This window comes from Megalobrama amblycephala, linkage group LG17 (assembly GCF_018812025.1).
Source record: "Megalobrama amblycephala isolate DHTTF-2021 linkage group LG17, ASM1881202v1, whole genome shotgun sequence".
Lineage (NCBI taxonomy): Eukaryota > Metazoa > Chordata > Actinopteri > Cypriniformes > Xenocyprididae > Megalobrama > Megalobrama amblycephala.
This window is the reverse complement of record NC_063060.1, coordinates 16,170,461-16,242,549: the sequence shown is the minus strand read 5'-3', so window position 1 is coordinate 16,242,549 and position 72,089 is coordinate 16,170,461. Positions and strand designations below refer to the sequence as shown.

Below are 72,089 nucleotides of genomic sequence, written 5' to 3'. Positions count from 1 at the left end.
AACCGCTACAACCGAATTTTGAATCTAGGTCCGCTGTACGAGAATTTTATCAACTGGCTATGGCCTCTGGAAGACATCTTAAAAACCAAGCACTCTGTATTGACAGGGATGACTTTCTGAATGGATACACACTTTACGCCTTCAACCTCACACCTGATTGCGGTCAGCACATATCGCTCATTAAGTCTGGCAACATCAGACTCGAGGCACGCTTCCTACAACCGCTGCCTCAGACTATTAATTTATTAATCTACGCAGTGTTCGATAGTATCATTGAACTCTCTAACCGCAGACAGGTGCTGGTCGATTACTATTGAAATGAATACAGTACAGCTCACCGGTATCATGGACAAAATATCATGCGGCATTCATTTTCTTGGGGAACTCCCGAGCGATCAACTACCTGAAACACCATTAAGGAACTCACCATCCGCATCAATTATTAACACACACCCCGCGTTGCTACCAGGCGAACATTGGCTGGCTGTTTATTTACATGGCGACGGTACCGGCTATTTTTTCGACAGTTTTGGAAATCCCCCCAACAGCGACTGGTTTCCAGGAGCCATCAAAAACTTTCTGCTAACCAATGCGTCTGAAGTAGTATATTCATCCAGACGTGTGCAGGATTTCGCATCGGATACTTGTGGACAACACTGTGTGTTTTTTCTGTATCATATGATCAACGGATGTAGCTATAACGGCGTGTTGAGGCTGTATAGCGACGATTATATTAAAAATGATAAAATGGTGGCATACTTTGTGAAAAGATTAAAACCGAATGAGTGTAATGAAAAATTATCATGCATTCAGTGTGCACAAAAGTGTAATACTTATATGAATCATGTTTGAGTTTTCAATTTACTTTGATTAAAAAATAAAGACTGTTAAAATTGAAATCTTTTTATTGTGTTTTTATTTCAAATTTAATCAATACATATACACATAATTTCATGAAACAAAAATATTCACAATCATGTTAAAATTTTAACCATTGACTTTGACCGGTAGCCGGTGATATAAGCACATGACCTTCTGAAGCAGCCGACCTATGTACTTTTTTTCTTTTTGGTTTTTTAGAAGACGATTTACGCTGTACTGTAACAATATCAGTACTTTTTACTTTTTTTGAAGGACTTTCATATTCCGGTGTAGCAGTATCAGGTCTTTTTAAAGAATTAATTGCCCGTCTAACATTATGATTCGGCACAGTAGAAAACGGAATGTTTAACTCGGCAAATGATTGTAGAAACTCCAACCATCCTGGCGGTCTTCTGTCATCCCGAATCTTTTGTGGAGCTGTAACATTCTTTAACAAGTCGAGCATGTGTGAACCAGGTATGGCTTTTCCCCTGAACACAAACTCCCCCGATGCATTCCATGCACTCAGTCCTTTAGCTTTAGACATTTTGTCTAATATGTATCTACTGTTATTCACACTTCTTGACGGTACATTCTTCAGAACTTCACTCACAATGTCATCTGCACCGCTGTTGTCTTCAGGTGTACTTGTTGGTCGTTCGCCTTTATGGGGTGGTTCAGAAATGGGTAGTGACAATGTTAAAACGTTACTCTCCCGTTCGCCTTGTTTAACGATCGTCAAAAAACGGGTCAGGATGTTCGCATAGAGTTTGGCTTTTTCGTATTGATTCAAATCAGACTTGAGTAAGATTTTCCTTATGGAAGTATCCAGATCGTTCTCTACAACCTGTTGAATATTTTCACGAACATTCTCATTTTTCAGCTTTTCCAGCTGATGTTGCGGGACTAAATACATTTTCTCAGCATACTCCATCCTCAACCGCGTCTAGATGATATCAAGCTGGAAATAAAGGGTACTGCTACGCTAAGGAGCGGTAAAAGAAATCCTCCAGTCTGATTGAAGACTCGCTTCTTGGCAGATAGGCCGATTTTTTTATTGATGACAAATGTAATTTCCTTTTTTCTCCTTTTAAGTTTTTGGTACTGTCTCCGGTTTATAGGAATCGTACCATAGAGAATGTTAAGAGCCACTTCGCACAATGTTAAAATGAGTTCGTCGGACGCCGATTGTAAAATAAGCCGGCGTTGTTTAGGCGTAGCTTTATGTATCAGTTTTAACAGCGGTAGATGTTTACAAAGTCTGGCAGACATGACGCTCGATCACGTTCTTCTTTTTTTCAGGAGATAAACCACTTGGCGGTCTGAAAGCAAGCCTGTTCTGAGACGGTATTGTTCAGGAGTTTTTGCTTTATAGTCTATCATTAAATATCCAAAAGGCCTGCTGGTAGCGTCTTGATAACACTCCATAAAGTATTTTGCATTTCCAGGATACATTTGACGTCCTAGCACCGCTACTTGATTGGCATCCCGAGGGTTTTTAAACAAAATCATATAATTTGTGTTTAAGCTAATGGTTCTACTGGTTTTGCCTTGAGCGAATAAATTTTGTACGATATAAATAGCGCTGAGATTACGATGATGTACAAATTTAGTAAAAACCTTTTCGACCTGTTTGTTCTCACCCGCTTCGTTCATTAGATCGTCCAGAATCAAAAGATTTGTTTTGGTCACAGGTAATAAATCATCATCATTGAGACTCTCAGGTATTCCTTCCACAAATTTAATGGGGTACAATTTCAGTAATTCATCATACAAGGGTTGCCAACAACTGTAAATATATATAATGTTTTCAATTTTTTTAGAAATCATTTTCATTACATTTTCCAGCAGACTTTTTACAAAATAACTTTTCCCCGAATTTGAAGGACCGCTGATTACAGCGGAAAATGGATGCTGAAGTCTGAAATCAAAATCAGATGCATCCCGATGGCCCCTATGCACCGTCAAATCAGTAGCCATAAGGAAGAGTGGTGAAATCGGACAAAAGTCGACGTTTATTATACACCACCTTAAACCTTTTAACGACTGATTTGTTGTGCAGTGTGAGAGTCTTTTTATTCCTCACAATGTTTTCGGTGTGGGCCAGGATGCATTGCGTGCTGTCACGTGCAGTCACATAGCTGTCAACCAGACCAATAAGACTCTCCAACCGAATAGCTTGGGAATTTTTAGCATTGAGCGTTATCCCCTTTGCCTTCATGCATACTTTACCTTTGGCGGTGCGATACCCATATGATTTTGGCCCGCTAGAGCAAAATTCTGTAATATAATCACCGTCGTCTAACTCATTCGTCAGCTCCCCCAAATGATCCCCCAGAGGTGGGTCCCAGTCTCCCTCCCTTGATACGAAAATAACGCTGTCCGTGTCTGAGTATAACAAACGGTCACCGAGTTTGTCCATGAGTTCGTACAACTCTAAGCGTGCGTGAGTCGTAGTAAACGCCCCGACAAACACATTAATGTCACGAGTCTCGCGAACCTCATCTTTTGCAGAGCGATGCTGGACAAGAGCAACGTCGTCTGAGACGAATGTGAAATATGACAGACTGTCGGTTTTACCAAAAACAATTCTGGTGAAATGTTCGGGGTCTTTCACAAGAGTAGTTTGAGGAAGATTCTCCCTCATAAAGAACCTCCCCCAAAGACTATTCAACAATAACTTGTTGATAGACCTTTGCGCGGGGTTGTGGGCGATCTTTTCGGGGTCGAGGCGAATACCTTCTTTCTCATAATACTCGCGTATGTAACCCCGTTTTTCAGTATCGGTGACGACGTTTGATGGGTAACTGGATGCCTGCTGTTTTAAACGTAAAAAAGTCTTTACGTAATCGCGAAACAATGTATCTGACCTTTGAGGAAAATGCCAAACTTCATCGATCTTGGCTACCACGTAACCCTTCTCTATGGCTTTTAAAAGCTCGAGGCTGACCCAGCAGCCCGTGAGGGCCCTCTCTTCGTCCGTATGACTACAGTTTGTTGTCTGGTTTTGAACGTGAGCGCACGTACGACATAAAGGGAACATAAGTATCCCACCGCATTGGTAAGGGAGAACAGGGTGCAGTAATTTGCGGGGCGGATAAACGGTAGCTTTGATAAGACCGTAATAATTTTCGATCGGTTCAAAATCTTTGAAAATGATTTGGGGGTGACCGATCTGATAGGTTTTCCTGGCCTGACAGAAAGGATATAAGCTTGTAAAATCTACATAACTTATTTTCTCACCATCGACCGTTTTGTGATAGAGTTTATAAGCATTAGTACGACCCCCAAACAAGGCGTCTCTCGGTTTCAGTCTCTCGGGGGCTGAATAAGTACTCATAAATTCCATCACAGAAGGGTCGGTCCGCTTCATCTTTTCCCATTCACACTCCCAAAGAACCTCAATTTGCAAACCGTACGCATTCCGCAGAATATCAACCTTATCGTCAAATTGTCTCCTAAGAACCCCATAGGGCACTCCTGACATGGGATGCGTCCGATGGGGTTCAAAGCGGCAGTCGTGACCATGATGTAAACATCCGTTGTACTCTAGACCATACCTTACCCCCGACTTTTCATAGAAACCATCTAAAAAGAAACGACCGATCGACACTTCACCGTAGTTTGCAGCATGATGAATATCCACATTTCGAGTCTTTTTTACATACTCGAGCCATTCGATCGAAGCGTTCGAGTAGGTCTTACTCTGTCGGACGTATGCATTATTGTGTGTCAGAGCCAGCGTGCTTCTTTCGAGATAATGCGATTTGAAGACCGCCATACAGCACGATGCTAGAGTAGTAAAGCTGAATGGGTCAATTTCAGCGCATTCTATGAACGCCTCTCTGTATTTCACGCATGCTTCGCGTAGCAAGACAACATCGTTCACGCCATATTTACACAGCTCTTTCCTGAAGTTAAACAATTTACCCGAAACGCCGCTGTACCACGCATCAAACTTTACACGGTCTTTATCAGACATGTTTTCGTAATTGTAAAACTTTTTATCGGGGTAATGTCCTATATAATTCTCATTTTCCACCGTATTGAAAAGATGGGGAAAATATCCTTTCTCCGTAGTCTTTAAGTTTAGGGCCGCAGGCATCTTAGATAGAGCCATTGGTATGAAGATTAATTTACAACCTTGCATTATGACATCGAGCACAAGACCTGCCTTGCAAAAATACTCCAGAATTAGAAACGAATCAAATCTGGCCGCGCAATGAGCTATGAAACAGTATCCTTTGTATCGCGGCTGTCTGAAGTGTGTGATTAACTGTGCAATACACCCGGGGCCTTCTGCCACAAATTTTTCTCCTTCAAAAGTGATCGCGCAAATAAAGTTGGCTATATGCTTACCATCTTGATATCGCGTTTCAAAATCATAAAAAATGTAATTCTTGTTAGGTTCTTTGGATACTATGGGTTGTATGAAGCATTGGTGTAGCCCATGATCATGCAGATCTTCGCCGCAATGGGTGCAACGGTTGGGACTACATTTGTGGTGGGCTCTCTTACCTTGACCTATGACGTCGTATCGTTTGTTACACAGTTTGCAATATTTTATAGCATCGCACGGGGCTTTTTCCCATACAGGGTGTGTTTTTTTATGGGCGTTGTAACAGTAACTCGACTTACAAAATCGCAGACAATCGGTTGACAATCGCAATGCATGGTTCTTTCAAGATGTTTGTAACAATCAGCATCAAAACATACGTTGCAGACGTGCTTGCATTGATGATTTCTAGGGCTTGAGTACCCTTTGAAACAAAATTGGCATACATAGTCAACGCCGACGAATGCGGTCAAATTCAGAATTCTATAGTAATGATCGTCGTACAAATAGAGATACACCGTTTTAGGGTGAGGCTCACTGCAAATTTTGTACGTTTCTAACGCACCGGCATTCGTCCTGTAAAAAACAACGATTTTAATGTCTAAAATACTTTCAAACGCATTTAAATCACCCAAACCAATTTTGTCTTGAATTGAAAAGCCTGCGTCATTTTGGATGGACGCAGCCAGTCTTTCTAACTCATTCTCTGGTGATTGCGGATTTAGGAAATGTGCGAGACAGATAGAGAAGCACAATTTATTTGATATATTCGTGGGGCAGCATAACGACATCTTTTTACGTTTGATGACCTGATCAAGTGCTAAATCTGTGAGTTTACGGCGGCGACCACCTCCTCGTCTGTTCATGGCTATGTCAACTTCGACCGCGAGTGCGTCGTCCGTCAATATCTGTTCATTACTTTGTAAAACCCTCTCAATTTGATCGGTAAATAGATTGACGTCATAATTATTCTGATCTGATAAAATGGTTTGAATGAGCGATGACAGAGAAGACCCCGTAAGGGTCATATTGATTATGCAAGCATCACCGCCAATATCTCTAGCAAAGGCCGATATTTCGCTAAAAGCATCGTGTAAAAAAATGTGATACGATGCTAAATCTGTAGAGTTAATATCTCTCAGATTCAGCGGTCTTCGCATTTGTACGCTATTGAAACGGGGTCTCGGTAATATACGGTAACCATTTACTTCCCCGCCCTCACGAATCAAAGTATCAATGTCTGGCTGTGTTAGTCGTGACGTACCTGTAGGGGGATCAGGGGGTGCCGCATTGCTGGTTGGCGTTCGCACCGGACCCGCAGGGTGAGTTGGCTGTGCATTGCTATCATTACCGGTACCACTAAATGATGGGACATTGTTATTATTTAACCCCATACCATCTTGTACAGGACATATGTTGTGGTAATTTATTAATTCTTGTAATTGTATACACAAATCAATATTAGGAATTTGATCAAGAGCCATTTCTAAATCATCCAAATTAGAAGTCTGTCGTGATGATATATCGTTAAAAGATGTTTGCACAAAATCCGGATACAGATTTATCGCTTGTTGTAATAAATCACACATCTGATGCGGGTTTTCAATTTGCATTTCAAGTACAGTCTGTAGCCGCTCTGAGAGAGTTTGGTCTGGATTGCAACTGTGTGCATCGTCTGTGGAAAAAGAATTTGTAGCATCCATTTTTATTTTTAGATCAATGGTATATTAACATTTAAATGTATGAGATATCGCTTACAGTGTGAAAGAATTCACAACATAAATTTTATTATAGACCATAAGCGATATTAACAATTAATTAATGAAATATCTCACAAAAGTATGAAGAAAAATATTTCATCCAGACATGTCAAAATAATAAAAAGATAACACATTCACCATGTATATTGTCATGTAACTACAACAACAGATTTGATATTCACATTGCATCATCTAACATTGTTTCTAGCACAGAGAAGATTTACTATCAATCTTCTTTCTCTTAGCTCTTCATTTAATATGTTATTGATGCGCACAAAATTTTCATTTACACTTGATTGGAAAACGTGAAAGCCAGTCTCTAGCGCATGATGCTGGTTATATACAATACCACCCAATTCCTGAATCCTATTTTCCTGAGCATCCAATCGGTCACAGACATCGTTAAAAAATCTTATCATTCTGTCACGGACATCGTGAACAATTGGATGTGATAGGTTATGGATCTCGTTAACAAATGCATCTATTCGAGTGTGGACATCGTTAACATAGACATCTACTCTGGCACGTAGTTCATCATTCTGAACAATCAATCTGTTAATGAGTGTAAGAATAAATCTCCAGTCTTCGGATGTCACTTCATTATGGATATGCTCTGCTGGATGTTCTTCGACTTCTACCACGGCCTGGTTGTGAAAAGGATACGGCGTCTGCCTCCCGCGCACTGTTGCTTCATCGTATTGACTGCCTGTCCAAGATGCGTCATCCCAAGCATTTATCTGTGACTCACTCCACTCTGACAAATCATTCACACGGCTGTCATGGTCGTCTGTATAGGAAAAAATAGCAAATTACAATTAGAGATATTCCGTAACATAAGTTGCATAATGTTGTAACAGTCCCAATAAATAACATTTTCTTAGAACGTTAATTTTAAAAAGATTAAAAATAAAAGCACATCTTACCATCAAAAAGCAGGGGACTTTGAGGAGACTGCTCGGGGGTACAATTTTCTATTTTTCTCACAGGCCTTGGAGATATTCCCCTATTGCTAGGTCCTGGTACTTCATCTGTGCGAACAATACTGCTATCAACTTAAAATAAGAAATAGTGATAATTAGTAACATGTGAGGTGTGACATTTGTAGCAGTCCCATTAAATAACATTTTTCTTAGAACGTTAATTTTAAAAAGATTAAAAATAAAGTACATCTTACCATCAAAAAGCAGGGGACTTTGAGGAGACTGCTCGGGGGTACAATTTTCTATTTTTCTCACAGGTCTTGGAGATATTGCCCTATTGCTAGGTCCAGGCACTTCGTCTGTGCGAACAATACTGCTATCTGCTTAGAATAAAAATAGAAAAAACATAAAATAGAGATAATCTGTAACATGAGAGAGGCGTGACGTTGTAACAGTCCCAATAAATAACATTTTCTTAGAATGTTAATTTTAAAAGATTAAAAATAAAAGCACATCTTACCGTCAAAACACTGGAGACTTTGATGAGACCGTGCTGGTCTGTATTCTAGTATTTTTCTCCTTTTCCTAGGAGGTAGATTACAATCTAGTGTGAGATCTATCACACCAGCAGCAGGTTCATTACACTCGAAAGTGAGGTCGATCACGTCGCTACTGGTTATGTCCACAGCTCGTGATGTCGTAGAAATGGGCGTTTCAGCTCTTAGCCTATCAACTTCGATGAGGCTGTGAACATGGTCATCCGAATTATTTGTGTTCTGGGTGAGGTCAATAAAATCCGGTTGTGCATCAATATGAAACAATTCTATAAAAGAAGAAAAAAGTTTTATTTATTTTATTTATTCATTATTTATTCAAAATATGAATAGAGTGTTTCTATTTTTACCTTCGTCCGAATTATTTGTGCTCCGGGTTAGGTCGATAAACCCCGGTTGTGTGACAAGATGAATCAATTCTGTAAAAGATGAAAAAAGTTTTATTTATTTTATTTATTCATTATTTATTTAAAAATATGAATAGAGTGTTTCTATTTTACCTTCGTCCGAATTATTCACAGCCTGGGTGAGGTCGATAAACTCCGGTTGCGCGTCAATATGAACCAATTCTATAAAAGAAGAAAAAAAGTTTTATTTATTTTATTTATTCATTATTTATTCAAAAATATGAATAGAGTGTTTTTATTTTACCTTCGTCTGTAACGCTCGTCTTGTCTGGTACTGCAAAATAACATCAATGAGACATAATGTAAATACATGAATATTCAGTTTTTGTTATCAATATGACTGGAAATATATATATATATATATATATATATATATATATATATATATATATATATATATATATATATATATATATATTGTACCTGTAGAGTCTGGTGCAGCAGCCACTGTGAAATGAAAACAGATGAAAAATTTGAATATATATATATATATTTATATATAATAGAATTTATATAAATTGTATAAAAAATTGTATACTTACATGAATCAATGTAGTCAAATGCGATCAGTTCAATGTTATCTATGAGAAATAAAAACCTATTACACAATAAATCGTGTCTGAGTATCGATAATTAGAATATAGTAAATCAGATTTCAACATCAAAAGCGTCGAATCATATAAACATCAATGGATAAAACAATCTTTTTCAAATAGCAATGACATGATTAAAATTAATATCAAATGTTTGGCACGCCGCGGTGGATAAAACATGTAAATACAGTCATCTATAAATATATCGCTGTAATCTTTATCATTATTCGTTTTTGATTAAGAATAGCACAATCTGAAATTTAATGGGTATAAATTAATAATTAAATTATGCCGTGAAAATGTAATATCATCAGTGTTGTGCCAGTTCATACCTAAAGAGAACTAGCTCAAAGTTCAGTTCACACAGATGATAATGAACTAGTTCATGTTCATAGTTCTTTTTTTTTTAAATGAACTAAGTTCACATATCTAAAAATGAACTAGTTCACGTTCATTTGTTAAATTCTTTTTAAGATAGGCCACTATCTTACTCAATAGAACCTCTTTACCATCCATTACCAGCTGCAAATCACTGCAACTCCAAAACTAATCAAAATTATTGTACCAATAAACAAGAGACAATTATTATAGCCAGGAGAAAAATAATATTTACCCCTTAAATAATGTGTAATCATGATATGTAGAAATTGGAAAAAACAAGGTGCAGTCAAGGTATACTGTATGTTCAGTGAAACTTTTATTTAGCCAGCATGAACCAAATTACAGGACTTAAAAATAAGGTATATTCAGGAGTCCTTCACAAAATATATTTGTGTCATCTGCAAAGATGACAAATTTCAACAAATCAGAAGTTTTGACAATAACATTTATGTATAATATAAATAATTTTGGTCCTGACCTTACTCAAAGGCTGCAGATCTCCCACAATGTAATCCAACACAAGCTTGTCCACTTGTTGCTGGGAAACGAAGGAAACAGCAGGTCCTTTACTAAATGCAGTGAGCTTAACTTGGGTGGGTGTGCTTGGCGGCGGTCCTCTCTTCGTTAATGATTTCTTGCGTTCATCATTCAGTCGCAGATATTTGCCAAGATAGCTCGGATGGCGTAACTCGATGTGTCGTTTCAAATTTGAACTCGATGTGGCTGACGTACGTACTTGTTTGTTTAGTCCCGGTGGGCACAGTTTGCACAAAAACGTGAGGTTTTTTCCGTCTGAGTCTTCCTTTGTTTGTACATAAAACTCTGCTAAGTGCTCTTCAAAACTGGCTTCAGCTGTAGCTAAGTTTGAATCACGTGAACTAGTACTAGCACTAGTCATGATGCTGCACCATCAAGGTGTTTGCTGTAAACAGTCGTGTCGTAAAACCTGAGTTTTCAAATGAGCGTGAACGTGAACTGCGCATGCTGCTCATTCCTGCCAGAGTGAGCGCCGCTCTCGTTCACGTTCATTGAATGAAAAGTGACTCGTTCAGTTCAGCGTTCGGCGAAAATATGAACGCGTTCAGTGAACGTCGTTCATTGAACGCGTTCATGCACAACACTGAATATCATAATAAATAATTTATGTACAAACATATATATCTGCGGTGCTTAAAATATCAAAAGCATTGCACGTGTCAATAATTAGCAAAGGTTTAACATATAAAACATCCTGGGAGAAAAATCACCTCTTTTCCAAAGAACATGCGTTATTTAGTAGATAAAAACATGTAATTTCATTCATTCATTTACCACAAAATCAACCGTAAGCAGTGAATCCTTTAACAATCACATTCCATTTATACCAGATTATGAAAAACACAGACCAGCCGTAAAAATACAAAATAGTCATTAAAAATAGTACAGTTTGCAGTGAATCAGCCTTTAACAATCACAATTTAATATCGGATTATAAAAAACACATAGCTACATTTTAACCACCAAGAAAAACAGACCAGCCGTAAAAATACAAATTAGTCATTAAAAATAGTACAGTTTGCAGTGAATCAGCCTTTAACAATCACAATTTAATACCGGATTATAAAAAACACATAGCTACATTTTAACCACCAAGAAAAACAGACCAGCCGTAAAAATACAAATTAGTCATTAAAAATAGTACAGTTTGCAGTGAATCAGCCTTTAACAATTACAATTTAATACCGGATTATAAAAAACACATAGCTACATTTTAACCACCAAGAAAAACAGACCAGCTGTAAAAAATACAAATTAGTCATTAAAAATAGTACAGTTTGCAGTGAATCAGCCTTTAACAATTACAATTTAATACCGGATTATAAAAAACACATAGCTACATTTTAACCACCAAGAAAAACAGACCAGCCGTAAAAATACAAATTAGTCATTAAAAATAGTACAGTTTGCAGTGAATCAGCCTTTAACAATCACAATTTAATATCGGATTATAAAAACACATAGCTGCATTTTAACCACCAAGAAAAACAGACCAGCCGTAAAAAAAAAATACAAATTAGTCATTAAAAATAGTACAGTTTGTAGTGAATCAGCCTTTAACAATCACAATTTAATACCGGATTATAAAAAACACATAGCTACATTTTAACCACCAAGAAAAACAGACCAGCCGTAAAAATACAAATTAGTCATTAAAAATAGTACAGTTTGCAGTGAATCAGCCTTTAACAATTACAATTTAATACCGGATTATAAAAAACACATAGCTACATTTTAACCACCAAGAAAAACAGACCAGCTGTAAAAAATACAAATTAGTCATTAAAAATAGTACAGTTTGCAGTGAATCAGCCTTTAACAATTACAATTTAATACCGGATTATAAAAAATACATAGCTACATTTTAACCACCAAGAAAACAGACCAGCCGTAAAATAGTCATTAACATCAAATAGTATAGTATACACTGAAACCCAATACGATTTATATCATTTTATGGAAAAACATCGGCACAATTTAGCTAGCAAAAACACAATCATTCAAATAATAAATATATTCAACCCAACGATTTTAAGTGATAGTAAAATACATTATTTATATCAGATCATTCAGCATCGCTAATAAAAACAGGGTCGCAGCCAATTTCTCATGATAATATCAAACAACATCCGAAAAGATCCAATGCTGGATAAATATTTAAAGAAAACAGACTATAAATTATTCGCAATACATAATAAATATATCCGTACATATAGCACACCCCTGACGTGAGATGCTACGTAATTTCACATTTCAAGGAAATAAAAACACAAGAAAAACTAAATTACCGAAATTTTAAGCAGACATTGCTTTTTTAAAACAATAAGAGAGATGTTTAACTTACCTTGAATTCTCGACATGCTTGGTCTCTGGTAAAGTAATCCCTGTCCAGTATGAGGAATACGTTTGGAAAACTCAAATCTGCCGCGCCGGCTAGACTATTTAAAGAGCTTTACCCAGCTAACAAAAAAAGGTCCCCAGAACGTCCCCTGAATGGCCTCTGCGAACGTCCCCCGAACGTCCATGTGTAGGGTCCTCTGGCTGTCCCGGGGACGTCCGCAAAGACGTCCTCCGGACGTTCACGGGGACGTTCACAGGACGTTCAGCGGCCATTCGGGACGTTTAGGGGACTTTCGATTAAGTCCTCTTATTGTTTTTTTATTTTACTTCTAGGTTAACAAAAGAACACAAACAAGTTGTAAGGAGAAAAATACATTTATTTATTTATAATAAATGAGCAGTTTCATAATTGTTGTGCTCTTTCCGTGTGTGTGTTATGCAGTTGTGCACGCGCGTCTCTCGTTGTCAGCTGTGGTAGTCTGATGGCAGTTTTTTCGATGGCTTCTAACCTAAAACGACAAAATGAACACATTCAATAATGTTTCAGGTATCGTTTGTCTATTAAGAAACATTTGTTACTGACAATTTGGATTCGTGAGACCAAGATTAGCGTACATTTGAAAATAGGCCGTAACGGTCAGCCGCGACGGACAACAACTTCAGCAAACGTTTGTAAATGTAATCTTGTCATATAATTTAAACTTTACAAGATAAACAGTGGTTATGGTAGCTAATGTCTGCTAAACTAAAATTTAAAATACCTTTTCGACCGACGAAAGAGAAAACTCAAGGCCTCATCTGAGAAAATCACCAGCAGGACCGTTAACTGTCGACGCAGCCGAGCGTTGCCATGGATACATGCGCGTAACCTAAAGAATGACGTCACTCGATCGTCACTTGCTTGTATCTCACAGTGTGGCTATATTACACTTTTTGCCACATGCTATACCTTTCTTATGTGTAAAAATTAAAGTAATTTTTTTAAATAACTTTTCTTTAATAAAACCATGTTTGACAGGTATTTATGGGTATAGGAATTGTCTTACCTGTGTTATTTTCCAATTTCTTTGCCAGCAAAGTGCTTTTCCATTCTTCATCTTTTCTTTGGCTGCATTCATCAGTTGAAGTCAATAACATTATTTTAGAGCTCCAGTTCAGGGTGATTGGGACACTTTTTACCATTGAGATGACTTGGATAAAATGTCCCATTCTTATATTATACCACATCTTATATTCAGTAGCCTGCTGTTGGGGGGCATCATGATTTTGATGTTTAAAATGATAACTGCTGAAAGCACACATGATCTGATGACATCTTTAATTAGTTAGTAGTAGGTTGAAGTTACTGCTTCATTTTACAATGAATGGGTCATTCTACAGAAAAGTCAACTTTTCTGTCCCTTTACAGAAATATTACACTTGAAAACACTTTTTTTTAATATTGAAAAAATTTTTTTTTTATATTTTAATATGAAACAATATTTGAACAATTAAACCTTCTTGCGCATCAATGTGGCAGTATTTGTTTTTTAATTATAAAAATTCCAAACACCACAGAAGTGCTCGTCCCCACAGTCATGTGGGAAAGTGCTTTATTTTGAGCTCAGCAACAGGGTTTAAATACAATAATGTATGCATAACTGTCAAATATATTATGTAAATGACATAAAAAAACAAAAACAAATGCTGAATAAATATTATAAAATATATATAAAAAAAACCCTGGTGTTGTGTCACTGGTGTTACCTTTAACAAAAATCTCTTATTTTGAAATAAAAATCACACTGTTGACATCAATTGACTACCTTCTTCCTATTTCCTGAAGATCCACGAAGAAAGACACATGGAAAGACCACTATCTCTTTTCAGTTATCAGAAATTTTAATTAGAAAATCATAATTTCATATGAAGCTTTTAGTTGAAGTCACTGGTGTGACCTACTTTATTATTAGGGAATTTTAAAAAAACTAGAATACAAATGGATTAAACTACTTAATTTAGTGAATATACCATGATTGACAACATTTTTCATGAAAAATGTCACTGGTGTTACTGTCACTGGTGTTGTTTATAGAAAAAAAAACTTTATTCAAAGCTATTTATTTAGTTATTTTGCATAAAATAGCACTAAATAATGTGATTCTAACTTTTTTTCCTATTGTTAATCCTCCTTTGGTCAGATATGGCTAAATTGAGGGTATTTGGCTAAACTGAGAAGCTGAGAAACAGCGACATTACGGACAGTGTATTTTACAGACATTTTTAAAATGTTGTTTATGATCTTTTACTGACTGCTTTCACTAAGTGTCAATGAAAAGTCTTTGATTCTATAAAAAATGCAAAAAATTTAGTCTCCTCTCCTTGATTATAGTTGAAGAATAAGTAGGCTATCTTTGGTCGTATCTGTCACTGGTGATTCATTGTGTCACTGTTGTTACTGTTTTTTTGTCTGTCTCATTAAATAAAATGTGTCATATGTGACATGATAATACTTTTACATTCATTGAATTCTGCTAAACTCAAGAATTAAGATGTAAAGGATTGCATTACTTGTTTATGACTGTTTTTCAAATATTTCCATTGTTATAGCAAATACATGCATAATTAAATTAGCATAATTCAATCACTTTTAACTAACCTGATTGAAAAAAAAAAACACAATCTCCTTATTTTTTTCATTATCTTTTTTTCTGTAACTCTGACTGCATGTGCTGAAAAAAAATTGAGAAATATCATTTCATAAAAATGTTTAAAATGCCAGAGAAGTATGGTAACACCAGTGACAAAAAAAAATGGTACATGCTGTCTTTAAATGCACAAAATGATAATAATAATAATAATAAATCATAAAGCTGTCATTTGTATTCATATAGTCAATGTGTAATATAATAATGTGGTCTAAGTTTAAACGTTAGAAAAAGAAATACATTTTAAGACATTTTGTCATACCAAAAGTGGACTTTTCTGTAGAATGACCAGAATTCAACTACTATTTTTACTTGAAGTAAAACCATAATATCAACCTGCACAACAAAACAATCATGGTTTCTGTAAATCCATTATCATGTTTAAAGGGATTTTTAAGGAACACAACCTCCTTTAAATCCAGTAGGTTTAGTTTCATTTGCCCTTTGTCTGAGTTTCAAGGTGTAAGGTCTGTTGATAAAAGGCAACGCTGTTTTTTTTTTTTACAAGTGTTGTTATGGAAATACCAGATGAGGGACGTCAGTAGGACTTTCGCAAACTGGCAAGGACTTGAATGTCCTCCGAACGTCCGTCAGCGAACGTTACAAAGCGGACCAAACGCGGACGTCCCCCGAACGTCCGGCGAACGTCCGCCAGCGAACGTTAAAAAGCGGACCAAACGCGGACGTCCCCCGAACGTCCGCCAGCGGACGTCCCCCGAACGTCCGCCAGCGGACGTTAAAAAGCGGACCAAACGCGGACGTCCCCCGAACGTCCGTCAGCGAACGTTACAAAGGGGACCAAACGCGGACGTCCTCCGAACGTCCGCCAGCGAACGTTACAAAGCGGACCAAACGCGGACCTTAACGGACGTTCACAACGTCCGGGGGACGTCCCTTGTTTGCTGGGTAGATATGTCAAAATGGGGCGGTGCTTACGATTCCATTGGTCCAACGCCTTTTGTAAGAAGATTCACTATGGTTTTCTGTATAAAATGTTTTAAGAGATAATGGTAAATCATACACATGTAAAATTCGCTTTTAAAATATCATGTTTTGACTCGAAATGAATAACATGAGAGAATGTTTATATATAATATATTAATTATTTAACCTAGATACAGTGTGTACATTTCCAACTGTAACCACTAGAGGGCGCTAGTACATCACGCATCTCCATAGTCACCATGTCCGCGAAATAACAGCATGAGCTCTGGCGGCGTCAGCATGTCTGTCTGTTGCCATCAAAATGTTTCACACATACACCTCCGGTGCTATTTAACTTCTGATCGCGCTATAATAAAGAAGAACTCAGGATTTGACGCCTAACTGTCTCCATCGTTTTAAATGTGTTGTGGGATTATTTTACACTTCGGATTACGTCCGGGATGACATATGGTAATAGCACAGTGAATTTAAACTTTTTCTATGTAGTTTAATATAATTAAATAGAATAGATATAATTTCCGTGGATCTTATCAAAGGTTCCCTATGTTGTGAATGGAGTCACACGTTTTGTTATATTCCACTGAGTAACATGCTTAGCATGTACTTAATTTAATTTCTCCGATGTCAATATATCTGACGTGTAATTTAGATAAAGTTGCAATTCATATATATTCCAATAGTGAAAAACGTGTGCAACTTTGGTATTTTTAAACCATCTAAAGACAATATTGACTAATAATAACTATTAAATAGCAGCCTAAGACCTGTGTGTATTTAAAACTAAGACTCTCATCTTTAGAAGGATGAGACATTTTTAATAAGTTTCCACACCTAAACCCCCCGACAGTATGTAGCCTTCTAAATTATTTCACTGCCATTTGCTTGGGACAAGTGCTGTTGCGACGCTTTCAACACTATAATAAAAAAATCTGCCCTATTGATCTTACAACACTTGTAGTTATTGAGGTGTGAAAACACATGTCTGTGCCTACCAAACAGGAGCTTTAGGTGTGAAGGAAAGACTCTCAGACAGGATGGAGTCGGGAAGGAATGAAGGAAGGAAGGAAGAAAGATTTAGCTTTTATCCCTCAATAATAAAACATAAGAGGTGTTATATCTACCCTTACTCACTTTTAATAGTTTGACAAAACTATTAAATTGCAAAACCAATCACATCCACAGCCAGAGTTGGACCGGCCCCCAGCAATACGGGAAACAATGTCATTTTCAGTTTAGCAAATGGACCGTACACATCTCAACTCAACTAGTAAGTTGCCTTAAAAATACTATTTCAGTTTATTACGTAAAATTACTATTTTCAACAGCTTGACTTAACACCAGTACTATTTAATACGGTTTCATATAAACCCTTTCATATGTTTCATTTATCATTATACTTTTTGAATTTAAAAATCTCTTAAAGCAACAAAAATATTATTTTATCTTAATTGATAAAATTGATATTTCAACTGCATTATTTAACATCAGTACTTTATTAAGCTGGAAAACAAACTTCTCAAAGCTTTCAAAATACTTTTTTCATATAATTTCTATTTCTTTTACGTTTAAAAGAGTTTGTATCACTAAATGATTTTAAGGGTATTTTAAAGGATCTAGCTTCTGTGTCATTTGATTGTGATTGTTTTTGAGTGATTTTGTGTATTTCTGTGAATTATTGTATTTTTGCTATGTTCAACTAAATGTGCTGTCTGTCTTGGCCCTCTTGTAAAAGAGATTTTAAATTTCAAGTTTTATTTCCTTTTTTAAATCTCAAGTTTTATTTTAAATCTCAAGTTTTATTTTAAATAAAGGTTTAATAATAATAATTTCAGTTTATTTCATCTTATTTCATATAAACACTATTTCATATTTTATTATTCCTTTATTTAAGGAGAAGTCATATTGAGACTATAGTCTCTTTTTCAATGCTTTCTTTAATACTGTTTCATATAAACACTTTCATATGATTCATTTAACAACAGTGCTTCTTATTTATTAATCTTGTTTGTATTGTTTCATTCACAGACATTATGGCTGGATGCTGCACATTCTGACAAAAACATTCAAAAACGGTCAATCATCAAATTGCCCCCCGCCTGTATGAACATTCCCACACCATTTCACACCCAGTTCAAACGTTCAAATTGCCCACCACCTGTATAAACACCATTCCACTTCCTGAACATAAAAACATATGACACTCATAAACACAGTCCAGAAACAGATGGTCACACTTCCTGCCATAAACAAAGTCCGGAAACGGAAGGGCAAATAAAGGTCACACCTGTCATATCATCAATCAAAAAGCCATAAATCATTTTGACACAAGCACCATCATATTACTACTTATATGATACAGGTAGATGGTTTACATTGGATCAAGTGATATAATTCAGATCAAAAACCATTTGCTAAATAAAAAACCTTCTTGCCATCCGCCAAACGAGTGCCTTCATAGACGGCACCAAATCCACCTTGCCCCAGTTTACTGCCGATTGCATATCGGCAGCAAATGTTGTCTATTAAAAGATGAACAGAAGAAGACAATGTTTAGTGGTGCTGCTTTGCAGATATTGTGAGATTATTGTTGGGGACTGTGGCAGGAAACTCACCCTCAGGTCTCATGGTCACTTCGTTACTGTCCAGCGGTTTCGTCAGAGGAGATGTTTCACCTGCTGTCAGACTGACTGGAGTGTCGTGAACTTGAGTTTGGAGATCTGCTTGCACCAGAGGCTCAGCAGCGGGAAGGACTATAAGAACACCGGCAGGAGGTTCCTCGAGATCAGTGACCTCTACAAATCTGGAGATGGACTGTAGAGACTTTTGATCTGAAGAGGAGAATTTCAGCACAAGAAGTTAGCTAGCAGTCAATTAACTGGTTAAAGAAAAGTCTGATTTATTTGGAACAGCAACTCTTTGAAATGAAAGTAAATTATTCACCTATTGATTTTAAAGTGCAAAAAAGTCGAATTTTATTGATTTTTACACTTACAGTATTTCACAATTGCTAAAACACTAAACCCCATTCTCTGAACCCAATGCTCAGTGGCCTAAACCCATTTGTCGAATCAGTCACTTTGTAGGCAAAACCTTAAACAAGTTGAGGTAGTTAAGACACTGTTTGCAAATCTCATCCACTCTTTTTGCAAAACTCTAAACACATTCTTACTCACTAAAACACATTTTGCACTGTGTTGCAAAATGGTAAATACATGTGGCAAAAGTTAAACACAACTACAACACAGTTGTCATCCTTTAAACACAATGACTCAAAATTATTCACACTTATTTCTAATGAAGTGATCAAACCAACTGTATAAAATACAGGTCAGTTCAGAGTGCACAGGTGACACAGGTGCTGAATGATGATACCAACAATAGATGGAAACAATCTGAAAAGTATAGGAGGAAGAGTATGTGCAAGAGGATGATGAGGAGAAAGAGCAAGGGGTGTGGAGACAAGGCTGTCAAGGCTGGATCCGGCACAGGTTTTTCCCTTTGCCTGGCAAGAGACAACATTGCATGTGATGTGGAAAATGTCCTCAACAATATTCAATAATATTCAACAATATTATTGATCTGACAGTACTGACATTATAGGATGAGAACTGAACTAAGCTAGCCTAGATGATGGCATCACTGTTTTCTGCAGAACTGCTTTATAGAGGAAAATAATTACAGTAATTTACATAATAGTTGATGGTCTTTACAATGTAAGTGAATCAACACTGAACTGACTTCAGCTGAACAATGACACTATTTTCTTTTAGAGCTGTACAGCCAAAATGAACCCTCTTTGCATTACTGATCATCATGTACCTGTTATCACTATAAAGCTGCTTTGACTAGACTAGACTAGACTAGACTAGTATCTGTGTAGTATAAATTGCAATTTAAATAAAGGTGACTTGACTTGATTTAGGCCGGACCCAACATGAAGACGTGATGCTGAAGCAGAATGAATCTCTCACTGACTGTGTTACAATATACTTTTTTTTCTGTAACCTCATGTTCTGGATGTTGTGTTTTCCATTTTTTAATGTATTGTCTAATGAATGATCTGTATGTGTTGTAGGGTCTGCACAGTCTCAAGGATGAGCAGGTCCCACCATAAACTGTGTTTACAGTTTTTTACGATTGCTTACACACTAAAATTAAACTTTTCCCACAATTAGCAAAACCTTACACTCAAGGAGCAAAACACAAAGCTAGATCTGCACAACTATAAGCACATTCTCAGCCTCACACTTTTTGCAAAACACTACACACATTGTTTTGCACAACACTAAACACACTTCTCTACATTAGACACAGAAATCTAACATAATGTCACTTCTTTTCCATTTCAAGACACTGCTTTCCAAAATACCACACCTATAAACCAATTGATCAAACACAGCCGTCAGGTGTGAAGACACTTGGGTGCTTAACTGTAAACTCAACAATCAGGTGCTATAGTACTATAAAAAGGCAAAATGTGAGTTTATGAGTCTTCAACAAAATGAAAGGCAATGTTGCAGTAAGAGGGAGAGGGAGAAACATAATTTTGAATCATTTTGAATGTCCCGGGCCAACGCGGTGGTAACATCCCAATGTATGTTGCAATCACACAGAATGAGGTCCTCCACCAGCATGCCAACTTAGGCTCTTACAACACAGCCCACATATTCACATTTTAGACAGACTGCACAAAATCGTCACAGCAGAAGACCAAATGGATTCAGAGCAGATGAGATACATTGCCATATGGGACAATGTAAATTTCCACCTATCTGCCCTGGTCAAAAAACTGGTTTCATTAGCATCCACAATTTTCACTCCAATACATCCCACCATACGGTCCCTTCCTTAAACCCATTGAAGAGTTTTTTGTTTGTTTGTTGTTTTTTTTTGGCATGGAAGGTTTACAATCTCCAGCCCTGTGTCAGGATGTGCCTCATTCAAGCCATGGAGAAGGCCTGACCGAACTGATGCAGGATCTGTGCAAGGATGGATTCGCCTTTCAAGAAGATTCTTCCCTCGCTGTCTTGCGTGAAAGGACATCGCCTGAGATGTGGATGAAGCGCTATGGCCAGATCCAGCTAGGCCAAGAGATGATGCTTTGGTGTTTTGTCTCCACAAATATTTTTGTTTGTGTAATATATTATATTTAGAATATGTTCTAATTTTCAGTGCAAAATATAACCTTTGGAAAGGCATTGATGTATTGAATGGTTTTACAATGTGGTGAGAAATAAATATTTTCATCAATGTGCAGTACTGATCTTGTGTTTATATATATATATATATATATATATATATATATATATATATACTGTATATATTCATGTACTTTACTCTAACAATATCTCTGAAAAAATCAAACCCAGACTATATAATTAGAAAAGTATAAAAGTTACAAGAGTTTAAGATTGAGCACAGCAGTGTGTAAATGAATCAAACAGAATCAGAATGTATGAACCATGTGTGTTCCTTACGGTGTCAAAGTTGGGTTTTGTTAAATTAATGTAAAGTTTTGAATGAAGTGTTTCATTTTGCAAATGATCTGAAGTGTTGTGCTACTTTGGTGTAGGGTTGTGTTAATTGTGTGTAGTGTTTTGACAAACCGGGCCCTGTTTTCAAAATTGTGCTTAAGCAATCGTAAAAAACTGTAAGCCTCAATTCACGGAACTTTGGTTTGTAAATCTTACATCGATTCCGGCCCGGCAGACACTAATGGATCACGAGACTCTTTTTATGACTGTTTCGATAAGTCCCCTAACCTCTCCTCCGCGACTTCAAAGGGGGTGCAACACCACGGATCGGGTTCTAGGGACCAGGTCCAAATTCCAAACGGTCATAAAAGGAAAATACACGCACACACCCACAGACACACACACACACACGGCTCCCCTACAAAGAGACTGTATGCACAAACATTATACCTACAAATATGAATGTATCGGCCATTGTAGTGCTCGCTGCATGTATGTGTTACTAGTGTAGAATTGTAGAATTGACTGTAGTAGGTTAGTTTTCATGTGAAACTGTAGTAATAGAGTGTAAAGGGTATCTTCTTTATATGACGAGAGACACCTGTCGAGTTTGATTTCTCCGTAAAGCTGTGAATCCGAGCTATTCACTGATGTACGTTACATTTCTGTCAAATGCATCGTTCACTGTTTAATAACACTATGAAGAAAATGCATTGATTCAACATACCATAAATTTATTCGGGAGACAGGACAAAGGAATGTGGAAACCCGCCAAATTGCAACGCTAGCATTGGAGGACGTTATCAAGAAGGCGTTCTGGTCTGTTGTCTTTAAAACACCATGACACGCGTCTTTTGGTGGCACAAGTTTTCTGCACGAGTTCCTGCCATCAAGACGGACTCTCTTCTTTATTTTCCGGTCATATTACAACAGTTAAACCTTCGTTTGAAACTTCGCCGAAACAACCTCCGGAAGAAGAAGCAACTATCAAACCGAGCGCTCCGAAACTCTAAGCACCCTGACTAACCCATGCAAGTATAACGTTTTTACGATTTTAAATACTGAGTTTCCTTGCTGGCTCTCAAAGGTGAACTGTTACAATTTGACCTGCTTTGATCATCTCTTTCGTTTCTGCCTCTCCTTCTACTTTGTATGTATTTGTATTTACTTGTGTTCATTTAGCTGTATAACCTGTGTATTACCCGTTTCGTATATTAAACTCATTATATCCATGCTTTTTGTTCACTTGCTCATTTTAGCAACAACCGAGTCACTTTAACGTTCTGATTCTAATATCCTTGCTCTATATTTGGAGGCTATGATAGAAAGTTAGTCTCCCGGCCCGAGAATAACATTTCTGTCGTGATAATCTGTGGATAATTTTCCGTTTCGGTGGACGAACTGATAGTTTTCCACATAATTATTAAACCAGAACTAATCATATCTGTGATTGATTATAATTCGTTGTAGTTAATTCACCATATATGTTTAATTCCCCGTTGGGTCGATATATGAACGTCATAAAGCTTTCTGAATTATGATATTCATATTTCATCCATAAATTGATTAATAACTGTACATCGCTACATTTATTTGGTGGAGGATTCGCGATTCGGTTTTTGGTAAAAAGCAAGGTAGAAGAATTTGTGTGTGATTTAATGTACATGCGCGCTTTATTCAGTGAGGAGACGCACGAGTCCTCACTCTACACCGTTAACAAGCTGCTGTTGTGTCTAAAAACACTGCAGGCCTAGCTTTGGGTGACCGTGAAACTGCAGTTCATTAATATTCAGACTTGTATGCAAAAGGGCGACAGTCTTTTGCAATACAGTTTTAATATTAATTTCCGCTTGAATGAAACGAATTGATCGTCATTAAGCGTGTTCTGAAACGAGATTTTGTAGCGAGTTTCCTATTTAATCTCTGCAAAAGGCCTTATCTGCCGCTATTTTAATTGAATTATTTGTGTCGTCCAATGATTCAAAAATAGCGTCTCGCTCCCTTGGTAACTAATTGGACTAGCTACCCAAAATACGTTACCAAATACAAGTCTAATCTGAAAACAGTTTACCTGCTTTATCCGATTTGACTTGTAAAGTTAGAGCTAGTCGAAAAACGCCCTGATCCAGCGTGACTAATAACAGCAGCGAATTATCCTGCAGTTACATTGTTGTGCATTAAAATTTGCGCAAACAGGGGGCCACTAAACCCAGAGTTTCCAAAGTTGTATACTTGTGATAAAAAGTTGCATCAGTCCAGTGAACTGGCACAGAAGAATCCGCCGAGATTCTAAAAAGAGTTTGTATATGTGATATGTGCAGTGAGATCAGCTGAAACGCTAATTTAAAAATATCACGGAGGTGGATGCAGTAACGCTGACCAGACGCCAGAGGGCAGTCTGTCCAGGTGGGGCACCCCTCCCTACTTCATTGTTGTGTGGACTCAGTAACGCCACCGTGTGGACGTTCTGAGTTAAAGCTGCTCTCCGTACTTTGAACTGAATTGTCTCCAAATTCCCCCGTGACTACTTCAACGTTGCTGTTACAACTGTTTGTTGATGGTTATGCTTTTCAATCGTTTTTGGAAGGTGGTTTACTTATTTAAATTTGGTTTAAACACGTTTTAAATTTTTAATTTAGATTAAGTTGCCCTTCCAACCAGAGAATTCACTTCCTGGAAGTGCTCCCCCTTGTGGACGGATCCGGAAGTCAATTCCCTGCCATCTGTGTGTCCTTTCCTCTCCTTGGTTCCTTTGGTCACAGATTTATTCTATTCTATTCTATTCTATTCTATTTTTATTTTATGTTACTCCATTCTACTCCTTTGGTTTAACTCAGTTTTGTTTGTTCTTCTCCCTCTCTTTCTCTTGAGTCATTATTTTATTTTATTTTATTTTATTTTATTTTAGTAGTAATTGTTTTTTCTTTTTGTTGTTTTGTTTGTTTTGTTATTTATTTTGCTTTATTTACTTCGGAAATTCTTTCCCTTGTATTACTTAATGCTGTATTCTATTCACTCTTAGTCCTGTGTCCTGTATGTTATTGGCTGGCAATAACATACACACACACACCCAAGCCTCCCTTATTTCATACACTTATTTTTAAATTTAATTGAACAACATTCAATTGTAATTTAAGATTAAGTAGTGTCAATCAGTTGGCATTCTGCTTACCAAGAAGCACTCCCCTTTAGGGAATTCACAAATAGGGAAGGCTTTCTCCTCTCTTTGCCCCATGCTGTTCTTCTGTGCATTTATTTCAATTTAATTGAACAAGAGTTCAATTCAAGTTTGAATCAAGTGCCTCTGAATTGTGTTTCTCTTTTCTCTCTCCTTTCCCATCCTATTTCTATGCACTGGTTTAAATTTAATTGAACAGGCTTTAATTCAAATTTGAATCAAGTGCATCTGAATTGTTTTGTTTTATTTCGCCTTTTGTCCGGCTTCCAGCTCATTTAAGACCCCTATTCTGTTATCCTACACACTTGATTATTTAAATTTAGTTTAAACAAGATTTAAATTGAGATTTGAATGTACAATTAAGTTGTGTTTACTTGACTGTTTGTGTACTTGCAGACAAGGCCCTCTAGCACACGGTGGTGAGTTGACGGTTGTCCCAGTGGGTTCCAGTGAAGTGGAGTTGCCTGGCCTGGCGAATCTGACACGTGCCTGTGCGTGAATCGCAGGACGTTTCTGGCCTCACACCACGGGCAGCACGCAGAGACATTAGCAGGTTGGGTGTGTCAGGTGCAGGGAGGCGACGAGTCCAGTTGGAACTCAAGGCAATTTTGTTTAATTTCCCTGTTTCTGCTCGACAGAACCGCCCTTTGAGTAACTGCCTGCGGGGTCAGACTCAGGGGTTGGGAAAAATTCAATTTTGACCTGCCAACCTGGCCGTCGGCGTTAATACCTCGCCTGAAAACGCAATTGTGCTGAAGGTCACTGTTTGAGAGGCTGCGTCGTGGTGCAAGGAGGGCAGGACGTCCGCGGACACCGCAGTCGGGTGTGGGAACGTCTAGGAGAGGCTGCCCCGTCACTGAGTTCTCATCTGGGCACTCGCAATTCACCCCAGGCCTAGAGTAACAACGTACAGTCCCTTCCCTTAGTGAAAACTACAAAATACTACATATCTTGCATTCCTTTAGGTTCTGGCCAACGCTTTTACTCTTAAGCCATACCCTCCCTCTCAGTTTTATGACGCAACAGCGCCCTCGCCTGGCCCCGTCATAATCCCAGAGGCGATAGGAAGTTTAAGCTTAATTTCTCCCCTTTAGCCCTTCACGTTTTTATTTTATTGCTATTCTACATCTATTCCTTTCTATTTGTTGTCTGCTTTATTTTCTCATTTAATTGCATCCATCCCATTCTGTTCTGTTTGCCTTTCTGCTGTGTTTGTTTTTTTCAGTTCACGTAGAAGCAGAACCTGTGAGAGCCACCACGGAAGCTGAATAATAGATAAGACGGCCGAGCAGCCAGAGTCATTAGAGGACTTGCAAAGCCCCGCCTGTCAAAATTTATATTTCAATCCGGCACTCACTCACACGAATTGACCTACGGGGTCATCCTTGGTTCGACAATTAAGTGTCTAACCTACCTTCCATTAACTGTCTGCACCAGTTAACTGGAACCACACGAAAGAATTATCTAATTACGTATTACGTAACCGTTAGTCCCTGCGCAAGCTTGCATTGGTTCTTGTCTTTGTTGTGCTGTCTTTCTCTCGTCAACAGTAGAAGCCACTATGTCACGAGCATCCAGCCCTGACACCCACTGGGACCATCTCGAGACCTGGCTGGGCGTCATGACCAACCCGTTCCTGCCCAATGCCGCCGGCGACCTCCAGCACCTGAGCCGCGAGCAGCTGGACGGGGACTTGAATCGACTGATGGCCCACGATCCGATGCAGAGCTACAGTCACAAAGAATGGGCAAGACTCATCGGAGGCCTCGCCCACAACCTCATCGCCCAGGCAAGGCTCAATGAAAGGAGCAACGCACTTCTGGAGCAGGAAGTCGCGGCGCTCAAGCTCCAGGCTGAGGAAGCCCGGAGGAACCAGGCTCAGACCCAACATCGTCTTGATCAGCTACTCCTCGAGACCCCAGATCAGCGTAGGACAGCGGAGGAATCTGATCCTGAGCTACAGGAGGAAGTCGAGAGACTCCAAAAGGCCCTCGAAGAGCTCCACTTGGAGACGGGGCGCAGAGAGCAGATGGAGAAGCAATCCATAGAGGAACTAACTGGAAAACTCCAGCAAGGTGAAGCTCTCCTAGCAAGAGCAGAGATTGAACTGAAAGAAAGAGATGCTAAAGCCCGGGCCTGTGAAAATCACCTTAAACAGGCCCGAAGTGAGATCACTGCTCTGAAACAGCAAAGAGACTATCTTAGAGATGAATTGGACACTGTGCACCGAGAACTAAAGCATTCCTATAAACTGCAAAGCGAATTGGGAGGAGACTCGCATGCCATGCAGCTCCCTCTAGCCACTGGACCTAAGTGCCCCAGTCAAGAGTCCCTAGTTCGCGAGGGGGGTGAAAGCCCACTGCCAAAAACGTCCAGCCTCCAAGAACCATGGTCAGGAGCAAAGGGATGGGAGCCACCCCAGAAAAGCCGCGCTGCGAGCTATGGCGTGATTCCCAAAGAGCTGGACAAGCTAGCAAAGAATATCCCCACTTTCACTCCAAACCCAGCAGGGGGTGTCGACGTGCACGCGTATTTGCAAGACATTGACTTCCTGTTGCAAAATGTGGCCAACGTGAGTGCATGGGACAAGTTGTATCTACTCCGCATCACGTCCAGCCGTGACGTGCGCAGCTTCCTGGATCGGCAGCCAGAAGCTGTCAAATCAGACTACCAGCTGCTGCGACAGGCTCTGATCAAAGAGTTTTCTGACCCTGAATCGGACCAAGGGCTCCTCGCGGCCATGGATCTTAAACAGGGCCGACTGGAAACTCCACAAGCATATTACAACCGTATACGAAAGGCCTACTTCGGAGCACGCAACGAGCCAGGAATGGAGGAAGATTTCAACTTTAAGACTTTGTTTCTTAGAAACCTGCACACTGCAGTAAGTCATCATCTGGGAGTCCTGGCCTGCCCACGAAGTATGTCTATTCAACAGCTGCGAGATTTAGCCCACAAAGCTTATTCCAAGCAAAGGGCCATATCTGAAAAGACTGTTAAAAATCCAACCATCTACCCGGTCTCTGATCACTGCCCAGAACTGGCCCTAGAGGGCGCACACACACAACACAGTGACAGACCGTTCAACCGAGAGGCACGGCAGTTCCCAGCCAGCAGAGGGCAGCCTCACCACGAGGGCGCCCATCCCAAGCACCAGAGCAGACACTCTGAAAGATTCTGGGACAAGCCACATCCAGCCAGCAACCAAAGGGGCGGTTCCACATGGGAGACCAGCCGGCGACCCAGAAATGGCAGGCCTTCATCGGATAGAGCCTCAAGCCCCAATCGCCAAAGACAGAAGGCCTCTCGACATGCATCAAACAAGTCCAAGTCCGAGCCCTCACAGGAGCCGAGCCACGCAGTTATGTCCGAGTCTGCAGAGATTCTGAAAGTTCTGAAAGAACTGATCCAGAAAAAGCCCAAAAAGGAAGACAAGAAGGACAAGTCAGACTCCTTATGACTAGAAGCAAGGTCTGCCCCTAGCGTCTGCCCTGACAGCCCTTTAACACAACCTCACACCCAACTCACAGTTGACCAGAGACTTACCACACAGTCAGTTAGTACATCACAGAGTGACCTCATCACACAGTCACCTCAGCCAACAACCGCACACTCCGAGCAAACCAGCTCACATCAACCCACCGACGACCAGGACGCCACGGTACCAGAAAGTGCCGTTTTGGTTGTCTGCCTCCCAAACGAATCACATGACACCAGCCCCACTTGCTTATCGGTCAGCACCCAAGCCCCGGTACCAAGACTCCTGGGAAACCTTATCGAAAAGGGGGTGGCCCGAAAGCTGTACATAGCCATCACTGTGGAAAATGATGTGAGGATTGAGGCCCTTGTAGACACGGGAGCAGACCTAACTTTGATGTCAACTAACCTTTTTGAAAGACTCAGACATGAAGCAAAGAAACAAAATCGAACTCTCAAATCACAAAAATGTGAGCTAAATGTGCAGTCATACAGCCAAACTGAGATCCAACTTGAACAAATAGCTCCCATTCATCTAACCATCGGTCCAATGAGTTTGGTACACCCCGTATACATCTCACCGATGGACACGTTTCCCCTGCTCATTGGCAAAGACTTGCTAGATCGCTTTGAGCCCCTATTGGACTTCAGACAGCTGAAAATTTGGGCTCAAGTACGAGAACCGCGGCCTTTCCAGTCACCCAGGTCATCTGAGCCAGACTGTCAGGTCACAGAGGTCACGGGAAACCCCACAGCTAGCCGCGGGAACCCCGTCTCAGCACCAGGGCAAAGTTCAAGTTCGCTCCTCTGCACCCTTCAGCTCACCACAGACTCTGACTCCTTCTGCCCCAAAGTCACACCAGACCCGCAGCTGAATGGCTTAACAATAACAGACACTGTCCTCGCACTGTGGGCTGACAACTCAGCCATCAACCATAACGTGTTCAATGCTCTCAAGGAAAACGCACCGGACCTCCCATTCGTCAACAAGCGCACACGTTTCTCTTTAGACTCTCGCCTGTCAGCCATGACAACGGCCAAAGGCGTCTGCGCTCTGAACTTGAAATGGAACGGCCGGTTTCTAACCCATTACTTTCTGGTCCTCCCAGACCTAACGCATGATGTTTACATTGGAGCAGACCTCCTGATTCGCCTCAAAGCTCACGTGGACATGGTTAATGAGGTAGTGTGGGCACCAATGACTGTACAGCCCCCTGTTGTTCCGGTTGACCTTGAGAACCTCGTGTCTGGCCAGACCATTCCAGAAGTCTGCTTCCTGGTCAACGAACAGGAAACGGTAGTACCCGCTTATACCAAAGGGGTCGCTATTCGCCTCAACATGAGACAGGGCCAAAACCTGAATAACACACTGGGTTTCTTCCAACTTTCACCTGAAAGCGTGGAACTTGGACTCACCTTGGAAGCCACACCCCTCACTGAAGTGTCATCCCGTGTAATCTACATTTTGCTTAACAACTGCATGGCTACCCCCATCAGAATTCCCAAGGCCTACCGGCTGGGATGGCTAGTAAGCCACGACTTCCATGACTTTGAACTCACGTTACCAGTCATCGGGTCAATACCAGCTGCTATGATACCAGAAGGGAGCCCAGACAACACGGTTTTAACAGCACCCTTCAAGACCATCTCCATCACTGCCATCATGCCGGTACCCACAGAACAGGTGTGCAGAACAGAACTGATGGAGGACCAACACCTTGCAGTATACACAGTCTCTAGCCAGCCTGCCTGTGAAACCCAGGAAACACGGCACCACTGACAGCCAGCCTGACAGCTGACACCACCACAGAAGAGCCGTTCCCAGGGTTCGAGTCTCAAGTCCAACAAATCCTGAAGGATGCAGATGCCCTAAAGTATGAGGCAGACCGCCAGAAACTCAGGCAGGTCCTGTACAAATTTAAAGCATCATTTGCCAAAGACTCTTTAGACTGTGGACTCACTAACCTCCACACGGTGCGCATTCCAACGCGCCCAAACGCTCCTCCCACCTTTGTCAGGCAGTACAAAATTCCCATCGCCTCACACGAACCAGTGCAGGAGATTATCCGCTCCATGGAAGAGAAAGGTGTCATCCGTCCTTGCAACAGCACCTACTCAGCCCCCATCTGGCCTGTTCTCAAACCAAATGGCAAGTGGCGACCAACCATTGATTACAGGAAACTGAACCAGCAGGTGCCACTGTCACGGTGGCCCATGACACAGCTGGAGCAGGAACTACCTAGAGTCAAAGGGGCCACTATCTTCTTGACGCTTGATGTGGCATCAGGATTCTGGACCATACCCGTACACCCAGAGGATCAACACAAGCTGGCTTTCACTTTTGGCAACCGGCAGTACACTTTTACAAGGTGCCCATTCGGCTATGCCAACTCACCAGCTGAATTCAACATCTTCCTGAACAAAGCATGTCCAGATGCAAGGATGAGAGGGAACCTCATCTACGTGGACGATGTGCTCATGAAAAGTACGACTGTGGCGGACCACCTGATAGAAATAGACCATGTTTTGAACCAACTGACCACCGCCGGCGCCAAAATTGCCCTCCACAAAGGACAATGGTGCCGAACCAAGGTCAACTACGTGGGTCTACTTGTCGGTTCACAGGGCATTGAACCGCAGTCCAGCCGCATTCAAGCTATTCAAACCATCAAACCTCCCACTAACATCTCAGAGCTGCGTAGCTTTCTAGGTGTGTGCAACTACTCGCGACAGTTCATTGAGAACTACTCGGACATTGCAAGACCTCTAACTACTCTGTTGAAAAAGGACTGCCCGTTTGTCTGGACGGACGCCCAAACAAGTGCAATGAATGAACTGAAACGACATTTGTGCACAGCCCCATGTCTGGCTTACCCCGATCCAAAGAAGGAATTCTACTTGGAAGCCGGATTCTCCAAGAACTGCCTGAGCGCTGGTCTCTACCAACGATACGATCAAGACAAAAGAGTCGTAGCGTATGCCAGCAAAACACTCCTGCCACCGGAGTGCAAATACTCAGACTGTGAAAAGGCTTTGCTCTGCACTGTATGGGCCATCCAAAGATTTTCCAACTACATTGGGGCACAAAAGGTTATCATAGAGACCTGTCACCAACCTGTCACCTTCCTCAACAGCCAACGCATCCGAGATGGCGTAGTCACCAACTCACGCATAGCCACATGGCTGATGGCCCTCCAGGGGCGCAACGTCGAGGCACGATACGCCCAAAATCACAAGTCGGCTCTTGGCAACGGCTTGGCGGCCTGCCAAAACTGCTCCGATGACACTCCAGCTTCGACACCGGAGATGGAAATACCCCAAAACCAGCAACCGACCTGCCACCGGTACTTCGAAGAGAATGCGTGCCAAGGTATGCCCACTGCCTACGTAGATGGATGTTCGTACAACCATGAGGGCATCCTAAAGGCAGGTGCAGGGGTGTTATGGTTAAACGACCAACCCTGCCCACCACAACACTTCAATTTGGGCCCCCAGTCATCGCAGTATGCGGAGGTAGCTGCGATCCTCATCACCCTCCAAATCGCACTGGCCCACAACATCAAAGAACTCCTCATTTGCACAGACTCAAACTATGCCCGACTCAGTTTCACATGCCACCTCCCAGGCTGGAAACTAAATGGCTTCAAGACCGCAAACAACAAGCCGGTCAAACACCAACACCTGTTCCAAGCATGCGACGATATCACGACGACACACAACATGATTGTTTACTGGAAGAAGGTGAAAGGACATTCGAAGCTACCTGGTAGGGACAAAGACTTGAATGACCAAACTGATGCCCTTGCCAAGACGGGCGCACTACGGGGTAATCTGTGGTCACCCCCCACCCAAACACACCAACCCTGCTGTAGCAGCAGTCACCCGCAGCCAACGTACTGCTCCCGTCCTTGCTCCCACACCACAGCCGCTGTCACTAGCTCCACAAATTTCCAACAATGACATTGCCGACCTTCAAGCCTCGGACTCTGCCATACACACTATAAAAAACCTCCTCTCAAACCCCTCCTGCCCCCCGATCACGAAGTCCGACTTCGACAACAACCCCAGCCTCAAACGACTACACTACGTCAAGCACATGCTGCATGTGAAAGAAGACATTCTGTGGTATGCCCCTGATGATCTCACTGCGCCAAGGCTTGTGGTACCACACGGCCAAAGGGGGGTCATGCTCATGTATGCCCACGATGCACCATGTGCTGGACACCATGGCACCAAAGCCACTTACCAGACACTGAAACAAGTGGCATACTGGCCTGGCATGCAGCAGGATGTGGCAGAGTATGTTAGAGGATGCCTGGTGTGCTGCCAATTCCAACCGGCAAACCCAACTCACAGAGCTCCACTGCAACGCAGAGGAGTCACATTCCCATGGTCAGACCTCCAGATAGACTGGGTGGGGCCCCTGACCAGATCGACGAGAGGAAACAGGTATTTCCTCACGGTCGTGTGCCAATTCACCAAGTGGGTAGAGTGTCTTCCAGCACCGAACGACACGGCCCAGACTACAGCATACCTCCTGATGAACCACATTTTCAGCAGATTTGGGCTGCCACTGAGAGTCAACTCCGACAGAGGTACTCATTTTACCGCCGAGATCATGCAGCAAATTTGGAGACTCCTGGGTGTACAGAGCCAACTGCACATCAGCCACCACCCAATCTCGTCAGGGCAAGTGGAACGGACCAATAAAACTGTGGTTAGCATGCTAAAAAAATATGTGTCAGCCAACCAGAAAGACTGGGATGTGAAACTTCCCCTGGTACTCATGGCTATTAGAGCCACTCCGCAGGAGTCAACTCGGGTGTCCCCCTTCGAACTAATGACGGGGCGACAGATGACCCTGCCGCTGCACCTGCTGTACCAACCGGGAGACATCACATCACCAGGTCCCGCATCTGGTATCGTACTGAGGGAACAACCGGGACTTCTCATCACCAACTGCCGGACTTACACTCAGAAAGTGTATGTGCGGTTGGACCCCCGCACCGTCTACAAAGCACACTATCCCAGCCATGTCGCCCAATACAGCTGGGCAGGGGCCCGATGGACGGAGAACGCCCTCACTCACGCGGAAGCTGACGTCCAGCACATGCTCGCCCAACTGGAGAAAATGACCGTCACATAAGCCGAGTTAAGTGGACACAACCGACGCACCAAACGGTTCTTGGGAGCCCTGCTCGGAGCCGCTGCTGCAGTCGGGACCCTATTTAACCTCGGCATGTCAAGTGTCAACGCGGTGAGCCTAACCACCGTAAGGCGGCATGTGGCTTAAATCCAAACAGAGATCCCCCAGCTGAGAGAACAACTCACCACACAGAGCCAAACCCTTCAAAGCATCGGAAAAACTCTGAAGGGCACGGTGGTGGTTCTCAACACCCACAGCGTCCTGCTGAACCAGACAGTGAACTCAATGAAGCAACTGTTCACTGTTTTCCAAAATGACTTTGCCCAAACTCAGCTCGTCACTGCTCTAATGACAGATATGCTGCGGGAAGTGAGTTCCTCCATGGACAGCCTGGCCATGGGAAGGATTCCCCCATATCTTGTACCCCTGAGCCTCGTACAAACTATGCTAACCTCTGCGGCCGTCAGACCCACGGACCCTATCCAAACTCACCTTGCCTACTCCCTGGGTAGTGCCATCCTACTGCATGTCGACCCCGAACAAAGGGAGTTGGCCTTCCTCCTAAACCTACCTATCATCGAACCAGATAACATCTACCGACTCAAAGACATTGTCAATGTCGGGTTTTGGAAGGGTAACACCCACATCAAGATCCACACTCCAGCTGTGGTCGCATACCACGACAGCAACCCCCAACTGTATCTGGCTCCCAATTTACGCATGTGTGTTTTGACCAAAGACATTCATTACCTCTGCCCTAGCAAACCTTTCCTCAGAGACAATACTGAAGGAATCTGCGGGTTACAGCCCATGATCAGCGACACGCGCTGCCCTGCCGAGGCCAAGCCTCGTGCCCAAATCATCGGAACACAAGCTGAGATTGTGGGCAATCGATGGCTTGTTAACACTCCCACTCGCACCGCCACCCTGACTTACGATCAGCACGACACTGCCACTCGTGTCAGCCTGCCCAGTCAAAGTATGTGGATCCAGGTACCCCTGGGTGCCATCCTCCACCTCGATGACCTGGCCTTGTACCACATCTCAAGTGAAGAGTACCAGTCAGAACTGGAGATCCCATCCTTTTTCATGAACCACAACCTCACTTTGGCCCCAGAGCTGGAACTGAGGATTGAGAAAGGGGGGTCCCAGTTAATTGACATTACTCCTGTCGACACTGCCCTCCAAGCACTCTCCCGACTGCCCATCCTGACCAGCTCCCCTATAGTCCAGGCTTGGACTGCCGCCGACACAGCCCTTTGCCTCTCCATGGCAATCGGGTACCTACTGACCCTGGGCCTAGCCTTCATCCTTTTCAAGAGGATGAAGGGGATGCAAGAGTCCATGGACAAGTGCCTGCCTGCCCTTCCCCGGGGTTTCAAGAGGAAACCAAGGAGAGGAGGCACCAACACGGAGAACGTACCAAATCTCATCGAAATGGACTCTCCCTTCGACGACCCGAAGGCCGAGGACCAGTAGGGACCACCTGCTGTCCGACATCTGTGCCATCCGACCTCGCTACCGTCCAGCGAGATCCGCACGGGGACCTCACTGGCCGAAAGGGGGAAACTGTAGGGTCTGCACAGTCTCAAGGATGAGCAGGTCCCACCATAAACTGTGTTTAAGCCTCAATTCACGGAACTTTGGTTTGTAAATCTTACATCGATTCCGGCCCGGCAGACACTAATGGATCACGAGACTCTTTTTATGACTGTTTCGATAAGTCCCCTAACCTCTCCTCCGCGACTTCAAAGGGGGTGCAACACCACGGATCGGGTTCTAGGGACCAGGTCCAAATTCCAAACGGTCATAAAAGGAAAATACACGCACACACCCACAGACACACACACACACACGGCTCCCCTACATAGAGACTGTATGCACAAACATTATACCTACAAATATGAATGTATCGGCCATTGTAGTGCTCGCTGCATGTATGTGTTACTAGTGTAGAATTGTAGAATTGACTGTAGTAGGTTAGTTTTCATGTGAAACTGTAGTAATAGAGTGTAAAGGGTATCTTCTTTATATGACGAGAGACACCTGTCGAGTTTGATTTCTCCGTAAAGCTGTGAATCCGAGCTATTCACTGATGTACGTTACATTTCTGTCAAATGCATCGTTCAATGTTTAATAACACTATGAAGAAAATGCATTGATTCAACATACCATAAATTTATTCGGGAGACAGGACAAAGGAATGTGGAAACCCGCCAAATTGCAACGCTAGCATTGGAGGACGTTATCAAGAAGGCGTTCTGGTCTGTTGTCTTTAAAACACCATGACACGCGTCTTTTGGTGGCACAAGTTTTCTGCACGAGTTCCTGCCATCAAGACGGACTCTCTTCTTTATTTTCCGGTCATATTACAACAGTTAAACCTTCGTTTGAAACTTCGCCGAAACAACCTCCGGAAGAAGAAGCAACTATCAAACCGAGCGCTCCGAAACTCTAAGCACCCTGACTAACCCATGCAAGTATAACGTTTTTACGATTTTAAATACTGAGTTTCCTTGCTGGCTCTCAAAGGTGAACTGTTACAATTTGACCTGCTTTGATCATCTCTTTCGTTTCTGCCTCTCCTTCTACTTTGTATGTATTTGTATTTACTTGTGTCCATTTAGCCGTATAACCTGTGTATTACCCGTTTCGTATATTAAACTCATTATATCCATGCTTTTTGTTCACTTGCTCATTTTAGCAACAACCGAGTCACTTTAACGTTCTGATTCTAATATCCTTGCTCTATATTTGGAGGCTATGATAGAAAGTTAGTCTCCCGGCCCGAGAATAACATTTCTGTCGTGATAATCTGTGGATAATTTTCCGTTTCGGTGGACGAACTGATAGTTTTCCACATAATTATTAAACCAGAACTAATCATATCTGTGATTGATTATAATTCGTTGTAGTTAATTCACCATATATGTTTAATTCCCCGTTGGGTCGATATATGAACGTCATAAAGCTTTCTGAATTATGATATTCATATTTCATCCATAAATTGATTAATAACTGTACATCGCTACAGTGTTTATATTTTGCTTAATGTGTGTATGATCTGAAAGCTTTGTTTGATTTTGAGAGTCAGAAGTTTTGTGAAATTAGTTTGAAGATTGGATTTGTGTTTAATGTTTTGAGAAAATGAGTGATGGTTTCAAGAAATGTGTTTTAGCAATTGTGAAATACTGTAACAAAAATGTTAATATTTTCATATTTAAAATATATATTTTTAAACAAATTTATAAAGTGGTTTTAGATACTACTATACACTCAAAGCGCTTTACAGTGTGATCAGGGTACTCTCAAATACCACCAAAGATGCGATGCCAGCCATAGTACGCTCACCACACATAGGTGGAGAAAAGAGAGAGAGAGAGAGAGAGAGAGAGAGAGAGAAAGAGAGAGAGAACCAAGGTGGATGTTTGATGAGAGTCCCCCTACTACAGCGAAGACATGTTCTCCACATTAGAGGAAGAGACGAGCCACTTCCAGGCGCAGGGAAACGTGCTCATCTGCGGGGACCTGAACGCAAGAACAGGACTACAGCCGGACTTCACCGATGCACAAGGAAGCAAATATATCAACAACAAACTGACTGTTATTAATAACACATTCTCCCATATCCACAGAAATAACCATGATCATATAGTAAATAAGAATGGAAAGGTCCTCCTGCAGCTCTGTCGAAGCCTGGGTCTGAATATCATCAATGGTAGGTTACGAGGAGACACTTTAGGGAGATTCACATTTTGCTCGCCTCTTGGGAATAGCACAGTTGATTATATGATAACAGACATAGATCCTTCATCTCTCAGATCATTCACTGTTAAAGAACTAACCCCTCTGTCTGATCACAGTCAAATCACTGTGTATCTCAAAAAGACAGAAAATATCATTAACACAAAGCCCAGTAAGCTGTACAACATCAGAAAACCATACAGATGGGCTGAAAACAGCGCTAAAGAATATCAGAAAGCACTTAGCAGCCAAAAAATACAAGCGCTGATAGATAACTTTCTAAATAACACCTATACTCACACTAATGAAGGTGTCAATCTTGCTTTCAGAGACATAAATTACATATTTGAAAAATCAGCAAAACAATCCAAATTGAAAACAAAAAATGGAAAAAATCAAATACCCAAAAACGACAAAAATTGGTTTGATCAGGACTGCCAAACTATTCGCAAAAAACTGAGAACATTGTCAAATCAGAAACACAAAGATCCAAATAATGTAGAGATCCGCCTTCTTTACAGTGACACATTAAAACAATACAAACATACACTCAGAACCAAAAAAGCACAATACACCCAAAAACAACTGACAATAATTGAGAAGTCTGTGAACACAAACCAGTTTTGGGAAAATTGGAACAATCTGAAAAAAACTGATCATGAAGAATTGGCAATCCAAAAAGGAGAAATATGAGAAAGTCATTTCCAAACATTGTTTAATAAAGTACAAACAAACACAAACTGTGAGCAAATTCAAACAATCAACCAAATGAAAAAACTAGAATTAACAATCAAAAATAACCAAAACCCATTAGATTTCCCAATAACTGATAAAGAACTTAAAGAAAAAATTAAAAAACTCCAACACAAAAAAGCATCTGGACCTGATGGGATATTAAATGAAATGATAAAACACACAAGCAGTAAATTCCAATTGGCCATTCTAAAACTATTCAATGTGGTTCTGAGTGTAGGTTACTTCCCTGACATAAGCAGCAACCTGGGAAAGTTATTGTGTAGCATAATAAATGCTCGACTATTAGACTTCATCATCACACACAATGTACTGAGCAGAAGTCAAATCGGATTTTTACCAAATTACCGTACATCTGATCACATCTATACGTTACATACTCTAATTGAAAAACATGTTAACCAAGATAAAGGTAAAATATATGCATGCTTTATCGACTTCAAACAAGCTTTTGACTCAATTTGGCACCAAGGACTATTTTACAAAATTATTGAAAGTGGCATAGGAGGTAAAACCTATGACCTTATCAAATCAATGTACACTCAAAGTAAATGTGACGTAAAAATCAGCACTAAACGTACAAGGTATCTTTCCCAGGAGCGTGGAGTGAGACAGGGCTGCTGCTTAAGCCCAACATTATTTAACATCTACATCAATGAACTGGCAGGCAGTCTGGAGCGATCTGCAGCCCCTGGCCTCACCCTACACAACTCACAGATCAGATGCCTGCTATATGCAGATGATCTGGTTCTGCTGTCTCCCACTCAACACGGTTTACAGCAGAACCTGGACCTGCTACAGCAATACTGCCAGACCTGGGCCCTGACGGTCAACCTGAATAAAACCAAAATTATGGCGTTTCAGAAAAGATCCAGATCCCAGGGAACACAACACACATTTACATTAGGCACTAACCAGATAACACACACATCACACTACAACTACCTGGGTTTGAAAATCACATCCACAGGAAACTTTAATAATGCTGTGACAGAACTGAGAGACAAAGCACGCAGGGCCTTCTACACCATAAAACGGCAATGTCCTATACAAATCCCTATTAGAATTTGGCTGAAAATATTAGAATCAGTAATTGAGCCCATTGCACTTTATGGCAGTGAGGTATGGGGTCCACTGACAAATTCAAATCAAGATCTCACCAAATGGGAAAAACATCCAATTGAGACTCTGCATGCAGAACTCTGTAAAACCATATTACATGTGCGCCGGCATACAACAAATAATGCATGCAGAGCAGAATTAGGCAAATACCCTCTAATCATCAAGATACAAAAAAAGGCAATTAAATTCTGGAAACATCTGAAACTAAGTGACCCCCAAACATATCATTATAAAGCCCTGCAATACCAAGAGATGAACAAAGAAAGCAACCCCTTCCCTCAGCTGATCCAGAGCTTACTCACTAAAACACATTTTGCACTGTGTTGCAAAATGGTGAATACATGTGGCAAAAGTTAAACACAACTACAACACAGTTGTCATCCTTTAAACACAATGACTCAAAATTATTCACACTTATTTCTAATAATATAATCAAATCAACTGCATAAATATAGGTCAGTTCAGAGGAAGAGTATGTGTAAGAGGATGATGTGGAGAAAGAGCAAGGGGTGTGGAGACAAGGCTGTCAAGGCTGGATCCGGCACAGGTTTTTCCCTTTGCCTGGCAAGAGACGACATTGCCTGTGATGTGGAAAATGTCCTCAACAATATTCAATAATATTCAACAATATTATTGATCTGACAGTACTGACATTATAGGATGAGAACTGAACTAAGCTAGCCTAGATGATGACGTCACTGTTTTCTGCAGAACTGCTTTATAGAGGAAAATAATTACAGTAATTTACATAATAATTGATGATCTTTACAATGTAAGTGAATCAACACTGAACTGACTTCAGCTGAACAATGACACTATTTTCTTTTAGAGCTGTACAGCCAAAATGAACCCTCTTTGCATTACTGATCATCATGTACCTGTTATCACTGTAAAGCTACTTTGACTATACTATACTATACTAGACTAGACTAGACTAGACTAGTATCTGTGTAGTATAAATTGCAATTGAAATAAAGGTGACTTGATTTGATTTAGGCTGGACCCAACATGAAGACGTGACGCTGAAGCAGAATGAATCTCTCACTGACTCTGAACTTTGTTTTGTGTGTGTGTATGTGTGTGTGTGTGTGTGTGTGTGTATACTGTATCATGCTTTTCATTTAGAGTTTTCTTTGACCTTTTAGTCATTTGCATTTAGACTGCTGTATGTTTGCAGTATGTAAGTACTGTATATACAGACATTCAATACTATATAATATTGAATATAATACTGTACTTGCAGTACATACAGTATACTTTAAATTCACATCACTTGTGATTTCTATACATTTTATGTAATGGCAAAATGTGTTTACTGTGTTACAATATACTTTTTTTTTCTGTAACCTCATGTTCTGGATGTTGTGTTTTCCATTTTTTAATGTAGTGTCTAATGAATGATCTATATGTGTTTATATTTTGCTTAATGTGTGTATGATCTGAAAGCTTTGTTTGATTTTGCCATAAGAGTCAGAAGTTTTGTGAAATTAGTTTGAAGATTGGATTTGTGTTTAATGTTTTGAAAAAATGAGTGATGGTTTCAAGAAATGTGTTTTAGCAATTGTGAAATACTGTAATAATTATAGACGGTCTGTTTAAAGCTATCCTATAGGGGGCAGAAAAGTTCCAGTTACTCATTTAGGTGTAAATTATGACTTTATAACATTGTGTCATTTACTGTCGGTACTTCTCATGGATGTTTCCGTGTCTTGGTCCTTCATTTCGCCCTGATCTGAGCTCTTGTTTTTGGTGGATTTTTTCTTCCCACCGAACAAGAGCCACTTAAAGAAGTTGCCCCCTTTCTTTTTCTTTTTCGGACGTGAGTTGGGAAGCACGCCTCCCCAGCAACAACAACAGGCTTCTCATCAGGCCGATGAGGATGCTTCTCCGCCGTGCTGCTGCTGGGGTTTGGGTCGTAAACCTGCTCGCTATCCGTAAAAGATCGTACTCATCCTGAACTTCTCTGTCCCATGATGAACCACTGATGGTATCAATCAATCAGACTAGAGCAGCTACAAACCGAGTGAGTGAGTGACAAAAGTGTGAAGAGTTGTATGATTTTACACCGTGACATTCTAAAACTCACTTTGACGACATAGTGGCTAATAAGCATAGCCTAGCTAAGGAATTTAATTTAAAAAACAACATCAGAACAATGTGTAGGCTAATTATATCATCCACATCCTTAATTACATCTGAATCTGACTGTGCAATAACTTCAAAAAGATGAACAATTGAACTGTGCACGGTTACTAATATATTTTTAAATATTGTACCATTATGTTGAGAATATATCATGTTTATTAGAAATAAATGCCTTAAATATATTATCTTTTAAATACATTTTGTTGAAAATATTAATATTTGAAGTGAACACATTTTTAGAAATTAACCATATAGCCTAGCCTATCGGCTAACGCGGCAAGAAAATAATAGCCTAAGGGGCCGTTCACACAGAACGCGTTTTTCTATTCCAATGCGCTACTTTCCCATTGTTTTTCTATGTAAACACGCGCTTGACGGACGTGCATGACCGTTACGCTCGCGTCTCGCATCTTTTGCAGCGCCTCACACATGAGCGCCGCGTTTTTAAGACGCCGTGTCAAGTTAAAAGAATTTCAACTTTTACATGCAGCGCAGCTCATCAATGTCAGTTCCAAAACAGTGGACCAATCAGAAGAACTTGGGGGCGGGGCAAGCGTTGCGAGTTGGCATGACAACTGTTTTATATAATGGCAACATGGCAGAGTAGGCGCTCATTATTATCTTATTTTCTTTTTTTCCATGTCAAAACTTGTATCTGTAAATTCTGCAGTTTGCCTATTTCTATTATTTCCACTATTGTCGTTATTGCATCACGTCTCAAAGGCACGTCTCGAGACTCTCGCGTTCTATGCTGCGCTTTTTTTAAAACCACTCCTGAGCGCTGCGTCTCGCGTTTTTATACGCAAAGACGCGTTCTGTGTGAACGGCCCCTAATAAAGCCATTTTTCTGTTATGTATGTAAGAATATAAACATATTAATATTTATTTTGCTTTTTTATATAGCCTATATTCAAAGACACTAGGCCTATGATCAAAACCATATAATACGATAAATTACGATATCCTATATGATATATTATTATAAAATATTACAGTTTATTGTAACACAAAGCTAACTAATGATTTTTATTTTTTTATTTCTTTAGCTAGCCCATATTAGCAATTTACCAAAATATGATAGGCCTGTTGGGTTACCTGGATAAATTTGCTTTAACATTTAACATTTTACCTGCCATGTTAAAAAATTACTGTGACAAAAATCTCATAAAACAACAACAATAAAATTGTTTCTGTATTTGACAGGCTCTCATTGACTTTATCCAATTTATTTATAGGCCTACATTTTGGTGACTTGAAATAATTTTCTAAAGATTCACCATGAATTACTGAGTGACAAACTTTTCCCAAAATGGTCATACGATTAATCGTAAAATATTATCATGAAATACTTAACAAATGTTGTTTGTAGCACTGTAAAATCATACGAGTCAGTTTTTTAATAATCCACAAGCTTACGTATTAAATATGATTATTATTTTATTTATTTAGCCTGTTAATTGCATTCCTCAATTAAGTGTTGACTGCAAGCATTTCTACTCATCTGAGGCTGTCACATTTTGTCTGCTATGAATATTTCTCATGGATCAATTTATGAATGTAAAGTTAATTTATGACTCAGTTTTAAGCAAACAAAATGTTACACTCAACATGTCCACTGTTCACGAAGATTTTTTTTCCCTAATGAAGCAAAAAGGTGCTAGAGGCCTAGACTGTTTAAAGGCATATTCCCTTTCTAATTATTTTCTCCATATTTATATAAAATATAAGTGCATAATTAGTACAATATCATATATAGGCCTATCATAAAAGACTAAATTCCATGTAGGCATCAGGTGAAGTAAGATCCTTCATTAGGTACATCTGTCCATTAGGGGTTGTGTTTCTCAAAAAAAGTCAAACCCTGCATCCCAGTGTGCATACTATCCACCCTATCCTCCCAAAATAGTATTGAATATTACTAATGTCAAATACTATTTAGGATGGATAGTATGCACATTGAGACTCAGGCATACTCTCTGTAAAGTTAGTGACGGCTGGCTCTAATCCTGGGAAAACGCTCTGCTGAGGCTCATTTGTTAATATTTGGGTAAATTAGATTTTCTGAGAGATGCTTTCAAACTTTATATAGACTTATAAGAGCAGCAAAGTGTGTACTCTATATAAACAAACTGAATGCATGAGCAGGTATAGGCGCAGTGAACTTTGTAGTTGATTTTGTTCTGTCCATCCCTACAGTGAGAGAGAGAGAGAGAGAGTCGCGTCCCTTCAATTCAGTGGGCCTGGTGTACATGAGTGAGAGGGAAAACAAACCAGAGAAACAACAGTAGGCTTCTTCATACACATCTTACATCTTCCTAAATCAGCTCTACAAGTGTTCAGCATATATGTAGAAATGTTAAGTATGGTTATTTTATGTGTTTGAAGCCTATAGATTACATGCTAAAAATCAAATGGGGAAAAATGTTATGACATGAAGATATTTTTGAATTCAGCATGTCCATGAAGCCTGTTTCTTCTTACTTTTCCTCACATCCCATCACTTATACTCACAATGCTGATACATTCCAAATGTTTTTGTCTTTTTGACAAATTTTACTGCCACCTGATGGACAAAACAAAAAGCTTATATTGGCTTACATTGGATAAAGTGATATAATTCAGGTCAAAAATCATTTGCTAAGTAAAAAACCTCAAACTTTCTGGTCATCCGCCAAACGAGTGCCTTTCATAGATGGCACCAAATCCACCTTGCCCCAGTTTACTGCCGATTGCATATCGGCAGCAAATGTTGTCTATTAAAAGATGAACAGAAGAAGACGACGTTTAGTGGTGTTGCTTTGCAGATATTGTGAGATTATTGTTGGGGACTGTGGAAGCTCACCCTCAGGTCTCATGGTCACTTCGTTACTGTCCAGCGGTTTCATCAGAGGAGACGTTTCAGCTGCTGTCAGACTGACTGGAGCATTGTGAACTTGAGTTTGGATCTCTTTGAGATCAATGACCTCTACAGATGGACTGTAGAGACATTTGTTTTGAAGAGGAGAATATCAGCACAAGAAGTTAGCTAGCAGTCAATTAAGATATGCAAATGAAATAAATACTTTAGGCAACATAATTACCTGAAAAAATTATGTTCTTTGTGTTGTTTTAATTTTGATAATCCATTGCATGGATGTTGTAACTGAAATTAAACTTAACATGCTGTTTTGGTCCCCCCCACCTTTCAGACCAGAGTTGCACCCCTGAAAATTAGTCTGAGACGACGGAACTTCAGATGAACAGATGAACTCATCATAATCAAGTGTCAGTTCCCGTTAAAGGAATCGCCTGGTTTCATTGCTAGCCATTTGGGATATCCAATTTATTTATTTATTTATTTTTTTAATTATCGATTGATATTTACTTCGCCATTTTCAAATTCAACTCCGCAATGGATTTCTTGCTCAGCTACTTTGTACTGCTCAGGCATTTCTGTCAGCATTCAGCGCAACTATATACAGAGAGCTTCTCATGAAAACGTTGATTCCCTTTAAGTCGGTCACATTCGACGTAAGTTGGAACTGACCGATGAATTGGGTGATTGCTTTGAGAGAACAATCTACTGTGAGTGTAAGAAAAACGAGCCAATTCACCATAGCATGCGATAATTGCAACAGCTGCTCCGCGCTGCAGAGTGAGTACTTAATGAGCAGCAGGTGCGTCGCATATTTGCTTTTCGCTTCAGAGCCGAACACGTGCTGTTCCTGCTTTGTGTTTCTCTATGAGAGTTAGTGGAAAACAAGCTATTCTTTTGGGAAGGAACCCCTGCATGTCTGGTGTGGGTGTGATATTGCTGATGGTTTTGTCCGCAATCTCACGAGCAAAAAAAAAAAACAAAACAAAAAAAAAACCAGCTGTTCTCACAGCTCTCTGGAGAGGACGCCTTCAACGAGTGTGCTGTTTATACAACTGAGAGTGCGTCTTCAAAGAGAGTGTGAGTGCTCACAACAGGCTTGCACTATTGTACTGTTTGTGTAGCTGCGGCCATTTCCCTGTGCGTTTCAGCACCAGTGAGCTTCATATGAGGCCACTTCAGCACTGGCTTCACGGCCGAGTCCCGAGATGGGTGTGGCAGAGTGGCACGCACCGGGTGTACATTACCTCGTACTGTCAACAAATCTTCAGCCCGTGGTCAGACCTTTCTACAGGCGGGGGACCATACACTGTTCGTTGAATGGTGTTCTTCCCACCAGGAAGACCCCCGAAGATGCCTGGTCAGACTTGTGCTTTCCTTCCTGCAAGAAGGGTTGGAGCGAAGGCTGTCTCCCTCCACCCTGAAAGTGTATGTTCCTACCAAGTGTATGTTCCTACCAAAGTTCCTACCACCCCCTTCAGGGACCAGGTAGTGAACCTGCAAGTGCTGCCCTCGGAGGAGGCAGACCCAGGCCTGGCTTTTCCTTGTCCCGTCCGTGCTCTGTGGCTGTACGTGGACAGAATGCAAAGCTTCAGGCCCTCAGATCAGCTCTTTGTCTGTTACAGAGGCCAGCAGATGGGAAAGGCTGTCTCCAAGCAGAGGTTAGCCCACTGGATAGTGGATGCTTTTGTCTTGGTGTACCAATCCCAAGACGTGTCTTGCCCGTTCGGGTTGCGAGCACACTCAACTAGAAGTGTTGCTTCCTCCTGGGCTCAAGGTGCCTCGCTGACAGATATTTGTAGAGCTGTGGGCTGGGCGACACAGAACACGTTTGCTAGATTCTATAGCCTTCGTGTGGAGCCAGTATCTTCCCGTATACTTGCCCCCAGTGGAGAGTAGCGCGAAGGACATGGGCCGGATACATGCGTCTATTGCTCCAGTAAAGTTCCCTAGAAATGGCTAACCCTGTTGAGTTCCTCCTTCACCCCCTGGCAGTCATACCCTCGTATGCATTGTGGAACCTGTGTTAGGCTGGGTGTCCATATGTAGTGATCCCTGCGGCGATCCCAAATGTGTATTCTTCCATGGTTAGTCTACCCAGTCCGGCTAGCCTGTCTCTTTCCCTTGACAGAGCCTGCTTTTTCGTCTCTGCTGGTGTTCGTTCCCCCCTAGAACTAGGCTGGAACCACCCCAGAAACTTCCATATGTTGTACTACCTAAGTCCATATGTGTAACCGCCACATTTCACCTTCCTATGGGCAGGATGTGGCCTCCGCAGCATCCCCTTCCCTTCAAGGGCACGCTTTACCAGCATTATCCAATAGTCACACTGAGTGGGTCTTGTGGAATAGCAGTGACTGATCTTCTCTGCTTAGAGCCCTGACTTCCACTCTAACAGTTGGGGGTGGACCAGGAGTCTCAAGCAGAGCACTGGAAGGGCCAGTGACAGTGGCATGTTGGTAGATATCCCCAATTCCCCTGAAAGGTCGTTACATATGTAACGTCTCAGTTACCTTATTCCCTGAAGAAGGGAACAGAGACGTATGCTCCGTCACCACAGTCATTGTACCTCTGCTGTACCTCTGCTTCTCAGCGGAAAAGCAAATATGCGACACACCTGCTGCTCATTAAATACTTGTGCTGCAGCGTAGAGCAGCTGTATGCAATTATTATTTTTTTATTTCTTTAGCTAGCCCATATTAGCAATTTACCAAAATATGATAGGCCTGTTGGGTTACCTGGATAAATTTGCTTTAACATTTAACATTTTACCTGCCATGTTAAAAAATTACTGTGACAAAAATCTCATAAAACAACAACAATAAAATTGTTTCTGTATTTGACAGGCTCTCATTGACTTTATCCAATTTATTTATAGGCCTACATTTTGGTGACTTGAAATAATTTTCTAAAGATTCACCATGAATTACTGAGTGACAAACTTTTCCCAAAATGGTCATACGATTAATCGTAAAATATTATCATGAAATACTTAACAAATGTTGTTTGTAGCACTGTAAAATCATGCGAGTCAGTTTTTTAATAATCCATAAGCTTACGTATTAAATATGATTATTATTTTATTTATTTAGCCTGTTAATTGCATTCCTCAATTAAGTGTTGACTGCAAGCATTTCTACTCATCTGAGGCTGTCACATTTTGTCTGCTATGAATATTTCTCATGGATCAATTTATGAATGTAAAGTTAATTTATGACTCAGTTTTAAGCAAACAAAATGTTACACTCAACATGTCCACTGTTCACGAAGATTTTTTTTCCCTAATGAAGCAAAAAGGTGCTAGAGGCCTAGACTGTTTAAAGGCATATTCCCTTTCTAATTATTTTCTCCATATTTATATAAAATATAAGTGCATAATTAGTACAATATCATATATAGGCCTATCATAAAAGACTAAATTCCATGTAGGCATCAGGTGAAGTAAGATCCTTCATTAGGTACATCTGTCCATTAGGGGTTGTGTTTCTCAAAAAAAGTCAAACCCTGCATCCCAGTGTGCATACTATCCACCCTATCCTCCCAAAATAGTATTGAATATTACTAATGTCAAATACTATTTAGGATGGATAGTATGCACATTGAGACTCAGGCATACTCTCTGTAAAGTTAGTGACGGCTGGCTCTAATCCTGGGAAAACGCTCTGCTGAGGCTCATTTGTTAATATTTGGGTAAATTAGATTTTCTGAGAGATGCTTTCAAACTTTATATTTTTGAATATAAAAATATATTATCCATTGTGGAACCTGTGTTAGGCTGGGTGTCCATATGTAGTGATCCCTGCGGCGATCCCAAATGTGTATTCTTCCATGGTTAGTCTACCCAGTCCGGCTAGCCTGTCTCTTTCCCTTGACAGAGCCTGCTTTTTCGTCTCTGCTGGTGTTCGTTCCCCCCTAGAACTAGGCTGGAACCACCCCAGAAACTTCCATATGTTGTACTACCTAAGTCCATATGTGTAACCGCCACATTTCACCTTCCTATGGGCAGGATGTGGCCTCCGCAGCATCCCCTTCCCTTCAAGGGCACGCTTTACCAGCATTATCCAATAGTCACACTGAGTGGGTCTTGTGGAATAGCAGTGACTGATCTTCTCTGCTTAGAGCCCTGACTTCCACTCTAACAGTTGGGGGTGGACCAGGAGTCTCAAGCAGAGCACTGGAAGGGCCAGTGACAGTGGCATGTTGGTAGATATCCCCAATTCCCCTGAAAGGTCGTTACATATGTAACGTCTCAGTTACCTTATTCCCTGAAGAAGGGAACAGAGACGTATGCTCTGTCACCACAGTCATTGTACCTCTGCTGTACCTCTGCTTCTCAGCGGAAAAGCAAATATGCGACACACCTGCTGCTCATTAAATACTTGTGCTGCAGCGTAGAGCAGCTGTTGCAATTATCGCATGCCAATGTGCATTGGGTTGTTTTTCTTACACTTGAAGTGGATCTCCCAATTCGTCTGTCAGTTCCGACGTACGTCTCCATTCCGTCCTTCAGGGAACGAGGGTTTCATATGTAACCGAGATGTTATTTCTACGTTTTAGGGCTGCCAAATGTTTTTTTTTTTTTTTTTTAAACAATTAATCATATTCTCTGCATTGACATTGTAGGAACTGTGGACGAACCAGACAAATTAATCATTCAGATGATTCTTTCAAAACATAATTCTAATTCAGAATTGAGGTTCCGGCTCTGGCCCGTCTGCAGATAAAGCCAGGCTGATTACTTTTACGACACATGCTTCCTTATAGCAGAAGCGACATACCAAAGGGTCACCCAAGAAGACAGAGAGACAATCCAGACCCTTTTGTTTCCTTACTTCACAGGAAAGCCAAAGAGACTGTTGAACAAATAAATCTGCCTCAAAATTGTTCCAACAATTTTAACGGACTTATCAAACATCTTTTAACTACATACATTTTGCATTATGTGTCCACAAGTACTACCTGTAAACAGTTAGGCTTTAGAACACTCACAATTCATGTAAATGTGTTAACTCTTGACTGAATGACTGAAAGTATGCCTTATTTGGACTTAATTTGATTCTTTCCCCCTTTCCTATATCCTGACTTGAATGAAATCTGTTTAAAATGTATTGTATTCCATTTAATAGAAATTATGTTAAAATGGCACTCTCTGCTGAAGCAGAAACAGGATGTAACACTTATGTTTTATTGGGGGCAGAGGAAGGCCCTCTTGAAACAGGACAATGTCTGATTGGCCAGGACTCCTCAGAGGGGTGACAAACAACTAAGTTTAAATGATCATATTGCAAGATAGTGAAGGGGAGAAGTTGGTTAGTAAACGAACAGGGAGTTGGTTCTGTTCTGGGAAAAGAAGCCAAGACAAGTACCAAGAACAATGGAGTGACAAGAAGAACAGACAAGCCGCTCATTCAAGCCATCCAACCTTCACTCACTTTTCTTTTCTTTACTTAATTTTCCTTTACCACTGAAAGTCTTGTGTCCTAAGTTTCGCCGCAAAGTTCAACCAACGACTTTTGCCGTTTCAACTCCCGCGACAAAGAGACTTCGTTTCATTGTCCCACACGGACCTGATCTGGACCAATCATCGACTTGGGAAACCCTCCTCTGCACGACAAGGGAAATTCACCTTTAAGTCAACGCAAGCAAGTACCTCCAGATGAAAACTGAACTGGTGCATTTAAATTAATGATTCATGGTTCGTTCGGGTCTTTGAAATGCATTGATAGGAATTCGGTTAATCAGATCACTCTCTCTCCCTCTCTCTCTCTCTCTCTCTCTTTCAAAAGAGAGATATCTTTCTCTCTCATTTCCTTCTTACTGCAATGCGTATGAATGTGTGTGTGTGTGTGTGTGTGTGTGTGTATGTGCGTGCCTTTGTGTTAGATTAGTTTGTGTTAGAATAAATAAAATCTCTTGTAGATTTTAAAAGAAAGTGTCTTGTATTATGTGCTTTATGATTTAATGTCTTAAACTGTCGATTTCAAGTTACCGTGCTCTAATCAGTGTTTTCACGATTGTTGGATATTTATATCCGCTACAAGAGCTTATTACGGTTCGAGCAAATGAACGCTGGACGACTCAGTTGCTCGGTCGTAATCTAAACAGCTCTTTATAATTCCCTATAAATATTTCATTTGAGCTAATTTTACTTCCTAGGGTGTTTTCCCTACAACATGAATGATCTTCAACCTGCTGAAATGTTTACAAATATATTTCCCTTCCAAATGTGCATTCTGAATAATAAATAAATGTATTTCCCCACTAACCCGCCACAGTCCAGTGCTCCAGTGCTTCTCATTAACAGTGTTTTTCTCTTACTGATCATATTTCATACCTGTTGAATTTACATTTTTAAATGAATTTGACTGATAAACACCCTTACGAAAGCAAACCATGGTTTTACTATAGTAAAAGTGTAGTAACTATGGGTGATGCAGTATTACGATGGCTAGACTATTTTATGTTACCTTTACAAGTGTACTGCAAACAAATACTAGTTAAAACTGACAAGCACCGCTGATTCCATGCTGACAATCTGTTAACAGAGTGACACTGTAAATCTGCTAGTGCCGTTAGCACTGCGCGCTAGCTACTTTCTGACTGTAAAGGACAGTACTTTTCTGACCTACAAGACATGCACAAACAAGCCAAACTGACGATTGAACAGCAGTACAACTTACCTTTCATATAACTCATCAAACACCCTTACGAAAGCGAACCATGGTTTTACTATAGTAAAAGTGTAACTATGGTTAATTTTTGTAAGAGCAATAGGTATATATTGATGGTGTGCATTGGTGCTCTTATTTCAGTGTTTGAAATAGATGAATGAATGTGAGGTAACTGCCTTAAAGAAATTTAACAAGTTAAATATTTAATTAATCTTAAAGAGTAACGCAATTACAGTGCGACTAGCCTAGTTGATTCCCTCTTTTATGTTTGTTTACTCCAGAATAAAATGCCCGAACTCACAGCATTGGTGAAATTTAACAGAGAATTCAATAGAGCTAACCTGATGATAGAATTTTCATTTTTGGTGAACTCTTCAAACTGCTCAGTGCTCTTGTATCAATGGTATGACCCATTTCAGGAGATACTAAAATTTAAAAACAGAATATGAGCATAGCTCACATTCACTAAAATATTTAAACGTTAGAAAAGTAGAAAAACAATGAAAAAGCAGAGCAGTGGAAATACAGAAGTAAAGTTGGTCACAAATTTCATTTAATGCAGTCTTCATGCAAACAGCTCAATCAAAAATGGAAACACTCAATATGTTTTTTTTTTTTTTTTTTTTGGAAATATACATTGGCTTTAAATTGAAAAAAAAAAAGAAAGAATACTATATAAAAAGGTATAATTCCAATAATAGCAATGTCTAACTTCAAGAATTATACATTTCTGATATAATCATCACTGCAATATTACTTAAAAACGAAATATTATACTGATCTGCAGATCAATTTCTTCAACAGTAAGAGTTTTCACTAAAGACGCTTAGGCATTAGGCCTAATATCCAATTAATTTATATCTGTCAGGAGAGGGGTTTGTCTGGTTGTTCTGTAATCCATGTTTACTCAGCTCCCAGACCTCCTGCAATAAACAAACAAACAAACAAAAGAAGACAAACACGTCAGATGACAAGTCAGATTTTTTTATGCATTTTTATCGTATTTCTGTCAAAAAAGAGAGAAAAATTATACATATATATATATATATATATATATATAAATAAATAAATATATATATATATATATATATATATATATATATATATATATATATATATATATATATATATATATAAAACCTTGAAATTACACTCTTGGCAACAAAATAAATAAGAAAGGAGTGTCTGTTACTAGTGGTGTAGAGAGTAAAGATGGAGGAAATAGGTTAGATGTTTAGACACAATCATCTTAAGTTCAAATCAACCTTTTTCCAATCCCATTCTTCTGTCCCATAGATCACGGCTCATGCAGCTCACATTGTTCAAGACACCTTTAGGGTTAGTGGTAGGCAGTGGTGGAAATGCCTGAGATTCACTGGGGGGACCCTAGTTAGGGACATATTTTAAATTTTTAAACCACAGATTCCCACTATATTTATGCATGAAATCTGCGTGGCATTTCAATGGTATTACATGGATGAAAGATGGAAAATCCTCTACATTTTGAACTTGAACTTGTCTCCCTTGGAATTCACTCCCTGTACTCAGTCCCCCCGAGACTCCTTGAATTTGTTTTGCATTTCGCTATTGTCTAGCATTGCAAGTAGGTTTGAGGAGATCTACAGTATGTACTTGTTTATGCCTCATCAGCACAATGTGAGGAAACTGATAACTGAACGTTTGGGTGTTGCAGTTCTGTCACTTGATAAATGTTGTTGTTTAAAAAGTGTCACTCCACCCTCAGCAAAACCACCAGTATAAACTCTTTTCTCTCTGCATGTGTTTAGATCACAGGGGAAGTTAAAAGCTCTTAAGCCAGCAAATTTTCATAACACATTTGTTTTACATTTTTTCTTCAGTCGCAGAATGACTATTATTATTATTAAATTTTAGCAATTCTCATTATTGCATTATTTTTTTAGATGACTGGATAGGCTCCAGCATCCCTGCAACCTTTCAGAGGACAAATGGTTTGGAAAATGGATGGATGGGTGGAAAACAAGCAATTCAAGGTTATTCCCACAAAGGGTGTTATTCATGAAACACAAACAGAACATGTAAAGTATTCATTGAATCATTATTTTGTAAATTATCACATGAATCATTTAACAAACAATTTATAATTTTTTGTGACAATTCATGAATGGTTTCACAAAAAAATATTTGCATTCTATGACACATTATGTAAGAATTGTATGTTTTATGAACAATTCTGTCAATATGGAAAAACATAAATCCAATGAAATGATAGTTTTCCAATGATAGTTTTCCAGTGAAACCTAAGGTTATGATTACCATTTGAATGCTGACCAAGAATTTTAATCCTTAATCCTTTGCAATCCTCCAATGCAGATTCACACTGATGCATTTTGAGATTGCCTCTTGTTTTTTAGTGGTGTTAAAACAGATGCTAAACATTGATGAAACATTAAAATATTATTTCTCGTGAGAGAAAAGCTCTCCCTAAAGAAGATTTATTGTAGATACCCGACAGGGTTTGTTGCAGTGCTCATTAAAAATTATATATGCCTATGTGAGCAGATCCATGTGTACAATACCTCTGACTGCACGAAAAAGGAAACAAAGTCATTCCTTTCAAAATGTACTAGAGGATATATTGTTGTCAATTATGTTAACCGTTAGTACCGAGCCAACAGCCTGAGACATTCAGGTCGTGACATTGTCCAAAAAACTGTTTTGTTAAATTCTTTGTAAGTTGTGGCAGTCAACAAATTGCTGACTTGTGTGACAACTTTACCATCAGTTAGACTGGAGGTGATACAGAAGTTGACATCAGGTCGGTTTGGTTTTACTTGTTAACTGCTTTGCAGAAGTGTTTTCATAAACCTCTCAGTATAATGTTGAGCATAATGCTATAGATTTGCAAATGCTTAAAGATGAAGTGTGCAATTATTTTAATGTTATACACTTTCCTCTATCCCAGCTTAATATCCAGAGACAGCTGGAGGTAAGCCATTCATAAGGCGAGTCTTTTGAAATGTGTTGAAACTGTGGGACTTTGACTCCTTCGATGCTTTGCCGAGTTTGTTTGATCATCCTAGCTAGGCCGACATAACATTGCCTAACCCTATTGCCTGTTGGACCATCTGTCCAATCAACGGCAGATGGGGATAGTGTTGGGGAAACCGGTTTTGCAATTTTGATATGCTAGTGCCAAAAACTTGACATAATGTGGTTCTTGTCTAATCTCTAAAATGCTACCTTAAACGAATGCTCATAGTATGATTTTAAAAGATAGAAGAAGAAATATTCTAAATATTATAATGCTGCAATATCTGAGAGAGAAGAGTGTCATAAACCCATTATGCATCTAAGAGATAGAAGAACAGATCTAAACGACCTCACCTTATTATACAGTTGTGGTCATAAGAATCTGCAAAATGATAAATGTTAATTTTAAATAAAGAGGGATACTTAACAGGATGATCAGAGTAAGTTGTACTTATTTTATCTTCTGTTGGAAAAGGTTCAAATATGCAGAAGATGCTGTAAAACCAAAGAAGAAAAAAACAAGAGGACATCTTTAACTGCTCAGGACAATCAAGGGACTCAGGGGAGCTAACATGACAACTACAAAAAAAAAAAAAAAAGGCAGGTGTGGATCATCCAAGTAAAGCCGGGTACACACTGTGCGATTTATAATAGTCTTTTAGGATTGTTGCTTGTCAGACTGTATGAACATGATCCTCATGTCACACTGTTGGATCTCAGCTGTCATTTATGTCAGACTGTACGACAGTCAAGACGCGTTAAAAACGGACGCACGCATAAAAACTTGTCCAGAGTTTTACATCATCAACCACACGTTCTGTGACGGTGAGCTGCATTACACATGGGACTGAAATAGTGGCTAATAAAGACATCTCTAGCATTAATTTTGATCACGGCTTGTCTTGAAAAATGAAGACAATTTGACGTTTGTTGTAGAAGTCACATTGCAGGACTGTGAGCCAAATCTTCTGACACTGCCAGAATTTTGAGGTAAAATTTGATCGCAACGGTCATTAATCGGCTGCTGGTGAATATGTCTAACTAACGATCAAAGACTACAGATTTTTGCCTAGGATTACAGGAATCTTTTAGGATTATCAAAGTTTGTCTCAGACGACCAAATTGTGGCCAAAATCACACAGTGTGAACCCAGCTTAAGGAGACACATGCAGTATTAAGAATCAAATGTATTTAAACTTTTAATCTAGGTCATTTTTGTAAATTCAAAAAAAAAAAAAAAAAAAAAAAAAAAAAAAATTATAATAATTTTGCAGATTGCACAAAGTTTATGAAATTTTATGACCACAAATGTATGTAGGCTATACAGTATAGGACTGCCAGAAAGTTAACATTTGAGACTGATTGCACAAGAGTTGATAGGAAAATAAATGTAGATAGAAAAATTATGGCAAATTCAAAAGTCAAGATAAGTCATGTTATTGCTGAAAACAAGATTAATTTATTCAATCAACTGCCAGCCCTTAAAGCAAAAATAGTCTGCCTCCTCAAGATTAAATCTGTAAGTACGCTGAATGTTGTTAAAGAAAATTCCTGAGATGTTATAGGCAGAACACGGCAGAACACTTCCGTGTTGGAAGCAGCTGTGGAAGCAGTCAATTTAGCCAGAATGATGCTGCTACACAGAGTAAAAATCTAGAAGAAGCCGACAAAACTATCATTTGGAAAACAACAAGAGAAATTTTGTTGTATGTTTTGTAATGGCTGTAGACATTTAATGTAGGTTAAAGACACATTTCAGGGCCTGGGCCACTGACCAGAACCAGATCTGGGGGTTCGGGGTTCGATTAGGGGTTCTGTCGCCGAGGTCTCCGGATCAGCTGTGCCCTTTAGAACATTCATACGCTTGCCAAACGCTTCCCTTTTTGGGTAGAGCACGAAGTCATACACAAGAGCAGCAGCCACCCCACCGATCATGGGTGCAATCCAGTATATCTATATAAAAGGAAATAATTATTACATTTGATAAAATTGTCATTTTGCACATAGTATACAAAAAAAAAAAAAAATAGAAATCTAAAATAGAAATCTAAAAGACATTTTCCTTTCTGCCCTAAGGACAGTTTTGAAGAAATAATACTATGTGTCACAATGTTTATTATGCAAAAAAGTTGTGATATTTTCCAGTGCATTTGATAACCAAATTTCTTCCCTTAGCAAAGCATTTAAGTTGCCATTAATTCTTGTTTTTTTCTCAAACAGCAATTGTAATTTGTTCTGACAAAAAATGTGGTTTGAACTTACCCAGTGGTTTTTAAAGGCTTCAAGAATGACGGCTGGCCCAAAAGATCGAGCAGGGTTGATGCCACACCCAGTGTAACTGATCTGGGGATGAGAATGATGAGCTTATAGGTTTAAGGTGAGTAAGCTAGCATACAGCAGAAAAGAGTCTTGACTAAGCTTGGTTGGAAATCTACTGATCTAAGAACATTACGTATAATTAACTTTTGGTTGATGAAAAGTCGTTTATCAAGTGCTTACTGCTACCAGGTGCCCTAAACCAACTGATAGTCCAATGGCTAGGGGTGCAGAGCCCGTGACATCAGTCCGATGTTTATCTGTTGTGGCCAAGACACAGAGTACCAGCTGAAAGGTTGCAAAAAGCTCAATTGCAAATCCCTGTCCCGCTGTCACACCTTTACCCAGCTATAAGAAATATAAGAAAATAAAAAATATGTAACGATGCAAAAAGTTCAACATGATTATACTTCTACTGTCATATTACAATAGTAAACCAAGATAATAAATGTGATTTCAAGAATATCTCCTAACACCTGCATGAATTGTGAACATTTGCACAAAAGACAGCTCATTTAACAAACATTTACCTTAGCAGGGAATATAGTCACACTACACGGGATAAGTTGCCAGAATGAGAAGCGCAAAAATGGAAAATATTTTGTTTTGGCCACAGAAATTGAAATTAAAACATTAGAAGAAAAGAAAAGAAAAAAAAAAAACTTCATTATTTTCTTTGTATATTGTCATTGCACTAAAGCAAATTGTTAAAATATTACCTGGAAAATATTTACATTGTTTATTAAGCTCATGAAAAAGTATTATGTATATGTGTAAAAATAATTACATGAAACATATTCTGTTAATATTTTAAATGCACGTTAACATTTTGACAAATCTTTTCTTCTTCAATTTTTCATAGACTCCCTAGAACTGTTTTGCAGCCCCAAATAAGGATGAATCAAAGAAAGAAAGAAAGAAAGAAAGAAAGATACTGGAAGGAAGAAAAAATATTCTAGTTTAAGACAATTTTGAGTTTGAAATCAACATACAAAATCACAGCTAGATTAAAAAAACAACTTATAGTTAATAAAATATAGCCCTTGTGACAACTTCCCAATATGTCAGCTAACTATTTAATACAATTCTGAATATACTATTAGTGGTTGTAATTTAATATTCTGTATAAAGTAACTTACCATATTGAGTCCAAGTGTTGTGTCAGGGTCAGGGCTAACTTTGAACATAATGCCACTTGCCAACACAGCTCCCAACATCTGTGCAACGATATACATGAAGGCCCTGAAGAAACTGATCTGACAGCTAACCAAAAGTCCTAAAGTAATAGCTGGGTTCAAGTGGGCTCCACTGATATGCCCCAAACTCTGAGCCAGTGTGGCAATCGCCAGACCAAAAGCTAAAGCTACTTTAACCTCTTGGTCGGGATATCTGTTATGCTTGTTTCCGATGGCAGAGGCTATACCAATAAAAACAAAAATGGTCATCCCAACAAATTCGGCCAATACTGCCCGCCAGAAGGACCAACTTTTAAGCTCTCGTGCCATTACAAGTATCGTTCCTCTTCTGCCTTTTAGCTCGTAAATGAAAATGCCAGCTAAGCTACCACTTATAAACACTTAGTGAAAGAAGGTTGACAGGAAACTGGTTTTAACAAAGTAACCACACTTTTAGACCAGAAAACGGTAGGAGGTAGTTAATTTCTAACTGTCCAACAGCTAGTGTCATGTAACAACCCCATAATTGTAGATCCATTTTTAAAATCAGTATCTTTACCTGCTGAATTTTTGAGAGTTATTTCTGTTACCAGGGTCCTATATGCTCCCCAGATGTATATGGTACGTAATGCATACAGGGTTCTATGTTCCCTGGTTTAGGACCTGTTCACACCAAGAAAAATATTCAGTGCTAAGATTTCATGAGATAAACATGTTTGAATGAATAGCTGTTAATGAGTCTGACCAGACTGAAATGAACATTTGCATGCTGTCAGATTGCATGAAAAAAAAAAAAAAACCAAACAAACAAAAAAAAATATTTTTTTTTGCATTTACATTTTTTTTTTTTTGCTGAACATTTATTTTGGTGTGAAAAGATTTTAGGGTAACAGGAACATAACATAGAGTGTTAACACTGAGATCGTCACAAATTACCTTTAAAAGATCCTTGGATTACATAATCCAGAGTTTATTATTGTGTGTGCATTTGATTGTTAGGGTTTATGTATGTGTAAGTGTACAGGTTCAGCTATATGCTTGTGAGGAATAAATGTCTGTCACTAATATAGGAAAATATGATACAAACCTGTAACACTTTTTACTGTAACACTTATCAGTAGCCTTCTCTTTGTAATTTTCTTGGTCACTTGGTCACATTTAAAGCTAATTTTCAAGCTGCATTGTATTCTTCCAATGTCAGTAGTATATGTAAATGAACAGTGTTTACTCTTTCCAGTGTTACCTGGATCCAGAAATTCACGTTTATTTATCTGCAAAAGAATGCCGGATGACATAAAACGCATCATCCGGCAGACTTTTGACAGCTCCAGGGCTTTCGTGAAAACTACAGATTATACTTCCACATTTCTGTATTTCCGCTCAAGGACAGTTGGATTGAAAGAGGGTCATAAACTGAACAGTTATTGCAAGTTTATCACTGAAAACTGTATCATACTTTGTCTACTCTTTAAACACAATTATGGTAAAAATGGAGCACTATGACAACAGCTTTCTTACCTGTATGCAACGGCGTTTCACACCTGCTAAATGTTTACTCTTTGAATTCTTGCACTCAGGAACAATACAAGTCGACACCATTATAACTAAAAGTTTGCTAAGAAGTATTTCCTATTATATTTCCTATCCATAGCAGACTGGTGGAAGTGGCCTTGTGTCACGATCACGTCTGCTCCTGTCAGACTACACTTCCCATAATCCTCCCTGCCAGTCACATGTTCACTCCACACCAATCACCTGTTGCCACATACAGCCATGCACACACTCCTCACCTATCACCACACCCAGCTGCAGCTCATTACCTGGACTATAAAGGACTCTCATTCACACCATCTGATCGCGAAGTCTTGTTAACACTGTTACAATTCTGAGCGTTATATCCTGTTTGCCTGTCTGTTACCATTCCTGCCTGTTACCTGTTATTGACCCGTTGCTGCCTGTCCTGACCTTTGCCTTGTCTGCTGTTCTGTGAATCATATCTGCCTGCCTCGATCTACTGCCTGTACCCTGACTACGACTCTGCCTGTCCCTTGCTGTTCCTATTTGCTCCTGATTGACCCTGCCTGTATGACCACACTCATCTTTAATAAAACGCTGCATTTGGATCCACTGCCTGAGTCTCCCTACGTTACACCTTGGACGGCAACATGCCCAGAACATTATGGGTGTTCTTCTTGTTTATTGGCAGTTGGCAACCCAGATTTTGGTGCATTACTGCCACCAACTGAACTGGAGTGTGAAAGATTAATGTGGAATAAATAAATAAATAATTATAATCTCAAATATGATCTTGTTGCTTTTATATATTTTACAACATCATCTTTCAGATTTTGTTTTCTTGCCAACAGATTTTTTTAAAAGACATGTTTTGGATTCCTTTTTCCTGCAATTTTAGGTGCAATACTTGTCTTTCAATTTTATACTATGTACAATATAGTATGACAAGTTCAACAGTTTCTTCTACATTACAATAACTGCAAAACCCATTATGATGCTTTTTTATTTTATATAGACAACCATTAAAGGGATAGTTCACCCAATAATGAAAATTATCCCATGATTTACTCACTCAAAGTTTATAATGGTTGTGAATGGGGGCTTGCATTTTGAAAGAAAAACAAAATCATCCATTTTATGCAAAAAAAAAAAAAAAGGTAGTCGTTTTGTTTATAATATCTGGAGAATGCAAATCATTAGCATTCCCATTCACTTCAAAGGCAGTTTCTTTTCTGGTCTTTTCTCTGGTTTTTACTCAGTATGAAGTAACATTTGTACGTGCATTACATTTACCTTTCTACACACATACTCCCATGTTAAATACCTTATAACACTTGTGATGTTCCTGGTCAAAAATGTCTGGCTTATAAAATTGCTTATAAATCTCTCGTTATGCTACCTTATCACCAAATATTGGATTCAATCTTTTTGTCAGCTTGTTTTCTTTGAATTAGGACAGATTTTATATTTATTTTTGGGACTGATCAATTGTGTAGGCCTTATTCATCTGAGGTTATGTACCTCAGTTTTTGAGTGGGGGAAAAAAAAAAAAAAAAAAAAAAGTTATTTGTGGATAGTTTTATAACTTTTACATAAAATATGAAAAAAAAAAAAAAAACGTTTTACCAGGAAATATGTTTTGTAATGGTTTTATTTTGGTTTTATTCATTACAAAATGGCACAAAGTCACACTTGTGGTGTTCACGGTCAGAAATGACCGGCCTACAGAAAACTAACTTATAAATCACCTTGTTACGCTATTTTATCAACAAATATTGGATTCAGTCTTTTTTGTCCACTTGTTTTCTTTAAATTAGGACAGGTTTTGTTTTTATTTTTTAAAACTGACTGATCGTAGGCCTCATTGATCTGAGCTTACAGTATATTGGTCAAAAATGACTGCTTATTTCAAATTAATGTGGGAGTCGAAAATCAGAGAAACAATTAGTGTTCAGGAGCATGTTCATAATGATCATGTTCACATATGTACAGATGGGCTTGCAAAAATAAAGGCCTCGGACATGTGCATGTGTGGATACATGCATACTGGTGCATGTACGCACATATGCGCACACACACACGTTCATGTTTACAAACTATTTTGAGTATTACAGTCTTTCTTTTTCACAGGGATGAACTTTATCCTCAAATGAGTGAGGCTCAGATCAATGAGGCCTATGATCAATCAGTTTCAAAATAAATAAAAAACTTATCTTAACTGAAAGAAAACAAGTTGACAAAAAGATTGAATCCAATATTGGGTGATAAAATAGCATAACAAGAGATTTATAAGCAACTTTCTGCAGGCTGGTAGTTTTTTACAGTGAACACCACAAGTGTGACTTTATGCCATTTTGTAAAAAATAAAAGCATTTCAAAACAAATTTCCTGGTTAAACATTAAAGCACACTAGTGTGATAAACACTGCACTTTTTTCATGTTTTATGTAAAATTGACAAAATTGTCAACAAATAATGTTTTTCACTCAAAAACTTTAGTTATTATGTAATATTTTTTATTCAGGTGGATAGGGAAGGTGGCAGCTGAATCTAGTTCCTCCAGAGTTGGAAGGATACTGTGGCAGTTCCCTCAGATGTGCAACTGGAGGGGGGGAAACCATGCTTTATATTGTCCCTTTACAGGATGAAATTGATTTATCCCCCTTCCATCTGATGCTCAGGAGTTTTCTTTAATGCCAAAAGCAGAATGCAAGAAATGCTATAAAATGAGGCCATTGCAGATTCTTATTCTGCATGTCAGGGAATGTGCTGCTCTGTAATGTGAGACACATTCAGACTCTGCATCAGAGGTAAAATCTTTTTCTTTTTTTGGTAACCTCTTGAGTAACTTATGTAAGATGCATATGGAACTTTGGTAACACTTTATTTTAGGGTCTTTTAACTAGTTGCTTGTTGCTTGGCTGTTTATTAGTACTTATTAAGCACTTTATTAAGCCTTTATTCTACATCCTTAATCCTGCCCAATACCTAAACTTAACAACAAATTTACTAACTATTAATAAGCAGTAAATTAGGACTTTATATAGAGAAAAGTCATAGTTATTAGTGAATGTGTTCCCTATACTAAAGTGTTCCTGGAACGTTTTGTTTGAATGTAATGTTTTTGTCTATTACCATAAACTGATTCACCACCAGCATTTGAAGAAAAGGTAATTTACTTATTGTATGGGATGACACCATTTTGACTACTTTTATTTTGTATTTTACATAATTTCTTGCATTTTAGTCAACAGATGTACTGTATGCATGAAAACTTTTACTATGATGGAATTGGAGCTCAATGCAAGTTCCTGTGGTGACTTGGAAAGGTTATGTAATGTATCACACATAGCAGTGTAAAAACAGCAGTGTAATTTTGTGGTGCATTCTAGTTAGATCATGAGTAAGAACATTGGATTTCAAAAGTTTATATGGCAAATGAGACTTTAGCTACATATTAAAGCACTGAATGAAATATTTTTACTTCACATAAACAGTATTATATTTTCACATTTTCTTCCTAGTCCAGTGTCCCTTCAATCAAGGAGCCCTGATACAATGGATCCACAAAATGAAGAGATGTCATGGTACATAAAAAAGTAACATGAACTTTGATACGTAATGATGTACTTGTATAATTTATAACTTTTTTTTATTATAGTGCTGTCTCAACCATTTCATGCTGAATATTTAAAATATTTTTGTTTTGTTTTTTCTATTGAATTGATTAGAGACCAGGGGCCCTCAACCCTCAAGTTGTTCCAAACATTAATTTCTTTGTTCTTTTGAACACAAAAGAAGATATTTTGAAGAATGTTTGTGGAAGTAAAAGGTGCCCGAAAGCAGCTTGGTTACGGTTATAAACATTCTTCTGTTGGAAATCTCAGAAGCATAGACCAGGAGACTTTGGGATCTCTTGAAGCAGAAGTTACTCTTTATTGAGAAACACGCTGTGCGTCGCTGTGGTCATCCAAAATCTAACTAAGGCAGTGACTTGGTAGTTCATATACATTCAAGGGGGAGGGATACATAGAGTAGAGGTGTGGACAATCTAAACAAAGGATGCAAATGCAGTACAGGAATCAGATCATTGCCTACATTTCCCAGCCATGATCTAATCAGCATAACTGTGTCATTCAAATGCATAGGTGCTAATCCAATCAGTCTGGCAGTATCACCTATACCTTTACATTATCATAGAGACAAAAGCACTGCTGTATCTTGAGCTTGTCCTGCCAAATGGTCAGGATGTAGGATCCGCAGATTTTAAACAGATTCTTAAATTTGTAATTCCACAGTTCCCCCTTTGAGAGTTCTAATAACTCTCACATAATACAAATTTAAACCTTCTTAAATCCCTTCTATAACATATGTTTGTTAACATAAGTTCCATCTTCCAGTCATGCAACTTGTAACAGTTACAGGCACATACATCTTATTCTGTGTCGTGTCCAACATTTACATAAGTGTTGTTCTTTAACTTGAGTATACTGTTGACACACATATACAACGCAGGGTGGTAACATGTTGTATTAACTACATGATGACACAGAAAAACCATGTAGCATAAGCGTGGAAGTCCTAAAAGTCCATGGCGCCTGAATAGCTGTGGAGTCTGTTCCCGGGAGAGTCCATTTCCATGTTTGTCCCAAGATGATTATTTGTCGTCGTGCAACTCCGAGTTGCTCAGATGACTCCGTCATCATGAAGGTTGTTCATGGATATCTGAGGTGATGGTTTACACCAGGTGCTGCTTGTCATGGCATATACACATACCTGCACACAAGAAAACAAAGAGACAGCAGACCAGCAGTATTCATGCATAGACTTTAGTACGTTACACCTCTGATGATCGTATAGTTTTTCTGTCTAACTCTGATCATCATAAACTTCTAGTGATCGTATAGTGGTTTTGTTCTTCTTTTTCTTAACCTAGTCTTAATCAATTTGACACCTATAGACCAGTAAGGTGGGGATAAACTGAGAGAGGGGGAAACCTATGAGGAAGTCTTCACCACAGGGTTACCCCCGAGGCCTTTTGCACTTCGGTTCTTCCCTGGGCTCCTCACTGGTCTGTGTGTCCTATTCTCTCCCTGTAGTTAGTTTGCAAACTTTACTGTGCTACATCTCCATCTTCCATTGAAACATCAGTCATAGCAGACATCATAACCCATTGAGGATGGATAAGTGAATGGAGTGTGCTGTAGCATACATTTAAGGCTGTGAGTGTACTTAACCTTTGTCCCCAAATGGTGGAAGTGATAGTCAACTTTCTTTTGTTCAGAATGAGTCTTTCAGCTTTCTTGTAAATGACTGGGGAAATTAAGCACTCACAGCCCAAATGGTTAGCATGTCAGCAAGCTGCTGCTCCAAGAGTTTGGAGAAGAGGGGAGGGGCAGTTTCAATGTAGCAAGTAGACTGAGTAGGAGCTGAGTAAAGCTGTTCATTTCTTTAAATGTCTTTTTGTTTTTCCTACACTCTTTCATCCAATGTCCAGGTTTACCACAGTAATGACAAGTGCCTTCTCTCTTAGGACATTTACGTTTCTGTCGATTCTCTGTGTTGACCTTAAAGGATGCTGCTGCAATTTTTGCTCTTGTCTTGACATCAGAGTCTCTTTCCCAAACAGCTAACCTATTAAAGTTGTTTTGCAGAGTTCCATTGGACCATGTGAGGTCTAAGAAAGGCAATGCATTTCTGTATTCTGATGAGAGCCCATCAAACCACATGCGGACCAGTGGTCCATTATCCTCTAACACCTTCTCTGGAGTGTCAGCTATTCCACTGTATGCTGCAGCTAACTGACAAAATCTTTCAGTGTACTCACTTACAGTTTCATCCTTCGTCTGTACACAACTAGTGATCTTTGACCAGTCTACCTTTGGTCCAACAAGGTTCTGTAACACTCTCAGAACTCCTTCTCTCAATTCACCTTTGCTGGAATGCTGAAACTCAGAACTATTTACAGCACTTTCAAAATCATTGAATTCTGACTCTTTCAGGATTTGTGACATTAGCTGGGTGACTTCAGCTAGGGACATATCATAGAGCTTCATTTTTCTGGACAACTCTGTCCTAAACTCAGAAAAGTTTCTATGCACTGATGGCAAATTCTCAGCAATTCTTTCTATGTCTTCAGGACCTATAGTGGTACTGACTGCTTGTAACTGCAGTATGGGGGTTACAGATGGAACTGTGTCAACCCCTTTTGCCCTACTCTGAGCCTTTTGTCTCACTCCACACACTTCAACTGCATTTACATCTTTATCCATCAATCCAGTATTGCTATTATCCTCAAGTCTACAGAAAGACTGTAAGTCAGGATAGCTTTCATCTGACTGCTGGTCTTTTGAGTCACTTTTGGTTAATGCTTTGTTACGACCCAACTTCTGAGTGAGACGAGACACTCGAGTGTGCAACTGTTTGTTCTGCTCTTCTAACTTAGTAATACGTTGGATTTATTCTTGTGCAATGGATAGAGTAAATTCTCTGTGGCAGCAGATAATGCCCTTCATATTTTTTACAAGCACCAAGTACCTTTTTGCATTCTTCAATGGACCAAACTTTTTCTGGATGAATCCCAAATTTCTTTGTCAAATCCAATCTGACTGACTCAGTCACTATTGAGTCCATGTGCTTTCCTAACAATGATTTGAACTCACTATCTGTCCATAAAGGAGTAGCTAGTCCACCTTTCTCAGTTGTTGGAATTAGTCTAGCGTTCTTTCTCAACATTGTGTAATGTCTTTCTGGCACAACAATACACTTCAACACTTCCCTGACAGAGCAGAGGTTAACCTAGTTAATACACATCGTAATGTATTCAACCTTCTCTGACGAGCAGAGTAGAACCAACTTGCTAGCACACTGTAACAGTTGTAACCTTCCCTGAATTAACAAAGGATGAACCTTCTTCTCTAGCAAAGTAGAGGATGGCTATTCTGTTAACACACCACCTTCCCTGATTAAACAGAGGATAACACAAATTATTAGCACATAATGCTAATCCTCTCTACCTGAACAGAGGCTAAACTTCATCTCTAAAAGAACATTTTTAGAGGATAACTTAGTTAACCAATCCCTACAGCTGTCTGTTAACTCTTCTCTGACGGCGCAGAGGATAACACATTAGTACTGGTCTTAATGGTTCTTTTGGATAGAGTATCACTCACCAACGCTTGGGTGAACAGGAAAATTCAGCCTGGATCTTCTTTTGGGTCAGATCTTTGTTGTGCTTGAAGTTCCAATCTGGATTGAGGTGAGAAGCTCTATCCGGGTCACGGCACCAAAACTGTTGGAAATCTCAGAAGCATAGACCAGGAGACTTTGGGATCTCTTGAAGCAGAAGTTACTCTTTATTGAGAAACACGCTGTGCGTCGCTGTGGTCATCCAAAATCTAACTAAGGCAGTGACTTGGTAGTTCATATACATTCAAGGGGGAGGGATACATAGAGTAGAGGTGTGGACAATCTAAACAAAGGATGCAAATGCAGTACAGGAATCAGATCATTGCCTACATTTCCCAGCCATGATCTAATCAGCATAACTGTGTCATTCAAATGCATAGGTGCTAATCCAATCAGTCTGGCAGTATCACCTATACCTTTACATTATCATAGAGACAAAAGCACTGCTGTATCTTGAGCTTGTCCTGCCAAATGGTCAGGATGTAGGATCCGCAGATTTTAAACAGATTCTTAAATTTGTAATTCCACACTTCAAAATATCTTCTTCTGTGTTCAACAGAACAAAGGAATTAATTTATGTTTGGAACAACGAGGGTGAGTAAATGATTACAGAAATTTCTATATTCTTTTTGCTATTAGCCTTGCACAGGGTGGCCCAGCTTCAAGATTTCTACAGTGCTGGTGTTATGATTTTCTGTTGAGTGGAACCCTTGAAAATGTTACCAAGGATAAGGTTTACGATGCTGAGTTTTCACCACTGATTAAAATGGTATCTGAAAACAAATTGTCTTAATTTCTTTCTGTTGCCATGTATTCCTTTTTAGATGTGTAACAAATCTTTTTCCCGTTTTAACTTTTTTTTTTAGATTTAAGAGACTTCAGAGTTGTCATCTTACAATGAACAGATTGTCAACTGTGGCTACACAGGGCCTATAAATGAGGACATCAAGGAGACTATAACAAGGTTTTAGTCTATGCATTAGTTTTAAATATATTTCAATTAGACATTAACCGACTGAAATTTGTTTGTTCTATTTCTGTAAAGAGCAATTGTGATGCATGCAATTGCTCATTGAAGCATCATGCTTCAACAGCTCCATGAAAGGTTTACAGCTTTACAATTTCATAGACATCATGGAAAAGAACAGAGAAGTGTGCTGCTGCCTCTTTGTCGTGCAAGGTGGTGATGATAAGGTGATTTCAAAAACCTACTAGTTCTATTTGCATTGCTGTTGTAAAAGATGTTACAGCACAAAATAACAAATTTTTTTTTTTTCTTTCTATACTGCATGCTAGTTAGACAATGTTTGCCATTTTCTGTCTTCCTGGCATGTTAATCAGGTTGACTCCCATTACATTGTGTTGCTTCTTGTCCCACAAATGAATGAGAGTGGCACTCTAAAACATGCCAAAAAGGTGAAAATCCTGAATCACTTCCAGGATTTTCTAATGGAGCTTGAAGGTACATTCATATTCACTTCAGATGTCAATAAAGGCAAATGTTTATTATAGAAGTCCATTGAAAGACTATTTTCATTGATTACAAAATATGTCTGATAACTGATTGATTACAGATGATTGCTCCAGTCCTCAGTGTCACATGATCTTTCCGAAATCATACTAATATGCTGATTTGCTGCTCAAGAAACATTTATGATTATTATCAATGTTGAAAACGGTTAACATTTGAATAACATTATTGTGGAAATAGTGATTCTGTTTTTCCAGATTGCATTAATATATTTTTTACATTTTTTATTTATTAATATTTTATATTACATTTATTAAAGCCTTTATTACATAGCAATCTTTTGTAACATTTTAAACTTCACTGTCTTTTTTGATCAATTTGATGAATCCTTGATGAATAAAAGCATTAATTCCTCTTTTTTTAATCTTACCAAAAATGTTTTAATTCTTTTATTGTTTACACAAAGATTTTAAGCAGGAAAACTGATTTCATTGATGATGATGATGATGATGATAATGAAGAAGAAATGTTTAAATATCAAATCAGCATAGTAGAATGATTTCTGAAGGATCATGTGACACTGACGACTGGAGTAATGATGCTGAAAATTCAGCATTCTTCTAAAAAAAATGCTGTGGAAGAATGACATAGTGCACACAAAAGAGGTGCAGTTCATTTGACAGATCAAGCACTCTCTTCTTCCATTGTATGCAGTACTTTATAGTACTTACAAGAGAAAGCTGGCCAAACATCACACCATAGACACTCAATTCTAAAATAAAAAGACACAAGTATGCTCAAAACATAGCTTACAAAAAAGCTAACAGTTTGTCCATAGTAAATCATGTGAAGTATTATAGTATTAGGGGCAGGTAGGCTGAAGACCACCAGGATTTGTTCACCCAAAAATTACAATTTTGTCATCATTTACTCACTCTCATGTGTTCCAAACCCTTAAAACTTTTGTTCATCTTCTGAACAAAAATGAAGATCTTTAAAATGTTATCTTTTCAAAGAGAGCTTTCTGTCCCACCAGTAACAGCTGATGACTACCACTTTCAAGTCCTCCTTTTAACCTCATGTAGCACGGTGCTATTGTGAGTGCGCATTTAAGATTAATATTTTTTTAATAAATTTGTAAGGTTTTTTTTTTTTTTTTTGCACAAACAAATCACTTCACTTTGTGTTCTGAAGATGAATAACAGTCCTACTGATTTGGAGCAGCATAAGGGTGAGTAAATGACAATTTTAATTTTTGGGTGAACTAACCCTTTCAGACATAATCTGCTCAGCAAGAACATTGGCAATTGCTGCATCAAATCATGTTGACATCCCAGGGGAATTAAAAATGGGTCTACAGGAGTTAATAAACCTAATTAATATCTCTCCAAGTTCTGAAGAATCTTCAGGAAATGTATCTGAAATTGAAACTATCACCTGCGGTAACTAGGGAACATTGCAGCCATTTAATCCTCCTCGTTTACCATGCAAAGGGCTAGCCTCTTTTCCTCAGTGTCAAAAGCTTTTCACACTACACTTCTCACTTCCATTGATTTCCATTTATAATAACCATGTTAATATGAGAAAAAACACACTCAAGCTCATGCACATTTTGGTGTGTTCCTCAATTCAATTTTGGTGAACTCTGACCTTAAATTCATATTACATTAAAATGTGTGACTAATAGAAGATCAATATGTCATAGTGTGACCTCTAAACTGAAGAGGTCAGCAGGGCAGCAGCATCACAGGAAAGTGGAGTAGATTGTATGTTTTAACTATTTGTATTTATTTTGATGTTGAATGTATGGACTTATACAAGGTGCCATAGAGTATGACATCATATTGATTGTTGCAGTGTCTGTAGAAATTCAGATTGTAAAAACACACAATCTACTTCACTCTCACAAATGTCTCCATGGTTGCTAGGCACGCTCCCTGTGCAAACAGGGGGTCACAGCCGCTGCGTAATATCATTGTGCCTGCTGCACCCATGGTACGGCAGCAAAGTTCCTTGATTATTACACCAGAATGAGAGTATAGTTCCAAGCCATATCAGCCTAGAAAATCGCAACTTTTCATTTTCCATCAGTCTTAGTACATGATATAACCACAGAAGAGTCAAGTTTTAAATAGGAAAAATATCGAAACTCTTTGGTCATTTTTTTGAGCGAGATGCTATTGGTCTCATCAGATTCAATGAACTATGCTAAGCTATGCTAAAAGTGGTACTGCCAGACCCGGAGATCGGCTGAATGGATTCGAAAACGGTAAAACTCAACTGTTTAACTCTAGGGGAGTTGGAAAATGAGACTATTTTCAAAAAAAGTGGAGTGTTCCTTTAAGGTGAGATTTGGCCAACAATCTGCTCATGGTTAGTGAGCTTTCAATGTTACATTTAAGGTGTTTGAGCTGAGATTAGAGATTTTTGTGTGCGACATCATGTTGGGTAAGACACGTTACTGTGCCCCACCAGAAATAAAGAGCCTGAGATGCAGCTTTTAATGGTTGGACCTGTGGGTTGTACCTTTGATTGTGCAAGCTTTTTCCAGAAATGAAGCTGCCTCTGCCAGTTCCTAGTACAGAAAACATGCAATGTGCAATTTCTACATTTTCAACTCCCTGGTCACCACATACTCTGGAAGAGATTTAGGCAATATAAATCCAGTTATTGAGTTTTAAACTGTTTTACAAGTTACTGTAACTCTATGTTTAATTTTAAGCACACACTACTGATTTTAGCCCTGATTATCACTTTCAGCTTGTAGGCTTCTGACAAAACCCTGAAATCTGAGGCAAATCAGTGCTTGTTCATGCAAGCGATGATCACTTATTGTGAATTATCAAAGAAGCAATCTAACAGCAGATTTGAATTTTGTTTCCTCATGAACCATAGCGTCAGACACTGATAAATCATGACCAACATTTAGTAAAGATATTTTTACCTTGACGGCCACCCATGTTTGTGAACACCCTCCAAAAAGAATAAGGCAACGGTCGATGATTTGTTGTTTGCAGGAGCATCATGATATAGGATCTGTAAAAGATGGGTTCAGGAGAAAGTTTTACATAGAAAATTAAACAGAATGTTTTCAATAGAACATTGCTAAAACCTTTCAAGTTTAAAAACAAACCACATTTAGACTTTGTTAGTACCTTCCTAGAGAAACCATCAATCCCACCAAATATCACAATGTTGAATCTAAGGAAAACTTCAGATATAAAACCATTCTATTTAATGTACATCTGGATGTATTAGTGTGTGAATACAGTAAGATGTGTGTGCATGCAAATGAGATTAAGAAAGCAAATACTCACATGATTAGTTTTGTAATGTATTGTTCATGCAATGCTATACTATGCACTATGGTAGTTTCCCATGTGTTGAACGTTGATTGGATCAGCAAGGCAGTGTAACTGAGAGAGCGAAAAACGGAAGCACTCACCAGTAAAGACTCTGCAGTGAAATGGTTGTCCGCGTCTTTCCTCTGAACAGTAGAACGTAACAATGGCGACGAGGTGGTTTCAGAAGCCTTAGTGCATAGAATGAGCACGGCAAATCCAACAAAAAAAGCGGCATAGAAGAGGGAAAAAAAAACTTTGCAGCCAAACGAACACGCACGGCCACGGAGGCAGCGACAGTCACTCACACGCTGAGCTCGTGGGAGTAGGGCGACATCTAGAGGACGAAATGATTACAACAGCCACAAAGGTAACAGTTGGTCTGTTGACATTCACTGCACAGAATTGACGTATTGAAAAGCAAAGAGAAAAGAGAAAGACTGAAAAATTTACAAAGAAAAGGAACATAATAATAATAAAACCAAGGAAAATGGCCACAATAGGACGATTGCCTGAGTTCGACAGTACTAAAGAGGATTTTGATACCTTTTTGGAGAGATTTGAGCAATGGATTGCTGCAAATGAAATTGACAGTGAAAAAAAAGCAAATGTTTTCATGAGTGTTTTGGGACCAGTCGAATATGGCCTCTTGAAAAGTCTAGTGGAACCTGCAAAAGTGATTGAGTTATCATACCAGGAAATTTCTCGGACGCTTTCTGACCATTTTAAGCCCAAGCCAATTCTGATTGCAGAACGTTTCAGATTTTACCAACGCAACCAAAGTCCTAGGGAAACAATATCTGATTACATTCTGGCTTTAAAACGTCTGGCGAGTTCATGTGAGTTTGGGACATTTCTGGATGATGCTCTTAGAGACAAATTCGTCTGTGAACTTGCAGGAGAAGTTTATCACAGAAGGTTACTGTCAGAGAAGGACCTTACCTTACGAAAAAAGCCTGCGATGTTGCTGTTGCATTAGAATTAGCGCAAAAAGATACCAAGCAGCTGAGTGCTCAGGTAGCCATAAAGGACTCAAGTGTGCATAAGGTGCAAAATGTCTATGGGGGCAAGCAGAAGTACAGAGGACAGGAAAATGCTCAGTACAGGAGTAAAAAAGGGGTCCAGCAACCTTTTAACAAGCATAAAAGCAACTGTTACAGTTGTGGAGGAGGCAACCACCATCCCAC

General features: G+C 39.4%; 3 protein-coding genes and 1 long non-coding RNA gene across 4 annotated transcripts in view; 1 reads left to right on the top strand and 3 right to left on the bottom strand.

Moving 5' to 3' along the window:
• Nucleotides 1-7,138: 7,138 nt before the first annotated feature.
• Nucleotides 7,139-12,709, bottom strand: LOC125251885. The gene is made up of 10 exons (XM_048164983.1): nucleotides 12,694-12,709; nucleotides 9,381-9,419; nucleotides 9,262-9,285; nucleotides 9,083-9,112; nucleotides 8,932-9,000; nucleotides 8,782-8,850; nucleotides 8,398-8,700; nucleotides 8,132-8,257; nucleotides 7,881-8,009; nucleotides 7,139-7,744 (listed from the first exon to the last, which is right to left on the bottom strand). The coding sequence occupies exons 1-10, from the start codon at nucleotides 12,707-12,709 to the stop codon at nucleotides 7,146-7,148; spliced, it is 1,404 nt and encodes a 467-aa protein (XP_048020940.1). The 3' UTR covers nucleotides 7,139-7,145.
• An 86-nt stretch (nucleotides 12,710-12,795) lies between these two features.
• Nucleotides 12,796-14,118, bottom strand: LOC125250369. The gene is made up of 3 exons (XR_007180783.1): nucleotides 13,736-14,118; nucleotides 13,451-13,558; nucleotides 12,796-13,198 (listed from the first exon to the last, which is right to left on the bottom strand). It is a non-coding gene; the product is annotated as an uncharacterized LOC125250369 (long non-coding RNA).
• Nucleotides 14,119-51,350: 37,232 nt separating this feature from the next.
• aqp1a.2 (aquaporin 1a (Colton blood group), tandem duplicate 2) lies at nucleotides 51,351-58,134 on the bottom strand. The gene is made up of 5 exons (XM_048164225.1): nucleotides 57,353-58,134; nucleotides 56,397-56,561; nucleotides 56,160-56,240; nucleotides 55,673-55,850; nucleotides 51,351-51,808 (listed from the first exon to the last, which is right to left on the bottom strand). Exons 1-5 carry the CDS (start codon nucleotides 57,716-57,718, stop codon nucleotides 51,789-51,791), a joined length of 810 nt encoding a protein of 269 aa, XP_048020182.1. The 5' UTR covers nucleotides 57,719-58,134; the 3' UTR covers nucleotides 51,351-51,788.
• A 13,613-nt stretch (nucleotides 58,135-71,747) lies between these two features.
• The window catches only part of LOC125251884 (uncharacterized protein K02A2.6-like), a 3,601-nt gene continuing 3,259 nt past the window's right edge, over nucleotides 71,748-72,089 (top strand). The window contains exon 1 of the mRNA XM_048164982.1: nucleotides 71,748-72,089. This exon is cut by the window's right edge and continues 2,149 nt beyond it. The gene's annotated coding sequence lies outside the window, so the exon portion shown is untranslated.

Bases quoted from the DNA above. Each gene is read 5' to 3' on its own strand.
- aqp1a.2 (XM_048164225.1), bottom strand. From the start codon at position 57,718: ATGGCACGAGAGCTTAAAAGTTGGTCCTTCTGGCGGGCAGTATTGGCC. The intron at 56,562-57,352 runs GTAAGTTACTTT...TATTTCTTATAG, and splicing joins CAACACTTGGACTCAATATG to CTGGGTAAAGGTGTGACAGC. The intron at 51,809-55,672 runs GTCAGTGGCCCA...TGTTTATTGCAG, and splicing joins AACCCCCAGATCTGGTTCTG to GAGGTCTGGGAGCTGAGTAA.
- LOC125251885 (XM_048164983.1), bottom strand. The intron at 8,010-8,131 runs GTAAGATGTACT...TCTTATTTTAAG, and splicing joins AAGTCCCCTGCTTTTTGATG to TTGATAGCAGTATTGTTCGC. The intron at 7,745-7,880 runs GTAAGATGTGCT...TTTCCTATACAG, and splicing joins AAGTCCCCTGCTTTTTGATG to ACGACCATGACAGCCGTGTG.